This window comes from Mytilus californianus, unplaced genomic scaffold (genome assembly GCF_021869535.1).
Source record: "Mytilus californianus isolate M0D057914Y unplaced genomic scaffold, xbMytCali1.0.p SCAF_3, whole genome shotgun sequence".
NCBI classification, from domain to species: Eukaryota; Metazoa; Mollusca; class Bivalvia; order Mytilida; family Mytilidae; genus Mytilus; species Mytilus californianus.
The window spans coordinates 87,677,080-87,746,642 of NW_026262679.1; the positions used below are offsets into that span (position 1 = coordinate 87,677,080).

Genomic DNA, 69,563 nt, shown 5'->3' on the forward strand with positions numbered 1-69,563 from the left:
CTTAACAGAATACTATTAATTCAATGAGACTTTTTTCACGAGAAATCTTACAAAGAAAAATCCTCTTCAGTCATTTCATTATGACATGTGATAAATTTCCTCTTTAGTCTTTTTGTAATTTATGGCACGGTTTCATAGAAATCATTTCATTTATTATTCTATTGTCTTTAGGGTTGGTAATGAATATATCTATTTCTCTCAAATAGTGCTTCCAGTAGATTAAATAAAAAGCAATTCTAAATTTCTGAATAGTTTAATAGCAAAAAACATATAACATGCATTAAATGCTCATACATTTACTACACATAAACTCTAGAAAAAATAACATTTATTTCCAAAAAAAAAACATATATATTTTAACATAATAACAATAAGTTTCTAAAGCTGTATTTAAATGAATTTTTTAACAAAACACATTTATTCATGTTACAAAATTACAGTGCTCTTTTGTTATTTCAAACAAATAAAGGTAAACAATTCAGATATTTTATGCAATAAAAGTGTAGAAATATTTCTTCTAACTTGTTTTTCTTGGTGAATAATCATAATGATTATTATCATAATGATTATTCCTCCTATAAAGTTGATTTCTTTGGTCAGATATATATTTATCTACTGGTCCCGCTGTGTTTGACATGGAAATAAACAGAATTCTAACCTTTTTATCAATTTGATTTTATTTCATTTGACTTTTTATTTGCATTGAAATTATTCAATTTTAAAAACATTTCATAACCAGATTAAAATCAATCAATTAAATTCATAAACTGTATTTATAAGTGAAATCATCCAATAGCCTTTGAGCACTCTGTATTGTATGAAAAAAAGTTTTGGCAATAACTATCATCAGTTTATTTTACAAAAAAAGTAGTTATTAACAATAAACCTAGTTTTGTTATCTGTTTCTATTAATTAAGAGGACAAACATCAAGAGATTCTCAGAGGGTCCAACCAAAATACTGGTATGGAAACATCCTTTAATAACAAAAATGTATAAATAATTATGGTATAAAAATATATTTGAAAATAACCTTCTTGTAATATTAATTCATGAAATTAGTTTACTAATTTGTTTCTTTGGAAATCAGTTGTCATGAATGTAATCTACCTTGCGAATAATACAATACAGACTTTTCTGGTGTGTGTGTGCAATTACTTGTGTGTGTGCATGTACTGGTGTGTGTGTAAGTACTGTGTTTGTGCAAGTATGATGTGTGTGCAAGGACTAAAACATCATCAAACACTGAAAGCAGCTGAACCTTTCTGTCTACAGAAAAAATTGTTGATCATAACAATTAAAAAAACTTAGTTCATGTTCATATACAATCGCATATTATTTGGTACTGTAAAGCAATCCGTTATGATGACTAAATTTCATGAATTTCCTCCCAGCACATTTTATTTATATCAACTATTTGTACAAATTATTCGTTTAAGGGAACTATATCTATCATGTTTTTTTTCCCCTTTTGCTAAAGAAATTCCACATACATATGGTTTAAATAACATGTACCGGTTCGGCATGAGGCTATCTTGGAACACATGCAAACTAATGAATCATAATTATGCCTGCACATTATAAACTAGTAAAATGATAAGCTTTTTTAAAATTAACATATATTCCAAATTCTTATCTTAATTTTTTTCACCAAAAGTGAATTCATTTTCACTTGCATATATGAAGCAAACATTTTTGTCAAGTTTGTAGATATACATGATAATAAGGTATAATAGTATTTAAAAAAGTTAATCACCAGTCATTATTGTTCCTAATATTGATTCACTGCAACCTCTTTAAAACACAAACATTCAGATTTAGATTTAACATTATTCCCCAAATTTACTTTTTATTCTTGAAATCAAAATTTTGTTCTGAAATTAAAATAGCAGAAGACATGATATGGGCATTTAATTTTTTACCATTGAAACTGAAAATCAAAAAGTAATATAAATCTATCAAATATTATCCTTTTGATAAAAACAAGACATTTGTCTGTCAGATATAAGAATTTATTATTTGGAATTTTGACATATTAGCTTATGGCGTTAAACTTCTTGATGATGTAGGTAAAATATCTTTTTGGGTAAGGTTGTTGCTCATATTTAATTATGCCAAAAAACATATTTATGAAAATATGGATCAAGAGTAAACTAAACAGTCAGTCACCCAGGTAGACTCTGATAACATTCTGCTATCAGTTTCACAAAAAGTCTTACAAGAAAAAATACTAATATTTCAACAACATTTCATTATAATTTGCGACCAATTTTAAATCGTAAGATTTTTTGTGAAAAAGGCTACAGATCTCTCAAATAGAGTCTCCATTTTGAATAAAAAGATTTCAGTATGCTATAAAAAAAATATTTAAAGGATAGAATAAGAGATTTGGTTTTAAAACGATTTATAGAAATACAATATATCAGTAAGTGTTATATTTACAGACTTGGTTTAATGATAAACCATCATGTCAAGATGCAGCGGTTTAATATGAAAAGCTATGGCAGATCATCTTATCTAAAATATTAACAACAAAAAATATGCAAGTTTAAAGGATTGGGTTTCAAATCCACCTCTAATTTTTATTTCTAAATATGTCTGAAACTAGAAAGATCACTAACTTAGAGATGAAGACAGCAATGAAGTATGTTCCCTTGCTTTGATTAAGTGTTTTCCCTTGCTTTGATTAAGTAATTTTCCCTTGCTTTTGTTAAACATGCTTATGGATTTTGTTTCATGAATCAATACACCATATCTCCCTCTTTTCCGATGTTTAAAAATAATTGCTTTTTCTCAAAGCATCATATGTAACAAACAAAGAAATATAGTTACTTATATATCTTCAATCATCTACAAAAACATATACAAAATTATTTTATACTGAAATTATGATAATGTAAACAAAAATGAAAATTATTATGGATTATCAGCCTGACCTGCAGCTGTAAAATTATGATACTAAAGTATATATGTTACATTAGATTTTTAATATCTGCTTACAGAAATATTTAGAGATTTTGTAAACACACTGTACATTGATTCTAAATTCTTTAAATTTTTAGGAATTTGATAAAATCACTAAACTTTGTTGTGGATTTTGTAAAATACCAGTCACTAATCAGATGTTTAAACCATATATCAAAATTAACTTTTTTCTAATATAGAAAAAGATGTTTGAGCTATCATTTCTTTTTAAGAGACATTTCTTGTTAACTATTTATTGTACAGTGATGGTGAATAAAAAGGCATGTGTACAGTCTCAGGATTCAAAGATTACAAATTTCTGTACTTATTTTTGCATGATAAAAAAGGATGATGTCTAGTGCTACATAATTCAACAGTCAGTCAAATAAGTCTAAATGTTTCTGAAGATGCAGTACTTCAGAAAATATTTGTTGTATTATGGCCAATTCCTTATATTAAAGCAAAATAAACAGCCCAAAAACATCTATGTGTACAAAATAAATTCTTATTATTACAGAAATTGTATTTAAGGAAAACATTATGTATCTGTTAATTATAAAGCATAACAAGCATTTTGAGAGTATTGCATGGCAATACATAGTCCCCTACCGGCTAAAAATTCATTGTACTGGAACAAAATGCTAACTTGATCTATAACTTGTAATGGTGTAAACTATATAACAAATATCAAGTCAATATCTTCAAGTATGACGAAAAAAAGTATGGAAAATTGATTATTTAAGTGAATTTACTAAGTCCAAGGACCATAACTCTGCACAAAATCATCAGACCAGAACAAAATTCGAACTTGATCTGTAACTTGTCATGATAAAACTATATAACAATTATCAAATCAATATCTTCAAGCATGACAAAAAAAAGTATGGAAAACTGATTATTTGAGTGAATTTTCAAAGTCCAAGGACCATAACTTTGCATAAAATCATTAGACCTGAACAAAATTTGAACTTGATCTGTAACTTGCGATGATAAAACTATATACCAATTATCAAAATCAATATCTTCAAGCATGACGAAAAAAAATTGTGGAAAACTGATTATTTGAGTGAATTTTCTAAGTCCCAGGACCATAACTCTGCACAAAATCATCAGACCGGAACAAAATTCGAACTTGATCTGAAACTTGTCGTGATAAACAATATACCAAATATCAAATCAATATCTTCAAGCACGAAGAAAAAAAGTGTGGAAAACTGATTTGCCGGACTGACAGATGGACAGACAGACAGACAGACAGAGTGCAATCCTAAAGTCCCCTTCGATTTCGTCGGTAGGGGGGGGTAGGGGACTTAAAACATTAGTATTCCTTGGTTTCAGGTAGATAGTAGTCTCATTGACAATCATACATCATCTCCTTATTTTGTAAAACCAACCATCTGAAAGTTTTTCACATGATTTCAGTCTTATTTTGAGGACTTGAAATTTAAGATATTTTTTTTCAAATTGTCAAATTCTTACCATAAGAAGGTAAAGACATAAAGGAATCTGTATCAATAGTATTACAGTATGAACTAAATGGAATTGTGAACCTGTTATTGGTAAAAATGTTAAAGAAAGATTTGTGTTTTTTTAACTCTGTCTTGAAAAAGTGTTTAAATATACTGACCTGGCAGTGATAATTTTTTTACTGTTGTAACTTGGCATGAAATTATTGCATAATTTGCAATTAAGCGTCCAATCTTGTACTTGATACAAAGAAGGGAACAATTGTAAACATGTGTATTGCATAATAAATTAAATTATATACATTGTACATGTATTCGACTTGCGTCATAAATTCTTTTCTTTTCCCCATTCCAAATGTGACAAATCTAATATTCTTAATTGGTCAGCTAAGTAGGAAGAACCAGCTGTGTTTTCGACACATTAAAGTTATTAAATTTGTCAACTTTGGCAAAAAATATTTCATAGGAAGGAAAACAGAATAAAACCACAATGTGACCATGTGGTTATTCTTTAATGGACATTTTATAAATATTTTCAACTTTTAATTTGAAACAAAACGTTTAAAAAAATACTTAAATAGAAAATGTGGGATTGTTTTTCTTGTCCCATTGACAAGAAAGATTGAGAAACTTTTTTTTTTCTCGACATACAAAATGTAGTAACAAATGATTTTTACACTGTGCTATTAGCATCACTGAAATCTTGTATAAAATAACAAGCTTATTGACAACATGTACATATATCATATGTGAATGTATGTATGCTGTAGTTTTGAGACATTAAAAAAAATAATGACCATGCCTGCATGGCTTTAAATATCATCCAATTTCATTCGAACTATTATACAAGTGAAAAACAACAACAATAAAAATCTTTTTCTAATGAATAAAAAAAAACTACATGTAAGCACCTTAAATTTGCAAACTATACATTATGTAACCCAAATGTAGTTCAAGATTTGTGGAGGTACACCTGGATAAATGAACATAACTCTTAAACATCACTATTATGTTTTGTTTCAACCATTTGCATAATTATTTCCAAGCTTCCATGTAACATAGATTATCATAAGTCTGTGTTATGCCAATACTTATATAGATTGCAAAATACAATTAACTTTTCCATAGGTGACAATGGTAGCCTTTTTCAAGATACAGACTTTAAAAAGTTGAATTTTTTTTAACAAAACCTTGCTAGACTTAAAGAAAAACAAGAATGTGTCCATAGTACATGGATGCCCCCCTCGCACTATCATTTTCTATGTTCAGTGGCCCGTGAAATTGGGGTCAAAACTCTAATTTGGCATTAAAATTAGAAAGATCATATCATAGGGAATATGGTCACTAAGTTTCAAGTTGATTGGACTCCAACTTCATCAAAAACTACCTTGACCTAAAAGCAGGACAGACAGACGGACAAACGAACGAACGGACGCACAGACTGAAAAACATAATGCCCCTCTACTATCGTAGGTGGGGCATAATTATTAGGACAGTATTTTTTAGTCCAAAAAAATATAGGTTCCTGTCGCTTTTCTTAATGTAATTTGTACTTATACTTCCTTGTCGATCAATTTTGCACTTAAAAACATGTGTCTCATCATAGTATTGAAGACTTCTCAGTTCTGCCAAACATATTATTTTGCTTTTGCTTTTGGTATAATGCAGAGTGCAAGAAGTCTCTAGTAATAAAATATACAGGGTGCACACCTCGACCAATCAGGATCAGCCATACTCTTAATTCTGAATACCATGTTATCTTCATAAAATTGCTGCACCCATAATATTGAATGGTTGATTGTGACCTATAGCATTAATGAAACTGCATATAACAAACACATTAATAATTAAAAGAGTTATTTCCCTTAAAACAGGTCTACCAATTAGAAGCAAAGGATGAAACTTTACAGATTATTTGTCATGCTGATATATTTATTTAACTTAATACTATGGTCCCTAATAAACTATCTGATTGGAATAAGTCCTATCAGTAATCATGGAATGCAACAAGTGCTCTTCTAATTCTAGCTTTACAATTAATTGTAAATGATTTGCTAAGCTATAAAACAGCAAAAGCTAAAATTAAGTAGAAAATTTTACAACAGATTTTCTACATACAAAAACAACATATTTCTATCAAATAAGCAAACCAAAAATCAGTTTCAACTTTGATGTAACTATTTAATGGTTAAATCATATATTTGGCTGCAACTGCCATAGACAGTTCATACACAGTCATGTTTTCTCAACTGTTATAGTGTAATAAAAACAAAAGTTATGTTCATGTCTGGAAGTTGTGATTACAAACACCAGAGTTACCATGGAAATGTCTTCCTCTTATAATATACATGGGCTATGAGTGTGAAAACTATAGCTCTTTATGAAATATTCTGTCTAATAGTGGTTTTAATTGTAAAATTTTAATAATTACATTATTACCTTGCCACGAAATTTTTTTTTTTAATTTATGTAATGTAATTTTTGAAATGTCAAAGTCAAATTGCATACAGCAAATTCAGAAATGATTGCGAGGTTTTTATTAATGCGAATAATGCGACTGGGTGACTATCACATTAATAATAAGAACTCGCATTCTGATTTCTGATACATATATCTGTACTATCTACTGTGCAATAATTACTCTCGCATTTTTGTCCATTCTTGAAAAATCGCAATAGTAAATGCACGCAATAATTTCTGAATTTACAGTACTTTTTTTCTTCCAAAGTCAAATATAAAATACGTTCATGTTTTGTTCAAATGGCATTACTTATACGGTGTAAAATAAATTTGATAGAAGATTTTTTCATCATTCTCATTTAACAACAACTAACAATTGTAATATGGGGTTTCAAAATACAGGTATTACATTTATAAGCAATTCAAATTCTTCATATAATATGATGATCTCATTAAACAGGCTATTATTTAAACTTGGAATTATTTTTAATTATGGAATTTGCATAATTTCTTGTGTTTGAAATTTTTAATAAATTCCATGTTTATTTGGACTTTAATGTTCTGTGCTGCGCACAACACTTTCTATTACAAAGAAGATAGTACATTTTCAATAGAATGTTCTGTGCCGCGCACAACACTATCTATACAAAATACATTGTATGAGAAGTGTTATGAACTGCTCAAAACATTATAATACCAAATAAACATGGAATTTATTAAAAATTTCAAGCACAAGAAATTATGCAAATTCCATAATTGAAAATAATTCCAAGTTCAAATAATAGCCTGTTATTAATGAATGCATTATGAAACAATAAACTGTACAATTGTCAAAATAGTTAAACATTAAAAATATATAAAAATAACATATCTTTATGGCAAACCAGTATATAGGGCTAGTATAAATGGCAAACAGTGCTTAAGGCTAACATAGCACTTTAACTATAATCATTTTATAATACTGAAAGAGCTAGCGCTTCTACAAATATATTCTATAAATAAATAATTCTAGAAGATGTATTCCTCTTTTAAAAAAATCTTAAATATACTATAATATTACAAACCACTACATAGAAATCGAGGAATTAAACAATATGACCCTGTTGATCAGCAGAAAGGTGACTGTTGCATGATGTGTGTTAAATGTTCCAGTAATATCTGAGCAACAGTTGCGAAATATTAAGTCCATTCATGTCATGCTTAAAACAATGAAAAAATCTTATGCTTTCTTAATTAAGTACATGCTTCCTAAGGAGATAAAAAAAAAATCTGCACACATTGCTTTTAGTCATTATGGTGTCCAAGAAAAAAACCTAACAACACAAAAACCCAAACATTTCATCGGTAACTTTCTAAAATTCTTGTATTGCACTTATCATGCTAAAATGTGACCCATACAGTTTATTAAGTTCCTGTACTAAACATAATGTTTGAATCTACGTGGACTATCTGACATACATAAACTATGTTTCTGACAATAAAATGTTTGATTATGCTGAAAATACCTTTAAAATCTTAAATCCAATAAAATGAATTGAAGATTAAAGACAGAACACAGATATCTCAAAAGAGGGAGTGTATAGAATAAATATGATATACTCTGAAATAAGTTTTTAATAAGATAAAGCAAAAAGCAGAAATCTACTTTGTCACATTTTTTTGTAAACTGAATCATCCTTTAATAATGATCTTGTATTAAATGTTGATTCATTTTTCATGTATAATGTGAAGAAAAATGGAATTATTAAACTAGAGGCTCCCAAGAGCCTGTGTCGCTCACCTGATTCTACTTTGGTTTTGGAAATCAAGTAAAAATAGATTAAAATCATAACATATACCCTAATAATGATTGAGGCCAAATTTGGTTTACTATTGGCCCCGTAATAAAAGCAAAAGACTTTTGTAAATTTTACAGAAATTACCAATAAATTCATTGAAATTGTAGAAAATGACTTAATAAGGACAATGACAAATCAGCTACAAAGTAACAACACTTGGTCAGCTTCTCAAAAGAAACATTCATACCATGTTTGGTTTCAATCCATTCAGCGGTTTTCTAGAAGAAGACATTTGTATGTATTTTCCATAGGGTCCTATGTTAAACTAAGTTCCCCGCTGGCAGAAATCTTGGATGACTGATTGGCTACAAATAAACAACACTTGGCCAGCACCTCATTAGGAACATTCATGCCATGTTTGGTTTCATTCCATTCAGTGGTTCTCTAAAAGAAAACATTTGTATGTATCTCCCATAGGGTCCTATGTTAAACTAAGTCCCCGCTGGTGACCATCTCTGATGATTGATCGCCTACAAAGTTACAACACTTGGTCAGCAACTCATAAGGAACATTCACGCCATGTTTTATTTCATTCCATTCAGTTGTTCTCTAAAAGAAGACATTTGTATGTATTTCCCATAGGGTCCTATGTTAAACTAAGTCCCCCTCTGGCGGCCATCTTGGATGTTGGATTGGCTTCAAAGTAACAACACTTATTCAGCACCTCATAAGGTTTTGTTTTATTCCATTCAGTGGTTCTCTAAAAGAAGACATTTGTATGTATTGTCTGTAGGGTCCTATGTTAAACGAAGTCCCCTGCTGGCAGCCATTTTGGATCTTGGATGATGCATCGGCTTCAAAGTAACAACACTTGGTCAGCACCTCATAATGAACATTCATGCCATGTTTGGTTTCATTCCATTCAGTGGTTCTCTAAAAGAAGACATTTGTATATATTGTCCATAGGGTCCTATGTTAAATGAAGTCCCCCGCTGGCAGCCATCTTGGATGATGCATCGGCTTCAAAGTAACAACACTTGGTCAGCACCTCATAATGAACATTCATGCCATGTTTGGTTTCATTCCATTCAGTGGTTCTCTAAAAGAAGACATTTGTATATATTGTCCATAGGGTCCTATGTTAAACGAAGTCCCCCGCTGGTGGCCATCTTTAACGATGGATCAGCTACAAAGTAACAACACTTGGTCAGCACCTCATAAGGAACATTAATACCATGTTTGGTTTCATTCCATTCAGTGGTTTTCTAGAAGAAGTTCAAAATGTAAAAAGTTAACGACGACGACGATGGACGCCAAGTGATGTGAAAAGCTCACTTGGCCCTTCGGGCCAGGTGAGCTGAAAAATGAAGTATTACAATTTTTGTTGTGCAGAGGCAAGCGTTTTAAAGGTAAATCCATTTTACCAGACTGTGTTACATGGGACTATATAAAAGTGATCACAGACAGTATTTGTCATGTATAATTACATTTCCATTTCATTTACTGTGAATTGCTGACATTCATTTTCAGTTGGGTATTCTGTTTATGCCACAGCCAAGAAATCTTTAAAGTTTCTCATCTTTTTCAGTTGTCTTCTAAGTTCCTTTATAAAATCAGATGGATGAACAACAATCGAAATGTCTTTGCCTACTGCATTTAGTTTAGCCTCAATCTGAAAAATAAAGGATTTATATATATATTTATATTGGTATACTATCTATATTTAGCTTAGCCTCAATCTGGAAAATTAATGAATTATTTGTAAACAGGTATACAATTTACATTTAACTTAGCCTCAATCTGAAAAATAAATAATTTATATGTATACTGGTGTACTATTTACATGTAAATATAAATGTAATGGAAGTATCTCAAAATGATACAATGGATAAAGGGGACTGCCAATTTACTTTGGTATAAATTCATTATTGTATTGCTCAGCAAATTTTTTCCATTTTTACTGAAAAAGGAAAATTTTAAATCAAACAAGAAATATCAAATTGTCAAATTTCAAATTAAAGGATTAATTGCTGAAACATAAAATTGTATTATATTCTATGCATGAGAACTCATTTTTTCCATGATGTTTTAGAAACAAATGTGACACACTATTTCACTAACTACTGCTCTTAGCATTTTCTCCATAAGAGTTCTTAAATCACAGTATATTAGTATCGAGTCTGTTGCAATGTTACTCAAATGAACATAGAGCAAGGTATGTAATATAAAAGCAGGGATACTGTAGGAATTTATTTTGAAGTGATTTCAGAAACCACTACTTTCTTTTTTTGTTAAAGAAGGACAGATTGAGTGTTTGTTCATATCCCTACCTCATTGCCTTTGAAGGACAGATTGAGTGTTTATTCATATTCCTACCTCAATGCCTTTGAAGGACAGGTTGAGTGTTTATTCATATCTCTACCCCATTGCCTTTGAAGGACAGATTGAGTGTTTATTCATATCCCTACCTCAATGCCTTTGAAGGACAGATTGAGTGTTTATTCATACCCCTACCGCATTGCCTTTGAAGGACAGATTGAGTGTTTATTCATATCCCTACCTCATTGCCTTTGAAGGACAGATTGAGTGTTTATTCATATCCCTACCTCATTGCCTTTGAAGGACAGATTGAGTGTTTATTCATATCCCTACCTCATTGCCTTTGAAGGACAGATTGAGTGTTTATTCATATCCCTACCTCATTGCCTTTGAAGGACAGATTGAGTGTTTATTCATATCCCTACCTCATTGCCTTTGAAGGACAGGTTGAGTGTTTATTCATATCCCTACCTCAATGCCTTTGAAGGACAGATTGAATGTTTATTCATACCCCTACCTCATTGCCTTTGAAGGACAGATTGAGTGTTTATTTCATATCCCTACCTCATTGCCTTTGAAGGACAGATTGAGTGTTTATTCATATCCCTACCTCATTGTCTTTGAAGGACAGATTGAGTGTTTATTCATATCCCTACCTCATTGCCTTTGAAGGACAGGTTGAGTGTTTATTCATATCCCTACCTCAATGCCTTTGAAGGACAGATTGAGTGTTTATTCATATCCCTACTTCATTGCCTTGAAGGACAGATTGAGTGTTTATTCATATCCCTACCTCATTGCCTTTAAAGGACAAATTGAGTGGCCTATTATTTATTTCTGTAATCCACCAGTTACAGGTTCCATCACTTTCCACACACGGAGCATATTTCGTCAAACCATGTTGAGCAGTAAGTCCTGAGGGATCCACATAAGTTATCTGAAAAATTAGGATACAATCACTCAAACTAGTATAACTTTAATCATGTGATAACTACAAACAAAATGTAATCCTACAGATGTGTCCTATCATATTTATTTAATTATGAGAAAAAATTACAATAAATTAAAATGAAAGCAATGACAGCATTAATAGAAGGATTGATGTTGAAAACTCAAGCAGCTCTAAAAATATATCTATTTTGAACTTTTATAAATAAAATACAATAAAAATCATTGGTACATCTGTAGTGAAAATCTAGCTTCAGATGCATATTCAATTGAACATATGGACATTACTACATTTATAGATGAAGATCAGAAGTCTAAAATTTAATTATTTCTTGCATTAGGATGATGAAAGCCATTTTCCTGGGAAAGAGTTGCAAAGTTTGTGACAGATCACAAACAAGGTGTTAAAGGATGCATATGATAGCAAAACCTTACACTGACTAAATGGTAAAATTTTACATTAACCTAATTTTCTGTCCTAGCAATATAAATATTCCTACCTCAGCAGTTCCTCCTAGACGTTGTAATCCTAGGTTTTCACCGGTCTGATGTCGTCGTATGGCCATTACTTTAGCATAAGGAAGACGTTTTATAACCAGATCCATCTGTTCTGTATTGCACGATTTTAAAGCTTTCTTTGCCATATGAGCGTTAGTTACTCTGAGGTCGTTGATTTTTGTAACTTCATCACCGATGTGAATACTCTCAGATAACCTTGGATAATGTTTAAAATCCCATCCTATAATCCTGTAATAATCAAATTACAGTTAAGACAAACTGAATCAGTGAGTTATCCCTTTTGTTGGTTTTGAGTGATTCGATGTGAAATAGGATGATGGCTGGTAATTTATAGTGATAACACTCTAGATTATAACTCTGTCATATATGAGGGGGGTAGGAGGGGTGTCATCCCAAATTCCCCAAAAAATAAACCTTAAATCCTGAATTCCAGGAAAAAATATAGCATTCTATCCCAGATCCTGAAAAGTTAATCATTAATTCCCAAGTCCCAATAAGGGTAAACCCTGAATTCCAGAAAAAATAAAGGCCCCATCCTGATGTCCTGAAAAAAGTCCTTCCGCCCTCATATATTACAAATTGAATCAATTGCAATCACCAGGAATCATTGTGAAAAGTCATCACAGATTGATTGTAATATTGTCTACTGTATTTTAACTTATATCAACACACATAACAATCAATAAAAATAACTTGTATTGTAACAGCGCATCAATGTTTTTATTAAAATAGAAATTTAAAATATAATTTTATTGAACTGACAATCTTTTTCATGAATACACTTCTGATTACCTAATGGTATTTGTTATATAATTCTATGACCAGCCATGTAAAAATAAATGTTACAGTATTCTTATATGTTTAATTCTGCAATTTTGCATTCATTTGGCAAAAGGTAAGTCATTTACTCATGAATATTTGACACACTCCACTAAAGCCATCTTCAAATACCGCCTTTCTTTAGACATGTTTAATACATACCAAACTCCATTAAACCTATCCACCAAAGCCATCTTTTGACAAAATAAATACATTCCACACTCCATTAAAGCTATCCACCAAAGCCATCTTTTGACAAACTAAATACATACCACACTCCATTAAAGCTGTCCACCAAAGCTATCCTTTGACAAACTAAATACATACTACACTCCATTAAAGCTGTACACCAAAGCTATCTTTTGACAAACTAATTACATACCACACTCCATTAAAGCTGTCCACCAAAGCTATCTATTGACAAACTAAATACATACTACACTCCATTAAAGCTGTCCACCAAAGATATCTTTAAACAAACTAAATACATACGACACTCCATTAAGGCTGTTCACCAAAGCTATCTTTTGACAAACTAAATACATACTACACTCCATTAAAGCTATCCACCAAAGCTATCTTTTGACAAACTAAATACATACCACACTCCATTAAAGCTATCCACCAAAGCTATCTTTTGACAAACTAAATACATACTACACTCCATTAAAGCTGTCCACCAAAGCTATCTTTTGACAAACTAAATACATACCACACTCCATTAAAGCTGTCCACCAAAGCTATCTTTTGACAAACTAAATACATACCACACTCCATTAAAGCTGTCTACCAAAGCTATCTTTTGACAAACTAAATACATACCACACTCCATTAAAGCTGTCCACCAAAGCTATCTTTTGACAAGCTGCAGGAGATATTTTAACAATTATTCCATGTGATTGTTGTTCCTCTTGTAAAATGTCTATTTCGCTTTGTTTTAATGGCAGAACAGTCACCAATCCTGGTGCCGATGAAATCCTCTGTCTCTCACGTAAGGATGTCTGTCTAACAATCACTAAAAAGATATACTAGAATATGACAGATATCATCAAACTCATAGTTCAATACTTCAGTGTACTTACTGGATAAATATTTTAAAATATGGCGCTCTGCTTTCTGTTTATTAATTAAGTTATTATAAATTTAAAGTTCTTGTAAACAATGAAGGATAAAAATTGATTTCATTTTAGCAGTGGGAACTCTAAAAGTTACACATCATATTGTATTAAGCTTTAGGAGGCAATACTATGCATTTGAGACAGGGATGTAGATAATATTGTTGTTGGTACAACTACAATTACACACAAAGGAAGATAACTCCATTTTAAATATTACTTAAACAATGACATCATTGATATTTGTAGAACACACACTCGATTCAAGCACCATGCACAATTTCTGTAATTTTCTTGACAAGAAAAGTTATACACATACACATTGATTTGAATTTTGAATATCTGAGTATATATATCATTGATACATATTTTCAAATATTCATGGATAGGTTGTATAGATTATAGAAGGTTGAACTCAATGCACTTTGTTTTGATTATCTAAAGGGTAGTGATAAGGTCTGGTTAATTGATAATTATCAAGCCAGCCACATAAGGGTTTTGATTGCATGAATGCAATCTTTACCTCCAAAATATTACAACCTACCATCACAAACACCTTAAATACATTCAGTTTGATTTATACATATATTTTTGCATACATAAATAAATGGGGAATGTGTCCATTGGACACAGATGATGCCCCCGCTTGCATATCAAGTTATAAAGGGACATAACTGAAGAACGATAAAATGTGCTACCCAAATTTGTACTTGATCTCAGTTTTGTGGTAATAAGTATTGTGTATAAGTTTCATAACATTTGGTTGAAGCAAACTTAAGTTAGAGAACAGAAACGAATTTCACCAATTTTTCCAATTGTTAAGGGGCATAACTCTAGAACAGTAAAAGTGACACCACCAAAATTCAAACTTGATCTGTATTTTGTGGTAATAAGCATTGTGTATATGTTTCATAACATTTGGTTGAGGCTAACTTAAGTTAGAGAACGGAAACGAAAAATTCAGCAATTTTTCCATTTGTAAAGGGGCATAACTCTAGAACGGTTAAAGTGACATCACCAAAATTCAAACTTGACCTGTATTTTGTGGTAATAAGCATTTCGTATAAGTTTCATAACATTTGGTTGAGGCAAACTAAAGTTAGAGAATGGAAACCAACTTTGGGACATACATTCGGACGGACAAGGGTAAAACTTAATGCCCCCTCCGCTACGACGGGGGCATAAAAAGTGAGTTTGTTTTGATTGGAAGTAAATAAGAGAAGTAGTAACGCAAAAATGGATTTTTGTTCATCAAAAACTCTTTCATAAGCCTCACACACATGATAGCTTCTATTGTGTTGTCACCTTCCCCTTTTCCCATTAAAAAAATAAATATTCCCAGAAAAACAAAAAAAATAAAATTGACTTGTGTCCCCTTGTAAGGCCTTCTATCTCGTTAATGCTTCTATTTGTAAGAACTTCCCTGTTTTTAAAATATTGTGGATTTATTAAAATTCAAGGGATACTTATTTTCATGGATTATGTGGGTATACGTGGACCACAAATTTAAATGTTCGACGAAGTAAACATTTTCTATAGGTTTGTTTGAAAACTTTAGTAAAACCACAAAATCAAATATCAACCAATTTTTTTTCTCAATTCGCAATAAAATGCTCTACTGGGCACAGCTTGATACGACCACAGAGGTTGAACCCTGAACAGTTTGGTCAAGTATGGACACTACATTCACACTTGATACAGTTCTGAATTTGGATTGTGATTGAATATTTGACACAGCATAGGTTCTGACACAGAATGAATGTGGTCAAATAACTGAAAATTTTGAAATTGGACGTTTACCTATTATGGTCCAATATCCAAAATCTAAATACACGGTTAGATTCAGCATATCCAAGTACACCAAGAATTTTTTTTATTTATTTATCAATGGACAATATTAGCAAAGTTTTTAAAGGGATTCACTTCATCAAAAAAAAAATATATATATATAGCATTCTGAAAATTAATTTATACAGAATAACAAACAATTCTACCATGAAGTTCTTCAAAAATATTAACCAAAAAAAAAGAAAAAAACAATTTCAAAATTATCATTTCTCATTAATCATGTTAATACAAAGTCTTCCATAATATCTAATAATGAACAGTAAATTTCAAACTATATTTATACACAATTTCTTCTCTTAAATTAGATTTGATGATTGTGCAATACAGCTCTGAATTTGGGTTGTGATTAAATATTTGACAAAGCATAGTTTCTGACACAGAATGAATGTGGTCTAAGAACTTAAAAATTCTAAATTGGACATTTACCTTTTATGGTCCAATATCCAAAATCTAAATGCATGGTTAGAATCAGCATATCAAAGAACCAGAAGAATTCAATTTTTGATGAAATCAAACAAAGTTTAGTTTTGGACCCTTTGAACCTCAATTTGGACCAATTCAAAAATGGGGCCCAAAATCCAAAATCAAAATACATGGTTAGATTCAGCATATTACAGAACCCCAAGAATTCAAGACTTTGAATTATACCCCATTGAAATTGGTCAAGAAATAAGCAATTTATACAAAGTATTAGAAAAGTATTGTTTTTGGCTCCTTTTTAGTTAGGGCCATAACCCCCAAAATCAATCCCAACCTTCCATTTTGGTATGGAACCTTGTGGTAAAATTTCATAGAGATCCATAAGACTTATACTCAAGTAATTGTCCAGAAAAACCAGAAAATCCTAGTCTGTTGGCCCCTAATTCCTAAACGGTTTGGGCCAAAACCCCCAAAATCAATCCCAACCTTTCCTTTTATGGTATGGAAACTTGTGGTACAATTTCAAAGAGATCCATACACTTATTCTTAAGTTATTGTCTGGAAACCAAATGTCTTTGAATGTCATAACATTATACGACCGCAAAAATTTTGCTGTCGTATAAAAACTGGTATCCACGAAAATAAATGAATCCACAGTGCCCAAAAATTTATAATTTCAAGTTTAGTTAACCTTTACATTCTTACCTTTGTTGGATGCTTCTGGGTTAATATTACATGGCACATACACACTCTGACTACGGTTATTTAAAGCAGCTGCTGTGGTTCGTCTTGGTGGCAGGGGTGGCTCACCATGACGCATAGTGGCATCTTCATAATCATGTGAATCATTGTCTTCATCCTCATTATCATCACCAGACATCTGTCTCTTTGGAACATTAAACTGGAAGCCATCATGGCTAGGTGAGGAACCAAGAGCATTACTTTCAATATCACGACTAATGAAAGTTGGTTGGGGTTCATGCTTTTGCTTTACAGATCTGGCTCTTTTTGGCACTTGATAAATTTCATCTGTTGTTTCCATAGAAATTGGTTGAAATCCAGTCTTTAATACTGGTTGAGATGCAATATTCGATGCAGGATTGGAGCTAACATTTAACATTGGTTGTGAAGCAACAACAGCTTTCGGGTGAGAGCTTATTCCAGGCATTGGTTGAGAACCAAACCATTTCTTATTTAACACAGGTGAATATAATGCTTCTCCAGTATTTTTTCGTATAGGTTGGTGAACAGACGACATGTAGTCATACTGCTGTGGCATTATCAAAGACCGTGGACGTTCCTGTTTTCCAGAGGCGAGCCTTGGCTTGGGTAACGGTACATTTTGTGCTTCCTTGACTACTTTGTCAGAATGTCTAATTTTTGGCGAGTGTGATGTAGGTCTGGAATGACGAGGTTTTGGTGATGGGGTTGACTGCTTCTTATGAGACATATCAGTCACATCTATTATTGATTTATGAACAGTAGGAAACACTAAACCAGGATCATTGACAGGTGTTGATGGTGAGGTTGGTGATGGTGGTAAGTCCTCAAGTCCATTTTTGGTTGATATAGGTTCAAACTTTGGTGGCATTTTAATTGCATCAATTAGTCTTCTAGGAGTTTCAGGTGAGGAGGAATCAGATCTTGTATGATCAAAATTTAAATTCAAGGGTGGTGGAATTGCATATTTTGAACTTAACTTAAAATCAGCACTGCCATGGGATATAGAATTCAAGTTACTATATAATTCAGACTTTGATTGATCATTTTTATTCACAGGAGGAGGTAAACATTTTCCAAAGTCGTAAATATTTTCCTTCACAGCCAGAGGTCTAACAGGTAGAGGAACAGCTTCTACTGTCTGTTCATGTTTGTCTGTCACCTTTTTGGGATTATTACTTCCTAATTTATCAAAATTTGCATAGCCTGCATCTACTTTCTTTTTTGATGCATTTCTAGAGTTCCTTCTAGGGGGTTTGACGGGACTAGCAGTACCTTGAGACTCTTCGTCATTAGTCATTGTTTCTTTTGATGTAGCTTCAGCAATAATGCATGCATCAGTATTGGAGTAAATATGATCCTTATTTTGATTTTGACTTGTATTTTCTTTTGAATGTCCCTTGGACACAGGAATGTCTGTAGAATTAGTATTGCTGTAAATGTTTTCATTTTTTATATTGTTATTAGCAAGGTCAGCCTTTTTGTCAACAAATTTTCCATCATCATTTTGCTCTTCACAGTTAAAACCCGAATAGACATTTTCCTCCACAGCGATCTGACTTTTTCTTTTCTCAGACGAAAGTTCATCTATATCTTTTAATTTAGACTTTCGTTTTGGAAGTTCAACAATCGGATCAGACATTTTTTTTTCGAACAGAGGTTGAGTATCCTTAACATCAAAAGCTGCCTCATATAAACCTTCATCTGAATCATCAGTTATATCATATGATTGTTCAGTTAATGTATTTCTATTTGAATGATTAGATTGTGAACTCTGATCATCAAAATCAAATGCTGATTCATAAACGTCTTCAGAATCTGCTTCTGGTTTAGGTTTAAACTTGTTAACTTGACTGTACTGAGGTTCTGAGGTATCAGCTGTGACTGGTTTATTCCGGTGTGGTCTAGCTGGTAACTGAGGAGTATCATTTGAATATTCTGCTGGTAAACTATAAGACCTCATGGGCAGTGAGGCAACTGATCTGGAGTGTAATACGATAGGATTGTCAGTTTTTGATATTGGTTTTAATGTATTACTACTGAATGCTTCTAATCTTTTCTGTTTAAAGAACTCTTCGTTGACAAAATCATCTTCTGACGTGTCTGGTTCACTGTTTTCAGACTCTGGCTTCTCAGGTACTACCCAGTCTAAAAATATATCAAAGAAAGATAATCCATTATCAAAACAGAAGTTAAATTGGACAAGTGAATCTGTGAGCTACTGCTCACTAATGATACCCCCGCCCCACTAAAAGTATAAGGTAAACATGAAGTTGTTGAGTGATGACACATCACACAGTATAGCTGACTCATATAAACCCTGAAACCAAATTTCAGAAATCCTTGTAAAGTAGTTCCTTCCTACATTGTGTGGTTAAAACAATAAACCAATTTCATGTTCTGACTTCACTACAACTGACCCTACTTTTGCATCAGTTGACATAAGGTTAATTGAAAAACAATCACTTCCGGTCTGCACAACATCTGCAGTGGTAACTTCTAATCATATGTACTATAAAAATTCCTTAATTTATGATGGAGTTTTACAAAGCAGACTAAGGATATATGGCAGAAATTTATTATCTGCAAGTAAGAGATAATTTCATTAAACTCAAGATATTAGCATCATAAAATTTTCCACACACGTCATTATAGCTGTGCTATTGTTCTGTCCATTTGAAAAAAAGGTTTGCTCTCTATAAATGAATATTAAAGATTGTCTTGTTTCCAAAGAAGTCTAAAATGTTAAATAATGAATAGACTTTAAATAGACCTGAGTTACAATATTCAGCTCCTGCTCTGCGTTGTAATGGTACAAATCCATTTTCTTGTGGAACTGGTGGGGCTGGTTCAGATGGAGGAGGAGTGGGTGTGGCTGAATCTCTGTCTTCTATTGGTGGAGGACTGGCTGACTTCTTTGGTTTGTATCTTACTGGATAATCACTGTATATATGTTCTGATGGCACATGTTTCTGAAAAAAAACATATTTTACAGGATTTTCACTGTATATGTGTTATTGTGGCACATGTTTCTGAAAAAAACAACATATCTTACAGGATTTTCAATGTATATGTGTTATTGTGGCACGTTTCTGAAAAAAGAAACATATCTTACAGGATTTTCAATTTATATGTGTTATTGTGGCACGTTTCTGAAAAAAGAAACATATCTTACAGGATTCTCAATGTATATGTGTTATTGTGGCACATGTTTCTGAAAAAAAAATATATCTTACAGGATTTTCACTGTATATGTGTTATTGTGGCACATGTTTCTAACTACCATTTAAGTAACAAAGTTCATGACAGTCTCTAGAACAGTAAACCACAAGATGATTCAATTATAAATCACTCTTCTGGTGATTGTGGTGTAATAACCCTGTTGCAGGTCATTTCATGTAAGAACAATTCAAAGAAAAGTTTTATGAAGAGGGGTGGGGAGTAGACATTACCATATAATAAATCGGAGGTAGGGTTCAGGACTACGTTAAGATGTCTATTTGAGAAAGTTGATGAGGCAATTAAAAAGTTATCATTTAAAATTTATAATGTAATGTACTCACTAAAGCTCCATAATTTTGTAATGTATGTTCCAGAGTCCTACACCAACTTAACATCACCTCCCTGGAAATAATTCATAAAAAATCAAATTCAATTTCATTTTATATATACAGATGTTATATTATTCTTTTGGTTCTTCCAATTCATACCAGTCACTTACTTCAATCTCTTGATGTTGGTTGTTTTGGTCCTCTCAATAAAATCTATAACCATTCTTGTCATAAATACATGGGAGAAAATCATTGCAAAATTACGAGGTACAATGTTGGTGAACTATGTACAAACACCTTTGTTAAAGGACTTTCTGTAGACAATTTGAGGTCATTGTTTAGACGTACAGGTATATATCCTTTTGACAAGTCTCTGTATCCCCCACAGTTGTACCTGCCAGCTACTGTATACACTCAGACAGAGACTTTATGGACATTGACATTGTAGACAAGACTGACAATGTACATATTGACGAACCAGACAAGACAGACACTGTACATGACGATGAAGAAACACAAGACAAACATATGACATTGCCATGGACAGAACTGTGACAGAATCCCCAATAATGTCTGCATTTTTTCACAATCGAGAAAAAGGTATGTCAAATAAAAAATGTTAAAAAGAATAACAGAAAATATTTGTCAAAAATTGTGCCTGGTAAAGCAATAACTGAAGAAAATGTTATTGTATCAAAGTACACTGTCAGCCAAAAAAGTCTGAAAGTACAATTAGTAAAAGTAATTCTTCAAATGTGTTGTAAACAAACAGAAAAAAGTAGTAGTGCAATTAAAAAGAAATCTAGTACTAAACAGAAGAAAGAAATGTGTGTACAATCAAAATATAATCATGAATTTGAAACTTATAATTCATGATCACCTAAACCATGTACAAATGGTTTACAGGTTATATATTGATCAGACAATGAAGACAGTCTGTATGACCATGAGAGTTAAATGTCTGAAAGTGACGTGGGTTGTGTCTGTCATGAATTCTATCCACAAAAAATGAAAGAATGTGGTGATTTAACTATTTTTAAAATGGGGCCAGTGTATGTTTGAAGGTTGCTAACATTGGGTACACTTACGTTTCTGTTGTGATGTTAGAGCAGTAAGGACACACAGTATTTTCTATTGTCCTTGTCATGGACTTACCATGTTTGCAGGAAGAATAGGCCAACTTGTTTTAATATATATATTACTATATATGATAATGTCTGTTACCAGTAGTTAATTATAGACTTAGTTTACTAAGTTTAATATAAAAGTACTACATGTACTATGTATAAAGTTAATATTATTATTAATCGTAAAATCTCATAAAATGAGTTACACTAAAATGTGTTGTTTCCTAAAGGTACCAGTCTTTTATTACAACTCCAGTTTCTGGTGCATGTCAAAACATGGCATGAAATAAAATAGTCCATTTTATTCTGAATTTTTTTCTGGACTCAATTTCTTCTGTTTGATTAAAAGTTTATGCTGAGTTGAAACATATATTTAGATTTAAAAAAAATCTTGCATCTTTGGGGATATCAAACCAGGAAAGTGAAAGGATATCATGTTTACTGGAAATGGTGCGTCCTAGTAGAAACAGCAAACAGAAAGTAGAAAAAAATAGTTTTGACTTCAGGGTTACATAACTTCTTATTCTTCGTGGCATGACCCACGATTAAATCACAATTTCACATTACTACATACATGATATGCACATGAAAAAAATTTTCTATGTAGCATTTTATATTAAAAAAATTTCAAAGATCAGCTGTTTTGCATGTAAGCCTATGGAGCAGTCAATTACAAGACTGCAACCTGAATGTTGCTGTTAATCCAAAATAAAATAATTTCAATGGCAAAAACATTTTTTGTATACCGTAGAAAGGCTTGTATAGTTCGCAGTGGTACATAGTCCGCACCCCCTTCTTCCCACGAAATTTTAGGTAAAAAAACTTTTTGTAACTGTTAGAAAAGGTCTAATGAAACTCCGGTAATTTCAAATCCTGTGCGGTCGTTTGCGGTATTTTCTTGGAAAACCCTGTTTTCCATCATCAAACAGAAGCTGAAACTGCTTGTAAATGATTCTAGAACGCTTCATGATTGTTAAAATAAGTTTAATTCACTTAAAAAACAATTTAGAAACTTGTGTATGTTTAAACAGGAAGTTTAAAAAGCACGTGTAAAAGAAGAAATTAACCGGTGAGAGTCGAAATCCGTACATAACAGATATCACTATAATACGACTATGAAAGTAAAACAGTTCCATCCTTTTGTAAAACAGTCTTTAATATATCTATCATATTAATGTTTGAAGGGTCTTAAGCTAATACAAACCATATTAGTCAGTATGAAACACCAAAACGGAACGAACAATAACCGATTACGTTTTGTAGTTTACAAATTCTAAGCTGGTTTACGGTTGTCTTTTTCACTATGTTTGTATCGTTTCAATCAAGCAGATACCAGTTTATTTCAACCAATGCATTGAAAAGAAACGAGAAATTTGTAATGAAAGGTTTAGTTTTTATATTTATCAGTATTAATTTGATATTGAATAGAAATAACTTATTAATATGGATGAGTTAAAATTATTAGTTTGAAAAATGATAAGAGCGCCCTCTACAATATAAATAACAAAGACGGCGGAACGTAAACAAACCACCTCGCCCGCGAAATTGAAATTTTTCTCTTATTTCTTGCTTATTGTACTCTATAGTCCGCACCCCGTCTGGAAGGTCCAATTTTGGAGAATAAAACCGCGGACTATACAAGCCTTTCTACGGTACATCTTGATTAAAAAAAAAATTCACAATGTTACAATTTCAGCACATGAAACATCAACCAAAAGCTATTTAGATATTTTTAGTACTGAAAAGTATTAAATACATTTTTTTTATGATTCAAGCAATCACCAGAACCATGACTTTAGAAAACACTCATTTCTGGATTTTATAGTCATTTCCTGTCCGTGCACTGGTCCAATTTTTACTTCATACGAAAACATATGACACCAATTTATGACATACGAAAATCGTAAAGTAATAGGAAACAGTAAAAAATAGTAGTAAGACTTAACAAATAAATCTAGACACCTAAAAACATTCGACAGAACATGCTTTTAAAATTCGAGTACACACGTGAATGAAAACTCAACAGTGAAAACCGTAAGCAGTGAAAATTGTTATTAGTACAAAAACATATAATACAAGGATATCTTTTATTCTTATTTAGGTAAAAGGCTAATTTTGAAAAAAATATTTTATTTAAGGGCAATAATCATTTTTGCTACCTATTTCAGTTCTCAAGATAAGACATAAACATAAACAAAATTGGTAAAAATCCTCATTTAAGGGCAATAACTCCTATAAAGAGTTGTCAGACAGTTTTATCGTAACAAAAGGTAGATAGGCCTCATCATTTTGAACATTTCTAACCCCGACAGATTTCTCTATCCATAACAGTTCACAAGATAAAAGACAATAATGCATTTTACCCCTATGTTCTATTGTTAGCCTTGATGGGCATTTTGGTTGGCAGGCTAAATTATCAGACTTATTTTCTAAACTAAATACCCTAAGGATTGTGGTTAAGTTTAGTTTTTATTTGGCTTTGCAGTTTCAGAAGAGAATGTTTTTTTTTGAAGTTAAAAAGATGAGGAATGATGATGAATGATAACGGAACACAACAGACAATGGACACCAACTGATAATTTTAGACAGTCATACTTTATAGTTTATGAGTAATACCCTAAAAGAGTACATTGCTTACGAAAAGACAAGCAAGGAAAGGTAACTTTTGAAGACAATTAGATATAATAATGGCAATAAATAAGTTTACCTTGAATCTGCTGTTAATTCTAGAACCCTGTCTTCTAGAAATAAACAGAATGTCCAGTTTCTGTTGTTACGACCTAGAGTATAAGTAACTTTTTTACATGTGTAAAGATCAAAGTTGTTGATTGGCTGAGCTGTGAAAACATGCTGTTCTTTTTCATAATACTCTAAATATGGACGACGATTTCGCAGACCAAACACAAACCATCGTGTTGGTTCAAAAAGCTGTAAAAGAAAGCATAAAGACTTTAAAGATATTTGCTAATCAAATAAAAGAACACAGTTCCAATGTCCCCCGCGTTGCACATATTTTATAATTCCAAGGAGCATAACTTTTTTTTTAAAAGTCGATCGTCCACCAGTATAAATCTTGTCAGAGATATTGCTGATATTAACCTATAGTATAAGTTTTATAAAAATCTGGCAAGAATTGTACCTGTGAGAGAGCTAACGAGGCCATTTTCCATAAATTTAATATTTCCAAGGGGCATAACTCTTTTAAAAAGAGTCGATCATCCACCATTATAAAACTTGTCCGAGATATTTCTGATATTAACCTATTGTATAAGTTTTATAAAAATCTGGCAAGAATTGTACCTGTGAGAGCGCTAACAAGACAGGACGGACACACAGACGGATGGGCGGACGCCCAGTATTTCCATGAAACAAAACATAAAATTCTAGTGATTTTTAAATACATCATGAAAAGTAATGGTTTACACTGGGAGCAGCATGCTTTTAATCCATTAGGTTGACAAGTGAAAGTTGAACATGTGCAAATAAAAAGCCAGTGTGTTGAGTACGTACACAGTATCATGTTATACCTTGGCATGTGATGAACAATAATTTGTTGGATACTATGAAATTCTTGAAACACCTCTTTTTACCACATTAATAATTTTTGACCATTTTTACCACATTAAATCTCAGAAATAGTAAGAGCCATCTTGAATGCATTGGACATTCCTGAAAGTTTTAATAAAAATACACGAAAAAATCATTAAATAAAAAACATCTTTCTTTCTCAAAATAAGTTACCACACTATTTTGGCCCATTGAGTCATGGTCAACAATCCCCAAATCCAAACCTTCATGTAACAAAAAGATAACTGTTTTAACACAATTAGACAGATATGATTAAAGTCATATCTAAACCATTGCATCACAAGACTAATGACCAAAGAGATGAAAAAATATTGTTCATTTTAATATTTAAAACCAACCTGAAGAAAGCTATTTGCTGGATTACTTCCAGGAGCTGTAGGTCTGGATTTCTTCAAGTAACCCTGTTTAATGACGTTATCCATAACATTCTACTTGATCAACCACATCATATTAACCTGTAACATTAAATTGTATATTTAAACATTTATTCTCCTCTAGTTCTCAACCCAGTTCCCTGAAACAAAATAAAATGCTCCACGGGACACAGCTTGATACGACTGCAGAGGTCAAACACTGAAAAGTGTGGGCAAGTATGGACACTACATTCAAGCTTGATACAGTTCTGAATTTGGATTGTGATTTAATTTTTGACACAGCATATATAGGTTTCTGACACAGATCTAGAATGAATTTTGTCAAAGAACTGAAAAATTGGAAATTAGACTTTTACCTGTTATGGTCCAATATCAAAAATCTAAAATTTTCCATTTATAAAGGGGCATAACTCTAGAACGGTTAAAGTGACGCCACCAAAATTCAAACTTGATCTGTGTTTTGTTGTAATAATTGTGTATAAGTTTCATAACATTTGGTTAAGGCAAACTAAAGTAAGAGAACGGAAACCAATTTTGGGACGTACGTCGGTAGGGGACTAATAAGGAGATGTGGTATGATTGACAATAAGACAACTATCCACCATGTACATTTTGTATCTTACACTTAAATGTATTATTGTATAGTTCTATATTCTTATCTTTGAAAAATAATAAAACAGTGATTACAATAAATCTTCCTGGTGTTTTAATTACTTTTTAAAACAAAGTGAATAATTTTTGCTGTTTCTTTGAGGTTAAAGAGGTTAAAAGGGTATCACTTTCTGTTTCAATGTAAATAAACTTCCATGTTCTGTTGTGCTTGCTATTAAATTAGAAAGGCTTCTTGCGGAAGAGTTCATGATGAGGAAATAAACTTTTATTTTAACATTTTGAAATATCACATGCAAGAATCAACTTCATATGAGGGCATAACATTATGTGATGCATGTCTGATAAAAGGGGGATATGGAATCTGGCACAAATATTTTAACACTGGCGACAAAAATTTGATGCAGGCTATTTTAGTCTGGTGACAACTTTTTGAAGGCCAGCACAGTCCCTGAGAAGTAAAAACTACTGACATCTTCCATGATAAAATAAAAGTGCACACACTGAAATGTCTCGTCTGCTTCACTGATCATGATTGAATTAAGTTGAAAGTCTATTAATAAGATCAAGGTCTTACTACAGGTATACCTGGAGTATCACATAAATTTCACATTATAAATAATCTATGAAAATGAGGTCAAGGTCAAATCTATAACCTGCAAAAATGGACATGTACACCATTCAATCTTTCCATAAACTAAATACAGTTTACCAATTGCTGACAGTTTTTGAGAAACTGACCTTCATGTAACTTAAACCAATTGTTTTAGTTACAGTAGTCCTACATTTTTCTGATCTGATTTTCATTATTTTTTTCTTCATACAAGTTCCTGTAACGCCTTCAGAGACAACCATCACAACTTTGGCCCAAAATTTTACATGCAAGCTTGTCTCCCTAAATTTACTTGTAAACGGTTGCCTTTGGGAGAGTTTCTATGCAATTTTTCTAACTCATCTTCGGATCGTTTATTGATTTTTAATAAAAATTATATGATACTAAAGAATAATGATTTTATTTCATTTTTTATAATATAATTTTAAAAAAAAGGTAATCAATTTCCCAAAAATGATGGAAAGTTTCTCAAAATTGATATTTCTAAGAAGAGGCACTGTTTATTAATTAATGTTTTCTTTTTTCAATTAAATAATTTTGACATGATTGGAAGTAGAAATGTTCAAAAGATGGTGTTTACATGTATATATTTTTTTTGAAGTTTGATTTAATGATTTCCAGGAGGCATGAAAACTGCACTTTTTCAAAAATAAAATTAAATAACTAATTTTTGTTTGAACTGGTGTACATTTTTCATTCCAATATGATGTTCTTCTTTTGTTTTGGAAACAAAGCCATGTTCTAGTTCCAATAAAACATGGGCTGTAAGTGATTGATGTCACAATTGAAATTGCAACGTCAGCTGAATTCTTGAACAATGCCAATGATCAAAATGGACACTTGTTATGATGTTGCTCTCTAAGAAATTAACATGATTAAATAAAATCATTCTAAAAGTAAGTTTAAATGTATCTGTTCATTTTTTATTGTTAAAATGTTAATTTTCTATAACATTTTTGGTTCATCAAATCAAAATGGCTGCTTTTCGAGAGTGTATTATAGGTCCGCTTCAAAGTAAAATTCCAAATTTTCCTATTAGAATCAAAATAATTCTATCAAGCCATGCGCATGCTCTATGCTCATTTTAACATGGGTAGGCATTATATTTTTCAACATTTTAATGCCTGGTTAATTTTGAAATTTTGTTTCAAGCAATTTAAATTATTGACATATATCAAATGATTACAACACTGACTTACAAGTAAATAGACCCTGATAAAGTGTATATTTAATAAAGTAACATAAGAGATATTATTTGTGGTCAATTAACTCATACCTTTGAGTGAAATTGTTTGTAACCTATACACAGCATCCTTATGTATGGAGCTCACATTCTGTGACGTTTATGCAAGATAAAAATGACTTGTTAACATGTTACTATTACCCCTGAAGATGTTAATCCTACCAAAATCATTATCACGGCAAACATTAATTAAGGATCATTTCATTCATAGTCTTATAGATTACAAAATTATCTTATAGAAAATAGGAAGAGTTTGATTAATATATGTATACTTGTATTTCAATGTTCATGATTAGTTTCAGTTGGCATATAGGCCAAAAAAATATATATATGTCTGTTTATATTGGCACTCATACCACATCTTCTTATATCTAATTAAGGCTACATCATTAAAAAAAATAGGATAGGTAGGTCGGTTTTTTCCATTTTATTTTATTTTTTCATTTCATTTTTTGCATCATGATTTTAGTCGTGCAGCCTATCTTGCCGTTGTCTGAGTTGTCCATGGGCCGAGTTTACCCATATGTTTAATGATTTGATTATTTTCGTGGTTATTGGTTGGAAAAAAATGGTGGCAAAGTGATTATTTCATCACAAGAGTCGCGAGTTTCTTAAAACAGCTGTCATATTCATGATTGTGAACATTTAGATGTATTAGGCAATGGATTTATTTTATTGGCAACTCCAACTTCACTTTTGACATGAGCTCAGTTAATTTTTCACTTTACACTGTACAAAATAAGCCAGATGAGACAGAAATTTCTTATCTAAAACCACTTATACATTGATCATAAATCTGTCAGCATCTAATTAAGTTGCCACATATTACATGGATTATATTACAGATTGATATAAGAAAGAGACCCAAAACTTTAAGGCTAGGTTTTCCCTCTAGATATTTTTATCTTCAGTAGTAAGATATATTTACTACTGGAGATTCAATGGCAAAATTGCTAAGTAATGTTTGAAAATGACAGTAACAAGTGAGGTTGAGTACCACTTTTAACCTCTAGCCAGCAATAACTTTGATTTGAACACTATAAAAGACAAATGAACACAAAAAGGGAAAAGGAAGAAAAAATGCCCACATCAACACCATCTCAGTAGAATTCTTCATCCAAATAAAATTATATATTTCTGGCCATTGTTGACACTGTGAAATTGACATTTTAAAAAAAAAATCAATATTCTACAAAATTTATATTAGATTTCATTTCCATTTTTGATCACTTCATTTAAACAAGGATGTGCCTAATTTTAATTTACAAGTGCTGGTTTGTTTATGAAGTAGATAATAATTTTTATTGAAATAAATGTAAAACTCATGTGTATATTTTAGACAAAATATATGTAGCAGATTTGATCAGGTATTTGAAACAAATCATTTTATTTCATTTGTTAGTGTTTCAAATACCTGAGTTCAAATATGTGTTCAGCTACTTTTTATTTGAAGAATAACTTTTTTAGTACATCTTTTGATATACTTTTTTATCCTAAAGGTATGATTTTGTTTTAAATAAACATTTTATATAGTTATCTGTAAGAATGTTGCAAATGATTAATGTTCATTCACTTTTCAATCTCAAATAAATAATTTATTACAAAATCAGAGATAATTTTTCATATTCTAACCCCTCCCCCCCCCCTTTTTTATCTTTTATTTGTTGTATTGTAAAGAAAGGATCTTCATAGGTAGAATTCTATTTTTATTTCTGATCATGTCTCATTTAATGAAGCTTTATCTAGCAGCATGGGATTAATAAAAGTGACATGTTAATTTGAAGTTATGCAGTTTATTGATAAAAATACTGATACGGTGCAGCTGGCTTATTTGTAAGGGGGTTTATGCTGGGAATAAAATGACTTAGGGTTGGCCCTCGTGTAACCGTAAACAGACATATATTTTTTTTTTGCTTTTCTTGTTTGACTAAATTGTCTCTGGTACTGGACAACTGGATAAGCTTGATTGTTGAACCCCATATTACCGGCGTTTTACGTTTCCGCAAATTGGCATTACTTTTCGGGGAAAAAAAGATGACGTTTCCGCAAAAAAAGTCTACGTTTCCAAAAATAAATACCTTACTTTTCCGAGAAAATAGTAACGATTCCGGAAAAACTAAATTATTACTTTTTCGAGAAAATAAGTAAGGAGTACCTTATCTGGACCCCTGCTGTTGTTTCAATCTTATCTACACAAACTTCGTTTGTGTCGAAGTATCAATCAGCGGGTGGTCAGTTAAAGGAGAACCTTGAACTTTGTCCTAAATGAAACCTGCAACAACTGATTGTAGCAGCATGAAATTTTTGTAACAGCAGTATGCATTGCACATTCAAAGTCAATATGATCTACCTCGGACTAGAAAGTTAGTCTTTGGGAAGTGCACACATCAATAAGCAGATCCCACATTTTGATAAAAGTGGAAGTAGCGCAAACACAACAGGAATGTAGTTACCATTTTATTTCATTGCATAGACGATCATAGACATTTCAAGTTGGTGAAACATAAAAATATAACAATTCCAACATCATCATCTTTCACTAAGGTGAAACTTTCATTTTTTTTATATCTAGTATATTGTAGATATAAGATTAGAACCTTTTTTTGTATAAAAATATGAAATAAATAATTTATCTAACATATATTCAAATATTTAAATAATTTACTACCAGGTAAATTTCCGGAAAAGTAATAAATACAATTTCTGGAAACGTATACTTTAAGTTTCCGGAAACGTAGTATTGGAACTTTGAAAAATTAGCGGAAATGCAATAAGCCCCATATTCTATTTAGTTTTTAAGTAAGCACTAACAATTACATAACTGTTTTAGGTAAACTTGCTGAATAGGTTTTCATACATACGATGCAGTCCGGTAAATCCGCCCACATAAGGCTTTGATTATATGTATTATCGATTAATTATCATGATTATATACAAATTGTATAAAATTTAATATAAATCTACACTGACAAATCATTTTTGAGTAGTTCATCTCATTTCCCCAAATATATCTGAAATAAATTCTAAAATCAACAAAACAAGTGGGTCATCTGTGTTTTTATCGGAAATGCGTTTGTCCGGTAAATCCGCCAATGCGCAGTACATATGTATGGAGGGCCAGTTTATCACATATTTATGAAAGGAAAAGGTGATCTATTAAAAGCCCACTTATAAAGGGATTCCAGACAATCGAAAAAAAATCAAAGCATCGTCGATGTTGTGATCCAGCCATATTCATAGCTAGTCTGATATTCTTTCTGACCATACTTTTTTCAATATCTTTTTCTCTTTTCATTTCCAATCTTACTGTTAAATAATGATATATATATATTGATATTTCAATTTTAGACTCTGTCAGATTTTTTTTTTTATAAATATTTGCAATTTAATGGTATTGACATGAATGGAAAGGGAAATCTTCAAACAAGTAATATATTTTTTTATATGCCATTAATAATAACTGGCTTAATAATTTCCAGAAAGAGGCCTTGAAAATGCACTTTCTCAACAACAAAAATGAAAACAAATAATAACTAATTTTTATCTAAATTGGTGTTCATTCTTCATTGAGAAAAAATACATTTCCTGTATTCAAATTTAAATGTACAAATACCTAATGCTGAGATATTTCCAATTACTGTTAAATAGAAATATAATGGGATATAAATTTAGAATAAACAAATAAATTTTATTGCAGAAAATGCTCAGGTAACAGTTATGCAATTTTGTTTATTGTTTCAACCAAATTTCTGATGATTGTAACTAATTAATTAGATCTTGATTATTGACTTATGTCAGATGATAATGACACTGATTTTACAAGTGAAATAAAATTTACTTGCATTTTTTATACATATTTTTACATTTTTTGTCTTTTCTTTGAAAAAAAACATAGCTGATTAATCATTTAGCTAGCTAGCAAAATTAACAGAATATTTTAATATAGTGTAGATCAAAATAAATAATACATTTGTAGGTTTACTATTGAGGTCAAGAATGTGTGTATTCAGTTAGGTGTGTAATAAATTGTGCCTAATCATGTAACAGGTCATGAGATATTAAATGTGGTGAATTAAGACTGGGGTTGTTTTCAATTAATACTTACACCTTTGAGTGTAATTTTTTGAAAAAAATGACAGTTTATAATCATACTGACTCTTACTTGCCTATGGAAAGAATTGGAGTAATACCATTTCAAAAAAGTGTGGGAATCAACTTAGATATATTAACACACATGTTGACTTAAATTTCATAGAACAAAAACTTACACAAGCATAAGGTAATAATATAATACTTTCAAAATTGTTATCAACTGATTCAATTGATGTAAAAATACTTTTTCAAATAAATTCATAAATAGTAAATCATTATAAATTTTGATTTACAAAGGAACTTTATGCAAGTGTATATCTAAAATAAAAGGGTTGTTCGACCAATCTTTTCTTAATTTAAGGGCAAATAACATGTCAAAAGTTGGCAGTTGATGATTAAAATGGTGTAGAAAGTTTCTGCGGCAAATAACATCAAAAGTTGGCAGTTGATGATTAAAATGGTGTAGAAAGTTTCTGCAAGTCATATAAACACATACTTAATTAGTTTCATGACATGTCTTCATCTTAGTATTCTGCACCATCTCCAAAAACAGAGTGATCGCATAGATCCAGCATGGCTGAATCAAAAATTTCAAGTCAGAAACAAGTTTTGTAAGCCATTATATGATTATTATTAGCTTTAGCTGTATTATATCACTACTGACTATATATTTTCGTAATAAAGGATTTTCTTTAAAATTTGACATGCAGTGATGAGTAGAGTTTCTATGAATAAAATAGCAGCCGAAATATTCACAGAAGTGACAATTTAGGAAGTAAATGGGAGTGGGCCGATTTACAGGATAGGCATAATTACTGGACACTACTGTATATGTGCCATTTCACATATTGTTTCAAGAATAAAGTATTTTAGTATTAATTAAAAAAAAAAAAAAGACACCAGAAAACTATTCCTTACTAGCAGACTAGTTAAAATTATCATGTTCTCTATGCCAAATCAGAGTCATATATACAAACTGTGACTTTCTGCCCGTTTACCATTCAAACCTGTTTGTGTCCCTGCAACAGGCAGTAGCTGTACATATACCATGTATACAGTGTATTATCCTGAAGTCAACGTATGAGATAATCTCATTAGGCTATTGTGATTTTGTATTTGTCATGTCATAAAATTATTTACGCCATTAATTCAATATTTCAATTAAGTGATTGGATGAGTCATCAAGTCAGTCTCATCAACAAGCTTGGTGACAGGTGCCCCTATTACTATTAGCAAAATCTACAGGTGGCATTATTATACACCCGATAAGACTCAATATTTATTACTAATATTTAGATGCGACATCAAATGTTATCAAAGTTTAAAAAAGGAGTATGTTACTTTTAAACAAGCAGATAACATCAGTTTTCTACTAATTACACTCAGCTTCTTCCGTGTTGATATTTTGCTCAAGGGAGATAATAATAACACTTTATGATTTAGCTAAATACCAGCATTATTATAGAAAGTACGCGAACCTCCCATATTAATTCTGGTTAATAAAAGTTCAACCATTGTTCATTCAAGACACGTATTCTAACATCATAGCATGCTAGTAGATAAGAAGATATGAAAATTTTATTTTGATTCGGTAATAAAGAGCTGCGCCATGAGCGCATGATACGCCCGTCACTTTTTCAAAGAATAAATTAAGTCAAGTTCCACAACTCCTCTATGTCATACAAGAAATTAATAAAAAAACTAAAGGGAGGTTATTTTAATAGATATAAACCAGCCACCAAAGATTCATGAAAACTGCTCGAATCACTTTTGAGTTATTGTCCGAAAACTGGAAAATCCCCCCTTTTCTATGAATAAAATCCCATAACTCGGAAACGTAAAATCTTGAATTTATGAAAATCGATAGGAGCTTACGTCAATAGATATAAACAATTCACCAAAGTTTCATGCACATTGGTTAAAGCGTTTTTGAGTTTTTGTCCGACATGTTGACGACAGATGGACAGACGGACACGGACGGACGGACAAGACGGACGGACAACGGTATACCATAATACCATAATACCATAATTGTATGAAAACTGTACAACACAAACTCAAAAGAGCCTTTGACCGAATAAAAAAACATAAATAACATAAAAACAATAATAACAACATCAGTACGTTTACATACTCAAAATTTGGTATTTATATGTGAAAGACTTGGTTAAACCTGTTTAAGCAAACTTGAAGTATGATAAAAATGTATCTACTAAAAAATGGAATAAGCAATAAGAAAATTTAGAATTACAGGTACAAATCATGTTGAAATTTGATATTTAAAAACTTGATAAAGAAATTTATTTTTAAAATTAGCACTAAAAATAAGAAGTATGAGCCACTTTAAACATAATAAGAAATCTAATATTAAAGATCAGTGAGATAATTAAAAACCTAAATAAAATGAAGCATGGGCGTTTAACTGTAAACAAAGCGTCTGCAGCAAGCAAAAAATAAAAATACATTTAGCGAAGCTAGACCACAGATTTGTATAAATTGAAAAATATGGTGTGCTGAGCATACATCGAAAGAGGAACCCATGTGGCAATCGCCTCTATGAGTCTCCGCTTAATAACTATGAACAGAGACGAACATAAGCAGATTTTAACTATCTGCAGGCTAAGCAACGGCAGTTCGAACCATTCCAGGACTGAAGCAAACTCTTAAAATGACGGAAAAACTATTTTCAGTCCTGAAATGGTTTGGCAAGATATTCAAGAGTGAGGCAGCTGCATATCTGAATGATCTTTTACCGTATATACTAGTTCTTACCTGTGATATGTACAGGATGTTACTATACCTAAAATTATATTTTGAGTCCTTTAGATTGACAAGGTCACTCAAACACACTGGAGCCTTAATACCGTTAAGGATTTTTTAAGTCTCAAGTGCCACTTTCCTTTGTTTCAGACACACTAGCTGTTTAAGAAGTTGTATGAACCCAACGGACACAAGCATATATTCATAACTTTTTTTTTAAAAGGGGGGGGGGGCAAAAAGGCCATGGACAGGGATAAGCTAGGATAGGTAGTCATAGTTCTTGATTACCGTTAATTTTAATTTTCATATTGTTCCAATGCATCATAACAATCCTTATTTTAAATTTGTATAATTTGGAAAGACAAATGTTTCTTCTAACTAAAAATTGGCAACATTTGCTCAATATATTATTACATGTCTTAAAGTTTATAGTACTTAAATCTAAAATTATTGTCTGACAAGTTGTCAGACTATTAATTTTCAGAAGTTTAACCCTTAGCCTAACAACAGATGTCATAACATACAAAAAAAATCGTTTTTATGTGTTTTCTTGTAATTCAGTATTTACTACATCGGGTAAAGAGATCTCCAAAGCATCACGGTTATTTATGACAGATTGTGTATAGTATATCGACTTTAAATTTAAATTTATGAAAAGAGAATATGTCTGTACATAAGGCACATTCATCATGATTACAACAATAACTCAATGATTTCCTGGTTTCGATTCCAATAGGTAGTTCTTTGAAAGGGGATTAATGTTGACAAACGGAAGTTACCGTTAGTAACTTAATGTGGGACTTACTGATATTAAAATTGAAGCCTTTCTTTCGATAACTTTACAGATACCATCACCAGACTAAGCGTTACTTAATTTAGTGGCATGTTCGTGTAATAATGAATGGTTTGGGATATATGTGACTGAATTTTGACAAAGTTAATCTTAAATTGAGTTTTACGCGGTATCGTTCTCGTTGTTCTTTGTCTTAACTTTCGCTCATGCCATGCACAATGGTTGGTTTCTTGATGTGCGTGTGTGTATCTGTTCGTTTATTTCGGGTTTGTTTTATCCTGTTTTGTTTTTTTCGTCAAGAAGGAGATGTTGGCAACCTAAAACTTAAACTGGTTCTCGGCTGACTTCTATACTTTGAGTCTAGCGTAATACAAGCGAATTCCAGTTTACCTAGAACTTCGATATTACATAGAGGCGTATTACGGGTCATTTTTTTTTTTAAATGTCGATTTTTTAAATTGCAAAATCAAATAAAACCTACAAGTTTAAACTATCCTATTTACAAGTAAAATCAAAACAAACAATACTTCTTTCAGAACATATAAAATTTGTAATCTTAATCACATCATACAAGAATATATTGAAACATTTTTTGATAGGTGGTGCAATATTTTGTCTATCCTGTTACCATATCTTAATACTGAATTTTAGCTAATAAAAAACGTAGTGACAAAATTCAAAAATTGAAGCTTGTTTTTCCTAAGCAAAAAAGTGGTTTTCAAGAACAAAAATCTATTACGTTATTGCAATTTTTAATAGTATAATGCAGTTTTCTTTTATAGATTTGTTGGTAACAGCATATGCATGATAGAAGAGCACTTCTTTTTACTTTTTCATTTTCCTCTCTCTAAACCATGTACACTGTTATACAAAAATTGTGCAATGTACAAGTTTACAGTGCTTTGTGCTTTTGAAATCATCACATAATGTGACATAATAGTTCAATATTCTTGGAGAGGATTAATTATTTTACTGTTGATCTAGTACTGGTAACAGGATAAACATGTATTTTATGTAAGCCGATTTAATTTTGTTTGGAGAAAAAATCTTTCATTTTAGAAGTATGATAAATCTACAAAAAAGTACATTTTGCAGATTTCAAGGAATTTACAAAACACGAATAAAACGGTTTGAAATATGGTAACTTGATCATGTGACTGTACGAACATATTAAATTACCACAAAAACCATAAATATCTTTTAAAAATAAATGTAAATCTGTTTAGTATTGATAAATAAGTCTAAATTGAAAACAACGTTCAAACCTATGATTGCGTTGGATAAAAACCGCAATTTTTATACATGTGCATGCAAAACAAATTTTTGGTAGAGGGGTCTAAATACACCACAAACAACATTTTCCAAAAGACCAAAAAAGTGAAAAAGTATATTAAAACAAAACGCATTTGTCTAACAGGTCGAACAACGGATGTTCTTAAACCCTGCTGACTGCCATTGACGATTGCCAAACAGTAAACGGATCACAAGATGTAACAACATGGATCTTTATTATTAATTCAATACCAAACAGAAAACTATAAATTTGCGGAAAAGATGGTATACCGCAAACATGAGGTGCAAAAACTTGTACACCATATCCGGATTTCGACAATTAATGTCTCTTCAGTGATGTTAGGAATCGAAACGGTATTTGGAAGGCCATATGTACGCATAAATCCTACAAAATTTCATTTACACACTTTTTATTGCATTTTTATCGAAAATGAAAAATTTAGCATAGGTGATCATAGGTGTACTGAAAATTCGACATTTTTTTAATGACCTTTACCACAAAACAATAACGAATTTCGAATAGACTGAAAGAAATCGTAGTACGTCAGATTTCTTTCAGTCTATTCGAAATTCGTTATTTTTTTTTAACAAAGCCTATGTCGTGTTAAAAAGTATTCAAAGTAAATGAAATCTAATGCTTTGTTATACAGAAAAGGTGAATTACATAATTATGATACGGAAATCTAAATGACCTCTACGTGACAATGACATTATTATGTAATTTTATTTACAGATGTACTATTGTAAAAAGTTCTGATCGACACATTGTAGGGATTTTGTGTCATGAATAATGCACTATATACATATGTATTTTACAAAATAGGTTAAGAAGTTTTATTGGAAGATTTTAATTTAAAACTGTTGTTAAAAAGGTCCTCTCAATCTGGTAATGAGTGACCTTTCGTAATATATATATCGATATAACTGTTAGCAAACAAGATGACCAATGTTACTAACAACAGAAAATTCCGTCAAAAAAACTTATAAAATCAATTTTAACTTTATTGATAAAAGAATCTAACTTGAAAAAAGTTCTTTTAGTAAAAAATTACTGGTAATTATATGTCTGCTACTTGTTCATATATATCCCCGTTTCCAAAGGGGGGTTTATGATAGAATTTGGTATATACCTACATAAAGTTCTTTTGAAACCACTTATATATATAAATCTAATTTACACCAAATTTTAGGTGTTCATATGGTGTTTGAAAATTATGTCGAAAATGCCCGCTTATATACAAAACTGACCGCTGTTATAAAAAGGATCTTACCTCGAAATTATGTGACAGTTCTGGTCTATAAATATCTAAATTTCTAAACATTTGACAGATACAAATATTCAGTATAGTACGTGGTAATTATACAGATTTAGTAACTCCATCTCAAATGACGAGATAGATTAGGGACAATAGATTTTTAGGGCAGTCTGAAATCCCAAAGGGTCATTTCCCCTGAGGAGTGGCATGCCAATTCTGCCACCAGTACAGTTTTCATATTTGTGAATAAAATTTCAACCACCGATCATAGTGAAGTGTGGAAGATATCACTGATTTATTGGTTGTTACGAAATTTGTTTTCGTTCTTAATTTCGCCCATAAAGCAAATATCAAAATTCCTAAACCTACCGTGGCAGCAAAATGTTCATTCATATTGATTGATTGTTCGTTGCTTAACGTCCAGTGGCAATGTTCATTAATAGTGTCAACATTGTTTTAAGTTTCAATTAAGGTTCTGCGAGATTTGCATGGTTGCTGAGATTATCGTGAACATTACGTACGCATATGTAGTATACCACGAACAGCAGCACATAATATCCAATCTCAAATGCATATATCAAAAATTGGCAATTATTCGAAAGCTCTGCAACGTAAACAAATGAGATGTTCTTGAGAAATGGTCCTCTAGCGCTAGTACCTTTCCTAATTATTTTCATATATTTTCCTATAGGGCAACCAAGAAAGTACTTGTTACTGAAATAGAAAAAAAAAGTATTGTAAAAATAATGTCTTATATAATTTGAAAACTGTTTTAGTGAAATAGTCTTAATTTGAAAATTGTTTTCGTGAACAAGTCTTAATTCGAAAATTGTTTTGTATAATAGTTTGAAAACTGTTTCTGTGCAATAGGCTTAATGGGAAATATTCTCAATCTCTTCCAGAAAAAATACATAATGTGCCTATATGGTCGCCTACGAGGAACATTGGGTTCCGTATATGGAAGAAAATGCATAAATATTTTCGAAATCGTTCGTCAATGTTGACATCTAACTATTAAGCAAATGTTGGACGACAGGCGGATCTCGGATTTCAAAGGCATTAATGATTTCACCTTCCATTTTGGGGGGACATAATAATAAATCTTATATCCGAATTTCTTTCAGGGTGACATAATAAATTACAAAGAAACGGAGCAATAGTAATATGTCACCCGACTTTTGTTCGGGGTGACATAATAAATAGAAAGAAACGTAAAATAACATTATTTCACCCGACATTTGTTCTGGGTGACATAATAATCGTGAAAAGAAGAAACGGGACAAACATAATAAGTCCTCTCTCTTCAGTTTCGGCGACTTGTAATGTTAAGAAATGAAAAAGATACAATATGTCGCCTTACCTTCGGTTTAGGCGACTTGTTAACAAGAGTAGTTCATCGACAAGTTAGCAAAAAAGCTGCCACGCAACACTACAATCACAGTTTTATCATGAGGCTTTTCACATTTTCATCTTTTAATGTTTATACTAATAGCTGTGTTTGCTACTTAAGTTTTTGACTGAATTAGTTTTTCTATCGGTGTAGCAGTTTCAAAACAGTCCTAAAATCCAGAGTGTTTTGAAACTTACGATCATAACACTCCCCTCTTGTTCCAAAACACTCACCATGGATGCAACTATTATTGCCCACTGTATTATTAAAGTGATACATGCAAATTACTAGTATATAATATAACTTCATTCCATTTAATTTTTTTTCGGGAAAAAGTGCATGTTTATTGTAAGATATATAGTACAAAATTAAGTATTTATTCCATATTCAGTTGGTACAAAAGTTAAGAATTTTTCGTCGTGTATATGGGATATATCGGGTGTTGCAAGATATGTATCTATTAAAAAGAGAATAGTTATAAACTATTATTAAAACTGAATATGAACAAATAAACGAGTGTCAGATATGTTAGTGTATTTTAAACTATTCACTTCATAGTACAACAAGTGACTGTTTGTATGTGTTGTACTGTTACACAACAGTCACATGTAGAGGGAGAGTCTGTGAGCGATCACAAACATGTTTAATACCGCTGCATTCTGTATGTCTTGTGATGTTACACAACAGTCACATGTAGAGGGAGAGTCTGTGAGCGATCACAAACATGTTTAATCCCGCTGCATTCTGTATGTGTTGTGCTGTTACACAACAGTCACATGTAGAGGGAGAGTCTGTGAGCGATCACAAACATGTTTAATCCCGCTGCATTCTGTATGTGTTGTGCTGTTACACAACAGTCACATGTAGAGGGAGAGTCTGTGAGCGATCACAAACATGTTTAATCCCGCTGCATTCTGTATGTGTTGTGATGTTACACAACAGTCACATGTAGAGGGAGAGTCTGTGAGCGATCACAAACATGCTTAATCCCGCTGCATTCTGTATGTGTTGTGATGTTACACAACAGTCACATGTAGAGGGAGAGTCTGTGAGCGATCACAAACATGATTAATCCCGCTGCATTCTGTATGTGTTGTGATGTAACACAGCAGTCACATGAAGAGGGAGAGTCTGTGAGCGATCACAAACATGTTTAATCCCGCTGCATTCTGTATGTGTTGTGCTGTTACACAACAGTTACATGTAGAGGGAGAGTCTGTGAGTGATCACAAACATGTTTAATCCCGCTGCATTCTGTATGTGTTGTGATGTTACACAACAGTCACATGTAGAGGGAGAGTCTGTGAGCGATCACAAACATGTTTAATCCCGCTGCATTCTGTATGTGTTGTGATGTTACACAACAGTCACATGTAGAGGGAGAGTCTGTGAGTGATCACAAACATGTTTAATCCCGCTGCATTCTGTATGTGTTGTGATGTTACACAACAGGGAGAGTCTGTGAGGGATCACAAACATGTTTAATCCCGCTGCATTCTGTATGTGTTGTGATGTTACACAACAGTCACATGTAGAGGGAGAGTCTGTGAGAGATCACAAAGTTTAACATGTTTAATCTCGCTGCATTCTGTAAGTGTTGTGATGTTACACAACAGTCACATGTAGAAGGAGAGTCTGTGAGTGATCACAAACATGTTTAATCCCGATGCATTCTGTATGTGTTGTGCTGTTACACAACAGTTACATGTAGAGTGAGAGTCTGTGAGCGATCACAAAGTTTAACATGTTTAATCCCGCTACATTCTGTATGTGCCTGTCCCCAAGTCGAGAGTCTGGTATGTAGTGGTTTTTGTTGATTGCTGTCTGTCATGTGATCTCAAATCAGGCTGTTGATTTTCCCGTTTGAAATGTTTCACATTTGGTTATTTCGGGGCTTTTTATAACTGTATGGTTTTTGCTCGTTGTTGAAGGCAATACGCTGACATATAGTTGCTTACTGATAATCATACCACATATTCTAATTTTTATGAAGAGGTTCATAACACTCTAGAATTTTACCGTCATCTAGGTTGATAACACTGTGCAGTGGTTTGAACCTATAGCTAGGTTTAGAACATTCTATCTAGAATGTTGTTAAACTGGGTAGTGTTATGAAACTTCTACACTGGGTGTAAATGTCACTAAACTGTACCCCAGTAGTCCTTATTAGTGCAAACGCTTTGATTTTCAGTGGCAGTCTAAATTTATCATTGTGCTCCTCTTTCCTTCACCATCACTTGCTTACTAACTTACATCAGTTCTGCTAGTATGACACTACTTATTAAGTAGTTATATTCTGTCATCCATCAACAAATAAAACAAATTCCCACCATTAACAATTCCATACCAATTTTCAATGTCATTCGTAAGGACTGTTAGAAGGCAATCAATTAAATTAAAATTAAAACAGTAGTTTAACTATTGAACACGTGTTTGGTAATGAAAATGTGACAAACCTTAAATTTGTAAATATCGTCCTGCACTTTTATCTAACTTCCTCTTTACAAATATTTTAAATTAAAACGTTCCTGGATCGTGATATCATAATAAAAACTAAGTTAAGTAGTTGTCAACTTGTATCTTGATCTGACGGGAATAACTTTTAAATTAAATGAAACTTCAGAAACAGAAACTCATGTAAATATTTAATTATAGGATCCGTTTAGATAGTGAAAAATAAAAACAGACTATAATTTTGTCTATTTGCCCTGAGACTACTATAACACAGTTATAGTAGTCTCAGATTTGCCGGAGTTATCTGTGGACGGTGACAACAATTGAGCAGCTGTGTTACTTTCCCTGGAAATTAGGATTTTTTTTTATTTCTTTTAGCTCGATCTACTTTGAAATATTTTACAAATTTATAACATATATCAAAGGTAGCTTATATGTAAAAATGTTTCACCAGTACCCAACAAAAAACAGTTTATTTTTATTTTTGGAAAAACATGGATACCACTTTTAAAATTTTGCACGCCAGACGCGTGTTTCGTCTACAAAAACATGGTTCTGGCAGAGAACAACCTCCACAAAACACTTCAACATTTAGTCTTTGTGTGCTCTATAGACTAAACGACCCATTCTTTTTCAATCCCCCAAGTTTTTTCTTAATTTAACACGACCCAGAGATTCCTAAACTCATTGAGAGAAAGCATGTTGATTTGTATCATACTGCCGTGCAACAAGACTGCTGGAAAACAGGGTGAGGTGGTTCGATTGAATGCATGGCAACATTCTGTACGAACTGCGGGGAAGGTTGAAGTCCGGGTGGCCGAATCCCACATACCGCATCGCGACGATACGCTGCCAACAGTTGCGCAATGTAAAGACCACTTTCGGCAATTTTTTTTGCCATATATTTTGTTATGATTTTTTTAATAACAATCCCTTGGAGTGTTGCATATCTTTCGTTTGTTTGTTTGACAGAAACAGTATTTCTGATTAGTGATTCTGTACTCAAGAAAAATTTTTCTGACATCTCTGATGCTGATGGTTTTGCAAAGTTTAGAATAGACTGCAATATTTTTACATCCTCAGAAGCATTGTGGGCCTGGTATTGTTTTTGTAGTAAATTTTCAGCCAAAAATTCCTGCTTGTGACACTTCAGATCTGGATACTTTTTCATGAAGAAAGACAGTGTATAAATGCCGATAACTCTCTTTTGAAATGATGTACTCAAATTATATTGTGAAAGAGATTTAAGTAGTCTTGGAGCATCAAAACGACGGCAATTATGACAAAATAAAGTAATCAGAGAGGGGAATTTCTCGAGCCAGCATATAAGATTTTGAAATGCTTTTTCTGGAATGCATTGATCTACCCGCTGACCATAATACATTTATACAAGTATGTTGTTCCATACCGAAAGTCCTGTAACCGATGATACCTGTCTACTTATACACTGCGATGGGGTTATGTACTGATTTAAATTCCGAAGACTTTTCAATAGCTGAAATTTGAATGATATCACAATGATCATTTGCTAGCGATTTTCGGTTTCTAAGTCAAAGTAAACATATCGCAATTGTCATATTATCAATATTGACGTCAAATGTGTCTAACGAAGGGGCTGTAACTGGATCGGATATAAAATCAATGTCTATTAGGGTTGGGTTTTCTAAATCAGTAGATTTTTTGATAGTATTATACAAATGCTGAAATCAATATGGCAATATTTAAACATGAAAACTATGCAAAACATTCAAAGTCAATGAACCTTAATTGAAGGAATCCATGACAAATCGCCCCACTTTTTCACCAACTCGCCCCACTTCCAAAAAAATCGCCCCACTCTTGTTTACCAACTCGCCCCACTTATGAAAAGGGTAAAATCCCATTGAAAATAGGTTGGATAACATGCCCCACTCATGAAAAGGGTTAAAATCCCGCTGAAATAAGGTCTGCCAACTCGCCCCACTCATGACAAATAGATAAACCACATTGAATTTAGTAGATATGGCACAAAATGTGCACCTGAATATAGGTATCTTGTTTTGTTACCCCCATTGAAGCAATGGTTACATTGGTTACATTGGTTACACACATGGACCTTTACGAAATGACATGCAATACCGGCTTTATAATTGACCATTTCTGCTGCAAACTGAATAGGTAGGGGTAGAGCTATTGCAATGATTACATACACATTGAAGTTAGGTTACAATGGTTACATGCATGTGGAAGTCAGGTTACAATGATAAAATACATATGGTTTGGGGATAACAATGGTTACATAAATGGGAAATGATGGTAACAATGGTTACATGCATGGAGAAGTCGGGTTACAATGGTTACATGCATGGAGAATGAGGGTTACAATGGTTACATACATGGAGAATGAGGGTTACAATGGTTACATACATGGGGAAGTCAGGTTACAATGGTTACATACATGGAGAATGAGGGTTACAATGGTTACATACATGGGGAAGTCAGGTTACAATGGTTACATACATGGGAAAGTCAGGTTACAATGGTTACATACATGGAGAATGAGGGTTACAATGGTTACATACATGGGGAAGTCAGGTTACAATGGTCACATACATGGAGAATGAGGGTTACAATGGTTACATACATGGGGAAGTCAGGTTACAATGGTTACATACATGGGGAAGTCAGGTTACAATGGTTACATACATGGAGAATGAGGGTTACAATGGTTACATACATGGGGAAGTCAGGTTACAATGGTTACATGCATGGGGAAGTCAGGTTACAATGGTCACATACATGGAGAATGAGGGTTACAATGGTTACATACATGGGGAAGTCAGGTTACAATGGTTACATACATGGGGAAGTCAGGTTACAATGGTTACATACATGGAGAATGAGGGTTACAATGGTTACATACATGGGGAAGTCAGGTTACAATGGTTACATACATGGAGAATGAGGGTTACAATGGTTACATACATGGGGAAGTCAGGTTACAATGGTTACATACATGGAGAATGAGGGTTACAATGGTTACATACATGGAGAATGAGGGTTACAATGGTTACATACATGGGGAAGTCAGGTTACAATGGTTACATACATGGGGAAGTCAGGTTACAATGGTTACATACATGGAGAATGAGGGTTACAATGGTTACATACATGGGGAAGTCAGGTTACAATGGTCACATACATGGAGAATGAGGGTTACAATGGTTACATACATGGGGAAGTCAGGTTACAATGGTTACATACATGGGGAAGTCAGGTTACAATGGTTACATACATGGAGAATGAGGGTTACAATGGTTACATACATGGGGAAGTCAGGTTACAATGGTTACATGCATGGGGAAGTCAGGTTACAATGGTCACATACATGGAGAATGAGGGTTACAATGGTTACATACATGGGGAAGTCAGGTTACAATGGTTACATACATGGGGAAGTCAGGTTACAATGGTTACATACATGGAGAATGAGGGTTACAATGGTTACATACATGGGGAAGTCAGGTTACAATGGTTACATACATGGAGAATGAGGGTTACAATGGTTACATACATGGGGAAGTCAGGTTACAATGGTTACATACATGGAGAATGAGGGTTACAATGGTTACATACATGGGGAAGTCAGGTTACAATGGTTACATACATGGAGAATGAGGGTTACAATGGTTACATACATGGGGAAGTCAGGTTACAATGGTTACATACATGGGGAAGTCAGGTTACAATGGTTACATACATGGAGAATGAGGGTTACAATGGTTACATACATGGGGAAGTCAGGTTACAATGGTCACATACATGGAGAATGAGGGTTACAATGGTTACATACATGGGGAAGTCAGGTTACAATGGTTACATACATGGGGAAGTCAGGTTACAATGGTTACATACATGGAGAATGAGGGTTACAATGGTTACATACATGGGGAAGTCAGGTTACAATGGTTACATGCATGGGGAAGTCAGGTTACAATGGTCACATACATGGAGAATGAGGGTTACAATGGTTACATACATGGGGAAGTCAGGTTACAATGGTTACATACATGGGGAAGTCAGGTTACAATGGTTACATACATGGAGAATGAGGGTTACAATGGTTACATACATGGGGAAGTCAGGTTACAATGGTTACATGCATGGGGAAGTCAGGTTACAATGGTCACATACATGGAGAATGAGGGTTACAATGGTTACATACATGGGGAAGTCAGGTTACAATGGTTACATACATGGGGAAGTCAGGTTACAATGGTTACATACATGGAGAATGAGGGTTACAATGGTTACATACATGGGGAAGTCAGGTTACAATGGTTACATACATGGGGAAGTCAGGTTACAATGGTTACATACATGGGGAAATTGGGTTACAATAGTTACATGCATGGGAAATCAGGTTACAATGGTTACATGCATGGGAAAGTCAGGTTACAATGGTCACATACATGGGGAAGTCAGGTTACAATGGTTACATACATGGGGAAATTGGGTTACAATAGTTACATGCATGGGAAATCAGGTTACAATGGTTACATGCATGGGAAAGTCAGGTTACAATGGTCACATACATGGAGAATGAGGGTTACAATGGTTACATACATGGGGAAGTCAGGTTACAATGGTTACATACATGGGGAAGTCAGGTTACAATGGTTACATACATGGGGAAATTGGGTTACAATAGTTACATGCATGGGAAATCAGGTTACAATGGTTACATGCATGGGAAAGTCAGGTTACAATGGTCACATACATGGGGAAGTCAGGTTACAATGGTTACATACATGGGGAAATTGGGTTACAATAGTTACATGCATGGGAAATCAGGTTACAATGGTTACATGCATGGGAAAGTCAGGTTACAATGGTCACATACATGGAGAATGAGGGTTACAATGGTTACATACATGGGGAAGTCAGGTTACAATGGTTACATACATGGGGAAGTCAGGTTACAATGGTTACATACATGGGGAAGTCAGGTTACAATGGTTACATACATGGGGAAATTGGGTTACAATAGTTACATGCATGGGAAATCAGGTTACAATGGTTACATGCATGGGAAAGTCAGGTTACAATGGTCACATACATGGAGAATGAGGGTTACAATGGTTACATACATGGGGAAGTCAGGTTACAATGGTAACATACATGGGGAAGTCAGGTTACAATGGTTACATACATGGGGAAATTGGGTTACAATAGTTACATGCATGGGAAATCAGGTTACAATGGTTACATGCATGGGAAAGTCAGGTTACAATGGTCACATACATGGAGAATGAGGGTTACAATGGTTACATGCATGGGAAATCAGGTTACAATGGTTACATGCATAGGGAAGTCAGGTTACAATGGTTACATACATTGGGAAGTCAGGTTACAATGGTTACATGCATGGGGAAATTGGGTTACAATGGTTACATGCATGGGAAATCAGGTTACAATGGTTACACGCATGGGAAAGTCAGGTTACAATGGTTACATACATGGAGAATGAGGGTTACAATGGTTACATGCATGGGAAATCAGGTTACAATGGTTACATACATGGGGAAGTCAGGTTACAATGGTTACATACATGGGGAAGTCAGGTTACAATGGTTACATGCATGGGGAAGTTGAGTTACAATGGTTACGTGCATGGGAAATCAGGTTACAATGGTTACTTGCATGGGAAATCAGGTTACAATGGTTACATGCATGGGGAAGTCAGGTTACTTACAATGGTTACATGCATGGGGAAGTTGAGTTACAATGGTTACATGCATGGAGAATGAGGGTTACGATTGTTACATGCATGGGGAAGTCGGGTTACAATGGTTACATACATGGAGAATCAGGTTACAATGGTTACATGCATGGGGAAGTCAGGTTACAATGGTTACATACATGGAGAATGAGGGTTACAATGGTTACATGCATGGGGAAGTCAGATTACAATAGTTACATACATGGGGAAATCAGGTTACAATGGTTACATGCATGGGGAAGTCTAGTTACAATGGTTACATGCATGGAGAATGAGGGTTACAATGGTTACATACATGGAGAATCAGATTACAATGGTTACATGCATGGGAAAGTCAGGTTACAATGGTTACATACATGGATAATTAGGGTAACAATGGTTACATACATGGATAATTAGGGTTACAATGGTTACATGCATGGGAAATCGGGTTACAATGGTTACATACATTGGAAATCAGGTTACAATGGTTACATGCATGGGGAAGTCTAGTTACAATGGTTACATGCATGGAGAATGAGGGTGACAATGGTTACATACATGGAGAATCAGATTACAATGGTTACATGCATGGGAAAGTCAGGTTACAATGGTTACATACATGGAGAATTAGGGTTACAATGGTTACATACATGGGGATTGCTGGTTACAATGGTTACATGCATGGGAAATCAGGTTACAATGGTTACATGCATGGGAAATCAGGTTACAATGGTTACATGCATGGGGAAGTCAGGTTACAATGGTTACATACATTGGGAAGTCAGGTTACAATGGTTACATGCATGGGAAATCAGGTTACAATGGTTACATGCATGGGAAAGTCAGGTTACAATGGTCACATACATGGAGAATGAGGGTTACAATGGTTACATACATGGAGAATCAGGTTACAATGGTTACATGCATGGGGAAATTGGGTTACAATGGTTACATGCATGGGGAAGTCAGGTTACAATGGTTACATACATTGGGAAGTCAGGTTACAATGGTTACATGCATGGGAAATCAGGTTACATGCATGGGGAAGTCGGGTTACAATGGTTACATACATGGAGAATCAGGTTACAATGGTTACATGCATGGGGAAATTGGGTTACAATGGTTACATGCATGGAAAATCAGGTTACAATGGTGACATGCATGGGAAAGTCAGGTTACAATGGTTACATACATGGAGAATGAGGGTTACAATGGTTACATGCATGGGAAATCAGGTTACAATGGTTACATACATGGGGAAGTCAGGTTACAATGGTTACATGCATGGGAAATCAGGTTACAATGGTTACATGCATGGGGAAGTCGGGTTACAATGGTTACATACATGGAGAATCAGGTTACAATGGTTACATGCATGGGGAAGTTGAGTTACAATGGTTACATGCATGTGAAATCAGGTTACAATGGTTACATGCATGGGGAAGTCAGGTTACAATGGTTACATACATTGAGAATGAGGGTTACAATGGTTACATGCATGGGAAATCAGGTTACAATGGTTACATGCATGGGGAAGTCAGGTTACAATGGTTACATACATGGGGAAGTCAGGTTACAATGGTTACATACATTGAGAATGAGGGTTACAATGGTTACATGCATGGGAAATCAGGTTACAATGGTTACATGCATGGGGAAGTCGGGTTACAATGGTTACATACATGGAGAATCAGGTTACAATGGTTACATGCATGGGGAAGTTGAGTTACAATGGTTACATGCATGGGAAATCATGTTACAATGGTTACATACATGGAGAATGAGGGTTACAGTGGTTACATACATGGGGATTGAGGGTAACAATGGTTACATGCATGGGAAATCAGGTTACAAAATATTTGAAATAACATGATCATTTTTATCATATATATGTAATTAACCTCAATATTAGATAGGGTAACAAATTTTGTCAACATATATAGTTATTGAGTAGAAAATAAAAGAATGCATTATCGAAGCCGAAATTTGGTATAAATAATCTTACATGTATGTACTAGTATTTAATACAAGATGTAAAAAAACCCATTCTTTTTCTCTAAAGTTAGTATACAAGGATGTGGTATTTCTAAGTTTGTATTTATTTTAATTGAGTAAACATTCCAAGATTATAAACAAAATTGTGTTGAAGTTTTTTTTTAAACATTTTAACAGATGGTTGTCAAACGGTAAACGAACAAAAAGTTACAGGACAAAAATTCACAGGACAGAAAGTCACAAATAATTTGTTGACAATTGTTTGAATATACAGAATAAGACTAAGAATATTTATTGAATCCAATTAAACATGTTAAAGGGTCCGTTTCCATTGTAACCTGACTTTCCCATGCATGTAACCATTGTAACCTGATTTCCCATGCATGTAACCATTGTAACCCTCAATCCCCATGGATGTAACCATTGTAACCCTAATTCACCTAAACCATTGTAACCTGACTGACTTATGTAACCTCACATCGATTAATAAAGGGGTTGCCATGGTAACATGATGGCATAAAGGATTCTTGCATATGTGTAACCAGTGTAACCAATGTAACCATTAGGCCAATGGAGGTTACAAATGTACCAAGATTTGAGAATTTCTGAATATATGATGATTTATGATAGTTTGTATGAGTGTAACCAATGTAACCAATGTAACCATTATGTCAATGGGGGTTACAAAACAAGGTAACTTAATTCTGGTGCACATTTTGTGCCTTATATGGAATTTAGAAATGCCAACTCGCCCCACTTATGGAAAAAGATGCTATCCCGTTGTATATGTTCCTGCCACTTATAAATAAAATCAATACCTATGAAAACCTTAGATAAACATCTTTTGTAATTCTTTTCTTTTTGTTTTTCTTTTCTTTTTGTTTAAATAAAGCAGTAAGAAGTGAGTACCAGTATTTCGGTGACGTGAATGTCAACTCGCCCCACTTGTGAAAAATAGAAAAATCCTGATGAATTGAGTTATCCCAACTCGCCCCACTTATGAAAAATAGGAAAATCCTAATATTGAGTCATGCCAACTCTTTACACTTATGAAAAAGGAAGTAATACCGTTGAATTTATGTCTGCCAACGTACCCAACTGATAAATAAAAGTATAATTAGAATTAATGGCTACCAACTAGCCCCACTTATGAATAAAATTATTAAACTGTAAGGAGTGTAGGCCTTCCAATTCTGCCCACTTATGAAAACGTTAGAAATGCATCTTTTTTTTTCGTTCTTTTCTTTTGGTTGAAATAAAAAAGAATACATAATTATGCATAACAATAACATTTAAAACAAACATACATTAAATCAGTTATGACAAGCACTGGCATGATAACATAAAAAGAAGTACTAGATGAAATGTCAGCACTAGAAACAAGAACATGAATACATTGTCATTAGAAAGTTCAGTAGCTGTCTGCTTCCACGACTAGACTGTTGACACGACCACACTGGCGTAAGAGTCTGGTTGTAGATATGCTGCCTGCAATATACTGCTCCCACATGTTGAATAGGATGGCTTGGGGTTTACAGGAAAACAGCCTTACTCATAAACAAAACAATTTACGAAAAAGAAATATGACAGACATGAACAAGGACAACCACTGAACTACAGGCGCCTGACCTGGGACAGGCACACAAAGAATGGGTCGCGGTTAAACATGTTTGTGAGTGCTCAACCCTCCTTTAATCTGAGACAGTCAGTGGTGTTACAGCATAACATAAGAAAAAAATTCGTAAGGGTTCCACGGAACCCAATGTCTTGCCTACTTTGGCTGTTAATCGCAGGCTCAACAAAAATGAGACGAGGAAAAAATTTAATAAAAATATTCCTCTCGATACAATTTTTTTATTGTAAGAAGCTTCTGTTCAAGTTTGGTAAAAATCCAGGATAGTTTATGAATCTAATAAATGTTTTAAAAAATTTAAATGCAGACTGTATCTAATGTTAACTGGAAGAAAAACTAAGTCCATTTATAAGTAAAATATGGATAAACAAGTAAAAAATTTTAATAAAAATTTCCTTCTAGATACTAGCTTTTGATCATAAACAAATTTCTGTCCATATTTGGTACAAATTCAGGACAGTTTAAGAAAGTTATTAAAATTTTAAAAACTTTAACCACAGAGTGGATGTAATGTTTCCTGGCAGAAAAACTAAGTCCATTTATAAGTAAAATAAGGAAAAACAGGAAATTTTTTTTTACAAAATTTACTTCTGGAAACTATCTTATGATCATAAACAAGCTTCTGTCCATGTTTGGTAGAAATCCAGGATAGTTTAAGAAAGTTATTAAAATTTCAAAAACTTTAACCACAGAGTGAATATTTGTGGACTCCGCCGCCAACAGAATGTAGGATCGCTATGTCTCGCTTTTTCGACAAAAGTCGAAGGCTCGACAAACACTTTAAAAATCAGTTGAAAAGGGCTTAATGTTTTTGTAGCTTGAACTACACAAAATTTGAGTAAAAGTTTAACAAAATTTATTGATGTTCTATAAAAAATATATGTTTGTAAATTGTCTAGAAAAATACTTTTTTATAGAACATCAATAAATTTTGTTAAACTTTTACTCAAATTTTGTGTAGTACAAGCTTCAAAAATATTTTTTTGTCATGCATCCGATTTCACCTTGAGAGATGCACACGCCTGATGAAGCTAATTTGTTTAGCGAAATATTGCGTGAATAATATAAAATATAACAACTAATTTTATAACACTCATTAGTGTGTTAAAGTTACATTCTTAGGCACTTATATAATTTACTGTAGTAACTGCATCAGTTTATTTACAAACTGATCCACGCCTAGATAGATTGAATGTTGATTGTTGCTATTTTTAGACACTATATATATATATATATATACACTGTCTATCATCGCCACCAGAAATTGGGTACTAACAAAGCGTAGAGAAAGGAAACAATAAATAAACAAGTCTAGAATTTCTTTAGTTTATACCATTTCTAGCGGTTTGATGAGGGAACCGCTTCTGAAACGATTTACTGATATATAAAGTTTTAATTTTTTATACCAACAAGTAGCCAACAAATACAAGATTTTGTGTTATACTCCAAAACGGTGCACTTAGTACCAGAAAATTTCGAGGGCAATCGCCTTCCATCCCACTGTTGGCAAAATACTCAACTGATTTTCATTATTTTTCCTGACAAATCTTTTGATTATGATTGTATGACTTCATATTTTCTGAAATTCGCTCTCAAAAAGACGTTTTCTTAAGAATATCAGTAAAAATGAATCCAGCCTAGGGTAAGGCAACTTGCTACTGTTTACATATTTACAGTACGGCAACTTGTTTTCCAACTGTATGGCAACTTGCTAGTTTTATTATATGTTTTTGCCTTCCTTTTCAAGACTTATAACATTATTTCCTGAAAAATACGGCATTTGCATATAATAAAACTAGCAAGTTTCAATAATTTAATTATAAATCAAATATAAATATAATTCGCCTAACGACATTGTTGATCATGGTACATGTATCATACACAATATTTTTGCAACGCGGTCCTATTAAACCATTAGCATCAATTTTTCTAGATGTATACAAGTGTGGACACAGATCAGTGTGGATATTATGTATGAATGTTTGACAGTGTTTCATGTTGACATATAGAGTTCTATAATATATATTAAACTGTGTTGCACAATGACAGCTTTACTGAGATGAACAGTTAACGTTAGCAGTATTGTTTATTTAATACTTTGTTGTAATGTTCAAGCCCGTCATGGAGACACTAATTGCATTGATTACCAAATGATTATGATAAAATATGTTCTACACCTTTGAATGTTTGATTTTGGGATACATTTGAAGCTAGGAGAGGAACACAAAGTTCAGTTCTTCATGATGTGATTTTTTATATGGGAGATGGTATTGGAGAACATGCATGCATTAGATCGGATTAGAAGATATTTAATTGTCGTAATATGTTCTATTTATCTAAAAAGTTTATATAGAATTTAAAATGAAAAGGTATTGCAAAAATATTCTTTTTCCAAGATTTTTTTGTTATACGAATACAAATATTCAGTATTAAGCTAGTTTTGTTGTGGTATGAAAGTGCCAGTTAAAAACATTTACTGTTAATTCACACAATTTGACAAATTGACAAATGAATGATAGATGTTGTACAATGAAATATAATTTTAGAAATCAATTAGGGAAGATAGGCCCTATGAATTTGGTCCTTTTTTTTTACAATACTTAAGACATTTACATCTACTCAGGACTGTGTTATCAGCAGGCAGTGCATAAGTTTAATAAACTGCTTCGCTGAGCGCAGCTAGATACGCCCGCAGAGGTCCAACCCTGAACAGTTGGGGCAAAAATAGACACAATATTCAAGCTTGATTCAGGTCGGAATTTGGATTGTATTTAAATATTTGACATATTAGAGGTTTCTGAATAAATGTAGTCAAAGATCTTGAAATTGGTTACATGAATTGAATTTATATTCAATTAAAGATTTCTTGCTGTTGTGCAATACTTAGTAAATCTGTTGTAAACTATAAACAAATAAAGTTCAATTAATTCTCAATGTCATATTAGAAATTTATGAAAATAAAAAGGGAGCTTACATCAATAGATATAAATAATTCACCAAAGTTTCATGAGAATTGGTGACAGCATTTTTGAGTTATTGTCCGAAAACTGGAAAATCACCCCTTTTTTTAATGAATAAAACCCCATAACTCAGAAATGTAAAATTTATAAAATTCTAAAGGGAGCTTACATCAATACATACAATCAATTAACCAAATTTTCATAAGAATTGGTGAAAGCATTTTTGAGTTTTTGTCCGAAAACTGGAAAATCCCCCCTTTTTTTATGAATAAAACCCTGTAACTCGGAAACGTAAAATCTAAAATCTATAAAAATCAAAAGGGAGCTCATTTCAATAGATATAAACAATTCACCACAATTTCTTGCAAGTTGGTGAAAGCATTCTTGACTTATTGTCCGAAAACTGGAAAATCCCCCTTTTTTTAATGAATAAAAACCCATAACTCGGAAACGTAAAATCTAAATTTTATAAAAAACGAAAGGGAGCTCACGTCAATAGATATAAACAATTCACCAAAGTTTTATGCAAATTGGTTAAAGCATTTTTGAGTTAATGTCCGACATATTGACGACGGACGGACAGAGGTATACCATAATACGTCCCGTAAACGGGCGTATAAAAAAGGGTAACAAAATCACCTAGCATCATATTCATGTTAACATGGTTAATGATATTGCTAGTAGCAAGAGAAGTATTGTTTTGGTAATTTGTGTGTTTTTTTAATTTGGCTTCTGGACACAACATCTTTGGTCCAAACGTAAATAAAATGCTATAATATGTTTCTCCCCATTATTACTTACATATAATGGATACTTCTACAATTCCTTGTGCAGATTAGAGTTGTTTGTCAAATCTTTATTTCACAAAGAATGAATTGCATAACAATGAACTGAGCTCAAAGCAAAGCACTTAAATAATACACTTAGACAAAGAGCTCAATCCAGTGATATACTTTGTACTACAGGTCCTTCATGAATATCCACTTCTCACAAAAATGCCATACTACATGTACATGGATGGATCTGAAGTCCTGAAAAAGAAAAAAAAACTTAATTTTATATCATATTTTCAGTATACATGTACATGTACGATATAAATGGGGAACACCGGTTAAAACTTTCACAGAGTTGTGGTCAAATCATTGGGTACATAAATTGCTTCATGCACAAATTGATATAGGCTGAGTACCCCTCTGTTTAAAATAAAATATCATACCTCCACCTAATCATAGTAAACTGAAAAACAAACATTCAAAACTTTAAAATGTTATTAGACTGTCACTTATCAGTGTCTATTAGCTATTTACCATCAAAACTAAATCAATAATATAAGACTCAGATTGACATCCCTATCTAATGTCCAAATGAAATGAGATTCCAAATCTACCACCAATTTAATACCCCTCTAATTATGCTAATGGACAGCTATCTGATGTTTTCAAATCAATGCCCCAAAATATTGGCTTCTCTAATTGACATCCTTTTTACAGACAAGCCCAATGAAATCACAGTTTTCTTAAATGGTAAGGTGGAACCTAAAACTCAAATTTTTTTAAATGTTACATTTTAAACCTTCAAATACATGTAATTACATATTTTTATTAGTAAAATTACAATTTTTTAAAAACTTTGTCTATTGTTATACTGTACATGTATATTAACCTCTAGATGTCTTTCAATTAAGCCCCTGTCACACTTTAACCAATAGCGTGAACGGACGCCGAACGGATAACTTTTTTTCAATCCATTCATATCTGTTAGACGTCCGTCCATATGCGTTCATCTTCCGTTTTATCCGTCGACGTCCGTTCTGTCTGGTGGAAAATTTTGAGCATGTTCAAAACTTTGAAGGGACGTCCAATGAGTGAAGTGTTTGTTTAACGTCAGGTAGTTGTCCCTTTTTAACAATACTTGTTCGTTTCCTTTCCGTTTTGTATCCGTTGCAGGTCCTGTAGATCAATTCACTAACAGACGTATAACGGTTGATGAACGGACATGAACGGAAGGATAACGGATAAAACGAATACGTACCGAATGTAAAACGAATAAATGTCAATTGAAATATTCGCGTTAGAAATACCAATTATTAGTTTGTCAGATTTCTTGAATGTTATAAATGTTTATTAATCGTGATGGATTGTTGAGTAAGAGCATGTCTTCACTATCAAGCAGCTCTTATTAAGCCCAGACTGACCTTAAATGTTGCAAATATAAACCTTCTAGACTATAAACTAAAACCAGTTACACAGAAACTTTTTAATTATTTTAAAGTCACGTTTATGTGAATTACATGTAATAATATTGCCACCTTTAAATTTTCTCTTATCTTGTTCACCCGTTTTATCCGGTTCACGTCCGTTAGGTGTCAGTTTTATGTGGTACTTTTCCGTTGGATGTACGTTCAACATCCGTTCTGTCCAGTATGTTTCAGTTTCTCGTACGTTACATATCCTGCATGTGTCCATTAGCCATTAGTTACTCGTCCGCTTTATATGGTCAGTACACCAACAGACTCCCAATGGATACACATTTTGTCAACGGAAAACCTTTCGAGCTAAGGTGTGACCACAGCTTAACATTCAGTTTGGCTTTGTCTGATTGTAGTACATTTGTACATGTAAAATTGACGTGGGATTTATTCATATAATAAAATATTCGCCAAAGCTCTCAATTAATTAGGCAACCATAAGGCCTTCAAAAATCAGAAAACCCCATACTTTATCTATAGTCGGCTTTAACAGAGCCCAACACGTTTTTATTGTGATACAGTTTATATTGATAAGATTAATACAAAAATTCAAGACATCATAATTATTTGCATTTGTTCTGTTGATTGGTAGTGGTATAAAGACACAAATGAGATCAAATCTATATAGTTCGGCTCAACTGTTTTATGGTAAATCAGTTGTAGTAGGTTGTTTGAAGCTAGCAGCATATGTAACTTTGTACATCTTTTTCAGGTCTGCAATCAATATAAAAATCAGAATGTTTGGTATGATTACCAAGGAGACAACTATCTACTGAAATTCAAATGACAAATACAGCCTTCAAAAGAGGAAAACCCTTGTTGGCTGTCAACAGTCCCTACTGGAAAAGTAAACAACAATTCAAATGAGAAAATCAATGGCCTGATTTATAATTAATTTAAACAACAGGTTGGGATCCCCCTCCAATGAGGAATATCCCTTAATTTGCTGTTCGGAAAAATGAAAAGAAGAAAATGTAGCTTTTTTAACTTAGAGAGGTGCGCGGTGTAGAGGACGGGGGATTCATTAAATTTGAAACAACTTTTTTAAAGGATGGATCAACTTATTTTCAATATTGACAAGGCCAAAATTAAAATTAAGTTTGTTTCCCCACGCCCCGACTGACTCAGAAAATAGCCGCCGACTCAAAAAAAATTTTTGAGTTCTGAGTTGAAATTTTATTTTTAAATATCTCGGGTATCTTTTACTGAGTTTATTATTAAATAGTCCATTCATATTTTTCAAAAATATATTCCTTTAGGATAAGGGGGACTGGCCAAATTCTTTGCAGTTTTTAAATTTTTCTAATAATTTAAAACTGAAAAATCATGTTAATATAAAGGAAATTAAGGGGGTAGACATTCTAACACTTTCATTAAAGTTGCTACAAATGATTATATGTGCCAGACATACACATGATCGATTTGTTTTGCTCTGTTGGGTATTAAAAAAAAATTATCAAGATATAAAAAAAAACAAAAAAAAAACACCTACCTACCTACCCACCAGGCACCTACAACAATGTGGGTAGGGGTGTGGGGAAACATACATTTTTTTAATTGTGGCCCAATAAATAATTCAGATTGAAGTCCATCTGGGAACAGTATCTCTGTAATATATAGATTCCAAATTGTGGACAAACCCAACATCAAATATTGATAATGTTCTATGATAGGATATCAAATTAAAAGACAGTCAGTAAATTCAATGCAGAGACGAATTAATTGTCCGAAGGTGATAAAATCAAATGTGTCTTTCCTGCGTACATGTCATGTGTAAAATGGGATATACCATTTACAGGGCTGTACTGTCCTTCATATTTAGGCCAATTTTACACAGCAAAATATAAGGAACATGTTTACATTATATAATGTTTCTTTATTAAGGAAGTTTATCAATAAATGAAGTTGCAAAAAAACACTTAGTACATGTAACATACCTTAAAAGTACATGTATGTTACTTAATGAGACTCGGAATACTGTATATGTACGTTTTTATGCGAGTACTTATTTTCACGATTTTGTTGTTGTTGATGAATTCGCGTGTATTTAATTTCGCGGTATTTCCAAAAATATCAGAACATAAATTACAAACTTAAAATTTATAAAATTTTCATTAATTAGGTCTCCATTTATTTAACAATATGAAACAAAATAAACAGAGATTTTTCAATCATAAAGTCAGTCCTGTGTTTTGATAGATGTCCAATAACCTGATTAAATCGTTAATTACTTAATATAGCTGTTAAATTTAGCTTGGGATATTATTTTCCACCTATTGTTCTTTTATTCTAAATTAAATTTCTGTAAAAATAACTGGTGTTGTTTTAACAGTTTCACGGTTCAAAGGGGTTATCTGAAACCAACAAGGTGAACATGCATATACAGTTGTAAATTCCAGCGATATTTATTCAATGGTTTTTATATGGAAGAAATCTGCATTCGAGTTCGCGTGTATTTATTTTCTCGAAAATATACCTACCGCGAAATTTGTGAAAATAAATACACCGAGAAAATTAGTACATATACAGTATAAACAACCCCTAAAATATATGGTCAGATCATGTTTACTTATGTCATATGTTTTCGTACTATGCATGCTTTTTCAATGGAAATCGTGACGTCATAATGCATTCTTAATATAACAAAAACTCATAAGACGAGGATAATGTATATAAAATCCTCTTTAGCCATTTTTATAAAGCCTTTAAAGGTGAAAGACATATAGAATTCACGAAATTTACACAGATTCTGTTGATTTTATCAGTTGAATGGTCAGAAATGAGATTAAATATACATACATTGTCATTAAAGTTGTCATTTGTACCGAAGACCTTGAAGGAAGAAGATCAGGGAAGCAGGAGAGTGAAGAGTTAAAAGCAGGATTAGTTAAATAGTGAAGTGTTTGAAACCTGCGGACAGGATATAGAAAGGCTGAAACAGTTGGTTCGGTACAAATATCCAAACAGGGCTGGTGCTAATGATTTACGTTACACATCTCTCACTATTGCATTAAGTGTTTGCTGTTAACCCTTTCCTCCATAATGACGCCTTTTGACGCCACCCCCTTTACTCCATAATGACGCCTTTTGACGCCTCTGTATAGTACCTCAGTTGAAACACTTTGACTACGAAATGTCTGCATCAGACTTAATAAAATTTGTATCCAATATAAAAAGGATATTCATAAAAACATCTGACTTGAATTTCATTGATGAAATATTTGTTTTCGCAATGCATTAATACTTTAAACGTGCCGATTATTTTTATAAATAGCCGTCGCCATTTTTTTGAAGTTCTTGTTGACAACCAAGTTTCAGAACACTGACATTGTCACATTAACTACATTTATTGTTGGTTATTAATACCAACTGGTTATAAAATACCTAATAATCAATGTTTACGATACAGTTTGCGTAAAAAATTATTTTCCGTAAAAAAAACTTTATTTTGAAACTCCGAGTGTTCACTGCCGCTTTTCTCGCTTTGGAGTCGTACATTATTGCAACAAAAGCATTTTTTTTTAAAACTTACGTTGAAATATCAGAAATTTAATGAACAACGCGGAGATATGCAGTCGAGTCCATACAATTCTTTTCTGACCCATTGAGTGAACAAATATAGCAACTTGTAAAATGTAAACATGTGTTTGGGGAATCCCATTATACGACTTGCGGCGAGTCATTAAGTGGGCGGGAACATACAAATTTTAATGACCACAAAAAAAATTTTCAACGTACAATCTTTCAATGTTTTTGCTTATAGAAAGTGACATTTAAGTTTCAATCATAATTATTTTAAGTTCTTCAATTAAATTAACGAGAATAGCGAATTATGCAACAATATTCAGCATCTGTAAGTTGTGATTCTAAGCCCCGCCCACCAATAGAATTTACCGTTTTTACAGTGATGTTTACACAAACAAAAGATGATGAATATTTTTTCTGCGATGTTTATTTCAACAATTATGAAGGCATATGGTTCCGTGAACCACTTTGTTTTAGTAGTAACAATTTGACTAACAAATTACAGAGCCTTAACTTTGCAGTTCACTTCCCATTTATAAACTATGTCAGACTAAAAGAACAGACATACGTGCATTTTTCTCTTCACGATTTTCGCCATATTTCGGGTTTCAGAGAATCAAAATTCGAGATAGAAGTAAAAATGTAGTTAATCATTTGATTAAAAGCTACCTTAAATTTAAGCAACCAACTGATCAGCACATCTTATTATTAATGTTTAGTAGAGGAACAACAGGGATATCAAATAATATTAGTATCCTAAACTTTGATGAAAGAACATGTTATGTTCATACATTGTATGTTGCAAATTTTTTTCAAGTTGATTTTTGAGGAACTTGTTTTCTACTTCCACTGGCTGTTAATGACTAATACTTTGTTAGTCTGGGAGAAAAAAAAAACTATTAATAGTTATAATTAATTGGCTTTAAACTAGTTTTCAGTAACTGTGTACTCTTAGATCAATACTCACTCACTCACTTGTTTTGTTTTTTTTAATTTTTTTTATATGTACTTCTTGCCAATCTAATGAGGCAAGTCAGCCATTAAAGAGCATGTGTTTGGATGGATGCTTAGCACTCCTATCTACATCGATTCAAGCCATTCAAAGCAGACTTTTACATTTTATTCCTATTTTTATGCCCCTGCCGTAGCGGTGGGGGCATTAAGTTTTACCCTTGTCCGTCTGTACGTACATACGTACGTACATCCCAAAATTGGTTTCCGTTCTCTAACTTGAGTTTGCCTCAACCAAATGTTATGAAACTTATACACAATGCTTATTACCACAAAACACAGATCAAGTTTGAATTTGGGTAGTGTCACTTTAACCATTATTGAGTTATGCTATACACAATATTCATTACCACAAAACTAAGATCAAGTACAAATTTTTTGTTTCCGTTTTCTAACTTTATGTTGCCTCAACCAAATGTTATGAAACTGATACACAATGCTTATTACTACATGATACAGATTAAGTACGAAATTTGGTGGCGACACTTTTACCATTCTAGTGTTGTGTCCCTTTATTATCATAAAAATTGCTGAATTTTTTAGTTTGTCTCAACTAAATGTTATAAAACTTATACACAACCGTTCTAGAGTTATGCGTGTTTACAAATAGAAAAATTGCTGAATTTTAGTTTCTGTTCTCCACTTAAGTTAACCAAAATTTTATGAGACTTACACACAATGCTTATTACCACAAAACTCAGATCAAGTTCAAATTTGGGTAGCGTCACTTTTACCGTTCTTCAGTTATGTCCCTTTATAACTATATGATATGCAAGCGGTGGCATCATCTGTGTCCACATGTGGACACTATCCACATTTATTGTCTATTTGAATCACTGCCCAAGTTTGTGTTGCACAGTCTTAAGTTTTCTATATAGTGTTTTGTATACTGTTGTTTGTCTTTTTTCTTTTTCGTTGTTTACCATTGTGTTGTCAGTTTATTTCAACTTATGCGTTTGAATGTCCCTTTTGCCTCTCTTTGGGGAGTAATGTGCGCTCATAATCATAATTAACACAACCACATTATGTATGTTTCTGTCCAAAGTCAGAAGCCTATTATTCCGTGGTTGTTGTTGGTTGCTGTCTATCATCTTTTTGTTTACCCTTTTAGCATAAATCAGGCCATTGGTTTTCTAGTGTGGATTGCTTCACATTTTGTCATAACATGCATAACACATAAACTATGAATGGTCATTGTCTTACATCCACATCATTTGGACTGTTGAAAAGTTGTCACATTGGCAATCTTACCACATTTCCTTATTTCATTATTGTATGCAAAACAGTCTACAGAAAGATCTTTAGAAGACTAGCATTGAGAAGAGGTAAACAAATAAGGATTTATAAGGACCTCCTTCTGAATATGCATGAAATATTTGCCACTGCACGTGAAACAAACAACCAATCAATGTAATGGCTATCTATTGTAGATTTTGAAAGATATGCATATATGTATATATGTATGATTCGTGTTTTACAAATGAATGGAACCTTTCCTTCATCTTTTTTCTTTCAAATCTTCTGTGTATCTAGAAGGAATGATGCAAAGAAAATACCTAACCCTGTGGAAGAGGTTAGCTGAATTCTTTCAAGTTTATGTATTGTTATTTCTGGAGGGGAAGGGGTTTGCCTTTATAGGAAAAAACCTAAATTGAAATAATGTTTTTATTTTTTATAAATTCAAATTGTGATGAAACGCACAGCAGGATATCAACATAGGAAAAAGTTTTATACCCTTCTAGATTTCAGGATTGATGTTACATTTTCAAGGGGACTTTACAAAGAGAAACAGGCATATGCATAATCAGCATGTTGTTAACAATGACAGTGTCAGTGTTCCATTGAACACAACTAAAACCAGATGCAAAATGGTGTACAAAAATGTAATAAAAAGAAACTATTCCACATGCTATTATTTTCATATTGCCTTTTCAAACTGTGATATTTATCACTACTAGTATACAAAAAAGTCTTTGTTAAACAACTTCGCAAACATCATAGATTTTCTTTTAGAAACAAGATATCTGATAACTAATAATGCATTTTCTAATTTGTTGGCCTAAGCACCTACTTTTTAGTCTGATTCTTGGGCCTTATTTGGATGCTAGGAGCACACATATGTTAAATCTTTTTCAAGAGCAATGTTGTGATAAAAAGTTTCCATTTGTTATCGTCCAAAATATCTAACTGTCAACTGATCATTTTTTACTTATTATACAGGATTTCAGTTGATTGCTATGAACAGAAACTGTTGCTAGGGAAAAATAATGTACAATATTATTTTCCATAATATATTCCAATATATGAGTCATCTTGATTAACCTGTAAAAACCTTATTTTTAAATATTTTCACCAATTTTTTTTTTAAATTCAAATTTTAATCACAATTTTCTTTGGTTGCTACGGAAATACTTCTGTTGCTATGAGGAAAAAAATAGACAAATTTTAAAGAAAATAAAGTTTCCATTCAGATTATTTATGTACATTCAATTCTCTCATTGTTTTCTTAGAAACAAATTGATATTACAAGATTTAACCCAAAATTTAACCATTTTAATTTTATATTTGGATAAATCTGTTACCATGGCAACAATATTAAAAAAATTTTTTTTTAGTAAATTTTGAAGATCTGTCTTACATGTATAACTGATAAAAAATTTCAAATGTCTAACTGGTCTATTAGAGGTACAGTCAATATTTCATTAAAGTAAGCATATTTTCAGCATTTTAATGAAAAATCCTATGCAAATCAAGTATGTAAAAAAAAAATTTCCATGGAGGAAAGGGTTAAACCATACCTTTGTGCTAACCTGTTGTTCCGACAGTAATATAGACATTTATTTAAATAAAGTTTCATACCACTTCAAATAGTTTCCAAACATTTGTTTTAATAGGTTCCATACATTAAGGTTTTAGCCCAGTTTCATACATTTAGGTTTCAGCCTATTTCCAAACATTTGGTTTGAACGAATATCAGACTGAAAGGGTTTTAAACAGTTTTGATTTACCAGGTTCGGGTTAAGTTGATAGGTGTTGAAATTCACTTAATACAGTATTTAATTGACTTTAGAAATTTTGCATTGCTCTTCAAATCCCAGGAAACTGGTACGCATCATAAACATATTAAAACGCCCTGTCCGGTTGCACGTTACACTCGTCTCATGGGTTTATGTACTATTACATGTAAGAATGCAGTGACGTGATATTTTCCACTGAAAAAGCATGCATAGCATAGCCTGTAGTATGAATTCATATGACAAGAGACAGATTAAGGCCTTTCCCCAACGACCTGTCCAGTTCCACATTACACTCCTCTCTGGGGTTTAAGTACTATCAAGAATGCAGTGACGTGATATTTTCTACTGAAAAAGCATGCGTAGCCTAATTGCCGCCATAGCATAGCAAAGCATGTAGTACGAATTCATATGACCAGAGACAGATGAAGGCCTTTCCCTCCCCCCTTTTCCCGTTCATGAATGTAACATACACATATATCTTAAATAAAATATATGACCAGAGACAGATGAAGGCCTTTCCCTTCCTCCCCCTCCCGTTCATAAATGTAACATATACATATATCCAAAATAAAAATAGGGCGAACGGACTATCAGGGTTCCCAGACAAAGAGAACACTCTGTATCACTCCAAAATGTGGCAGAATAGTCAACCAGTTGACGGTGGCCCCTTACCGGAAGAAGAAGGGCGAATGAACCTAGGGCGAGCATGTAATCTGGGCGAACGGACCTAGGGGAGCATGTTATCCCGGCGAACAAATCCCCCCCCCCCTTTTCTGGGAATTTTTTTGTTGTAATATGCTGTTCATCTTATTCGGTTCTGACTAGACTAGCAGGGTCGGATACAGCTATTTTTAAAAAGAGGAACCTTACCCAGGATAAAGGGTCAGTTCCAACTAAATATCCTCATTCAAATGCATTGATAGTCAATAAAAAAGGGGGGTTTCAATCTCCGGAATCCCCTGTCCCCTGGATCCGCCACTGACTAGAGTCTTAATGTGTACAAACCTGACGTCAAATTATGTACTATAGAAGAAATAAATAACATCACATTACATCCAAATGTCAGTTACTGTTACTTCACATTACTTCAATCTTCAATCTTTGTCGTGATGACAGGGTAATCTCTCTTGTAAATTATCCTCTATTGTAAAATTTTAATCATTAATGTAGTTTCTCTTTTGTACTTATTACAATAATCCCCAAATTCAATTATATTACGATGTTAATGGAAGAAGTTCCCGCGCAAATGTCATGTGTTAAACGGAATACACTAAAAAAGAATTTTAGGTGTATGTAAGCATTCGCATTCCGATCAATTTACACAGTTCAATAAAATATATATATTAACTATATTTATATAGGATTTGAATTTAGATACTTTATCAGAGAAATGATTTGTTTCTCGCAGACAACGCCAAATAATATACATTAACTCGACATTGAATCTGAACACCCCTAAAACAAAATGGTATATGCAATCGACCAAACAGATTTTCCTAATATCGATAAAGGTGAAATACGTTGAATAAGAATTGTGCACTGAAATAAGATCAGAGATAAAGCCCTATGTAAAGTGAAAACCAAATAAAAAACATATATAAAATCATTTGTTTATGAAATTTTCTTGCATAATAACATTAAAAACGATTACATGTATCCTTTCAACCCCTGAACAAATTAATACTGTCTCCTTGACTACTTCCGCGCGCCATGGTATGGTAAAATGATATATTGCTCTTTGGTCGGGTGTTTGTCTCTTTGACACATGCCTCATTTCCATTTTCAATTTTAATGTTATGTCAATATTTTACCTGTTCAACATTAAAAAAATCCCTGTGTCCATAAATAAACCCCATTTAATTGTTACTAACTATCTATTTGATTTTTTTTCATTGTTGGAGACCGTACGGTTGCCTATAATTCCTTACAACCACTTCATTTGAACTTTGGTGGATAGTCGTCTCAATGGCAATCATACCACATCTACTTTTTAACTGGATAAGCAGGAGGATTTTATCCGGGTTGAATATTAATTTTCCTCCTTTGCTACTCATTTTTTCACGCGATTTTTTTCCATTTTTGTAGACAATTGTTTCCTGCATTTTGTGTTGCAGAATTTTTATTTTCAACTCTTCCCAGGCCAAGTTATTTTTTTTAATCCCTCGCAAACACGAAACGAAGTTGTAGTCCCCTTTCTTCTAAATTAAAATCTCATGAAGGCAAGACATATCCCTGTCATGTCTATTTCAACAGATTCAGCAATATTACTTTCAATACCGTAGAAAAAAGAAAGGATCATACTAGTATAAGTGATCTATAAAGGTTATGAAAATTCTTAGAGATGTCCTTTATAGCTTGTTTATATTGTATAAATTTTGATAAGTTATAACTTCCAATCAACAAATTAAGAAAATGTGGTTTTAATAAAATATGTTAAAAGTGATACAACGCTATTTAAGATTTCATTATTTTCATATATTTGAAGTTTAAATGTTTATTTTTAAGGTAGTTCTATAAAACCAAATCTATAGGTCTTACTAGTATTGAATTGTATCATGTCATTTGACACATTATAAAAGTTAAATTTAGAAATCCATGTATTCAACATTTTATTCGTGAAAAGTACTACAAAAAGAGAACTCGGGCGAAATCAATCCCCCCACACTACCTCTCCATCAACTCATTTTAATTCAAGCCAAACAGCATTAACGACGATCTTAAGTTATTTTTCTACCAATTTGAAAAAAAATCTGTAATAGAATAGAAAGTAATTGGGGTTTCCATCAATAACACAAAATCAGTAAAAAATGTATACACACAGCAAAACACACAAAAAGCAATGGAAATGTGCTTTCATTGCTCATGTTGCTGTACTTCATCTCAAAGCCACAGCGAAACCTTCAACACGGAAAAATAATTCTCACCTCACAGCAATTTTAAGGCGGCCCTTAGCAACTGCAAATTGACGATCACGACACAACTGTGAATTGAAGAACAAAGCCATGGTCTTATATCAAGAAAAGAAATCTTTAAAAGAAATCAAACATTTACTGTCATGATTTACCCAAACAATCACATTAAACAATACAAACATCAAGACCACCACGGGGCACATCGAGATATATGTTAGACAACTTGGGAGGAAATAATGTACGTGTATGGCAAATGATTCGTAAAGACTTTGTAAGATGTAACACCAACTCGAACCCGGTCAAAAATATTTAAAATAAAAATTGTCCTACCGACAATATAAAATTTCATTTCAAACTATGTAGAATATAAAGATGCACTCGCACCAGCCGTGAAGTGGAACGGGATTAATGTAAGTTGTATAATAACTTGACTCCCAATCCACTATAAATAAATATGTTTAAACTAATATATATATTGGTAATTTGAAGTATCAATTGAAAGGCGAAGGACTGTCGATCCTTGTAGAACACCTTTTGACTGATAATTTAAAAAAAAATATGAATGAAATAAAAAAAAGGAGGACATTTATTGCGTATTGCCTGTTTCTCAAGGAAGAAGTGAATATATTATAGCACAAATACGAGAAGTTATCTCAAGAATAAATACTACATAACTTAAAAAAAACAACTTAAAAACATACACCTCAAGGCGCTAGAATGAAATTTGAAAAAAAAGCAGGACAGGAGGTTTTAGTAAAAAAAAAAAGACAGGATGAGACAAAAAACAAAAGACAGGATGACAGTTTCGGTAAATAAAAAAATCAAGATAAACTAATAAAAAATAGGCAGGACCGAGTAGAGTGAAAAATAAAAAAGCAGGACAGAGATAACAACTTTTAAATGCAGGACAAATTTTTCCATCCTATCCCCCATATAAATCAAATGGTAGCTCCCTTAAATAAAAAAATGTTATTTTTCGATAACTTATAGAAACTAGAAAATTAGTTCGAAACGCAATGTATTAATTATTTCCCCCTAAAACGCAATGGAAACACAGTATTTTGTTCACTTTCCTTCTAAATAATGAATTGTTTATATTTTATTTATTCAATAAATTTTAAAATCAAAATAATAAAATTGAGAATGGAAATGGGGAATATGTCAAAGAGACAACAACCAGACCAAAGAGCAGACAACAGCCGAAGGCCACCAATGGGTCTTCAATGCAGCGAGAAAATCCCGCACCCGGAGGTGGTCTTCAGCTGGCCCCTAAATAAAATTGTGTGCTAGTTCAGTGAAAATGGACGTCACACTAAACTCCAAAACATATAAATGAACTAAAATTAAAAAACATACTAGACTAACAAAGGCCGGAGGCTCCCGACTTGGGACAGGCGCAAAAATGCGGCGGGGTTAAACATGTTTTGTGAGATCTCAACCCTCCCCCTATACCTCTAGTCAATGTAAAATAAAGAAACACATAGCAATACGCACAGTAAAACTCAGTTTAAAAGAAGTCCGAGTCCGATGTCAGAATAGGTAACAAAAGAAACTAAGCAAAATGACAATGATACATAAATGAACAAAGGACTACTAGCAGTTACTGACATGCCAGCTCCAGACCTCAATTAAACCAGAGACATATTGTATTATATGTCTCTGATTAAACTCATTAAAAGATTATGTCTTCATCATACGAAAATCAAGTACAATCCCTCCCGTTAGGGGTTTAGTATCATACCATCATAAAATATATGAGAAGAACATAACCCGTGTCATGCCAACAACTGGTTTTAGAATAAATGTGTTTATTTCCGATGCAAATTAAGACCCTATGAGTGAATCAATATTAAAACCAAAATATGCAATCCTTAATGACTTGACAACAGTATCGTAACTATATCCTTTCCGAATAAGTCTGTTTAAAGGTTTGGTTAGCTTTTGAGGTGAATGCCGACATTTTTGTGCTTTGTAAAGAATATTACCATAAAATATTGGATGT

At 32.8% G+C, this 69,563-nt stretch overlaps 1 protein-coding gene across 3 annotated transcripts; it reads right to left on the reverse strand.

The window, feature by feature from the left end:
* Window positions 1-234: 234 nt before the first annotated feature.
* On the reverse strand, window positions 235-42,648 carry LOC127735318 (uncharacterized). Of its 3 annotated transcripts, none has more exons than XM_052245469.1 (11): window positions 42,520-42,648; window positions 39,043-39,387; window positions 25,979-26,095; window positions 24,760-24,980; window positions 20,938-20,998; window positions 20,148-20,346; window positions 17,360-19,522; window positions 14,094-14,286; window positions 12,434-12,680; window positions 11,779-11,922; window positions 235-10,338 (listed from the first exon to the last, which is right to left on the reverse strand). In XM_052245469.1, the coding sequence occupies exons 3-11, from the start codon at window positions 26,060-26,062 to the stop codon at window positions 10,210-10,212; spliced, it is 3,441 nt and encodes a 1,146-aa protein (XP_052101429.1). In that variant the 5' UTR covers window positions 26,063-26,095; window positions 39,043-39,387; window positions 42,520-42,648; the 3' UTR covers window positions 235-10,209. The 3 variants fall into 3 exon arrangements, with proteins under 3 accessions (XP_052101429.1, XP_052101427.1, XP_052101428.1); XM_052245467.1 differs by lacking the exon at window positions 42,520-42,648 and adding an exon at window positions 42,317-42,503; XM_052245468.1 differs by lacking the exons at window positions 39,043-39,387; window positions 42,520-42,648 and adding an exon at window positions 33,913-33,985.
* Window positions 42,649-69,563: the final 26,915 nt, after the last annotated feature.

Coding starts and splice junctions, on each gene's coding strand:
- LOC127735318 (XM_052245469.1), bottom strand. CDS start 26,062: ATGGATAACGTCATTAAACAGGGTTACTTGAAGAAATCCAGACCTACA. Junction 14,287..17,359: donor CCCAGAAGCATCCAACAAAG/GTAAGAATGTAA, acceptor ATATCTTTTTAG/TGATTGTTAGACAGACATCC. Junction 12,681..14,093: donor GACAGCTTTAATGGAGTGTG/GTATGTATTTAG, acceptor TGATTATTACAG/GATTATAGGATGGGATTTTA.